General features: G+C 34.7%; 1 pseudogene; it reads right to left on the bottom strand.

Moving 5' to 3' along the window:
- Positions 1 to 23,296: 23,296 nt before the first annotated feature.
- LOC110587518 lies at positions 23,297 to 50,562 on the bottom strand (annotated as a pseudogene).
- Positions 50,563 to 72,089: the final 21,527 nt, after the last annotated feature.

Below are 72,089 nucleotides of genomic sequence, written 5' to 3'. Positions count from 1 at the left end.
TCAAATAAATAAATAAAATGCTTAAAAATATATATTTATGTTGAAACAATAATGATAAGCTTTAAAAAATACACAGATATACATCTACTATCACTTTCTATCTTAATTTTTCTGTTAAAATATAGCAAAAGGAGGAACATAGTGCTATAAGATAGTTAAGGCTCAGTGAAGAAATGCACTCCAATGTGAAATAAAAGGGTTTATTTTCCCTGGACTTAAAACACTGATATTATTTAGGAATATATTCCCAAAAGAGTAATAAATGGAGAGGTCTACTTACAGAAAATGCATCCTTGAAAATTCAATGTTTCTGAAATTATTTTATTTCATAAAATGTCTAATCCATATCAGAAAAAGAATTTTTTTCAAAACTTCAAAGAAGCTAGATGGAGGACATTCCTGACCCTGTGGTTGATAAAAGAATAGCATACATTATATATGTATATTGATGTAGAACTTGATTCTATGCAGATTTCAAAGTTTTAAAAAGTGTATAAATGAATCCTTTCTGAGAGACTAAGACAATATGATTTATTTGATATTTAATTAGAAAAGATAGTACAATGTATCTAAATTTTTTTATCTATAAAATCTATATTTTTCATATGGCCATGTTTAATTTATAAAACCAATCAGTTGTTTTGTGGCTATTCATACCTATTTTATTTTTTAAAAGTGTATATATTTTGAATGCTGACAATGTGAAAATCATTAACCTAGAATAGCTTTTGTTTCAAAAGTAAGCTGGTTTTCCAAGTCATACCAACCTGAGGTTAAAAAATGGGGACTGAATTATTTTTCTTTTGACATTTACTGCTCTTCTTTTTCTTTCTATGTCACTATCCCGTTCCCTCCTCCTCACATGCACGACCGTTTCTCAGAGTGCCCTGGAGCAGCTCATGTGTACCATTTACGTAGTCCCTTCTGCTTTTAGAGTAGATACTATTTTCTCCTTTTCTTGCCCTCCCTAAAGTAATTCTATTACTGAGACCTCTGAAGCCTATGAAAACTTTGTAAAGCTATTAACAAAGCCAGTTACATTCTAGAAAAAGTCATCAGTGGCATCCTGCACTGATGCTTTCCTAAGTGAGTATTTTCTCTTATATCTTCTCTATTCCCAGTGGTTTTGACTCTGTTTGTATTTGGAGATCTCTGAACTCCTGACATTCTGTAACAATAACCCAAAAGGGAAATATCTTTGAATCATATTCTCTTCCAGAATGATTTAACATTCATTTTCACTGGCAATCCTTTGCTCCAAATATCTTGCAGAAGTTTTAAGTTTTATTTAATGCCCCATCACCAACGATCTGAGTTTAATTAAACATTAAAATTAATTTCACAAATTAGGACAATTCTTTAAATCTCAGAGGATTGTGACTTTTTTATATACCTTATTATATTCTTTGAAAAGTTTAGACTACAACAGTAATTTTCTCTATTGATAATATGTAATTTTTACTCAGTATCCCAATAATACAAAGACCAGTACTAGTTAGAGGACACAGACTTTTCACCTTGAAAATTTTTAGGAAATTAAAAAAAAATTTCAAATCAGTTAACTTATTGTTATTGCTTTAGATGATTTAGTTAATCACAATGAATGACTAGGATCATATTTCCAATCAAATTCATCTTCTGCTTTTCAGAACAGCTAAGTTTCCTTAGCTCTCCTTATAGTTCTGGTATTTGCCTGAGTTAGTACATTTGCTTCCTAATACATTATATTGGATTTGGGCTTACTGTGGAGTAGTCAAAGAAAAAGCACTAGTACTAAAATGAATTATACTACAACATCAAGTCTCAGCCATGATTTACTTCTAGATGGCATGTTGCAGAAACCGTCTAAACCAGCTAATGAAGTGGAAGGAAGAAAGGGAAGGGAGGGGGAAGGTGGGGGAGGAGAGAGGAAAGAAGTGAACGGGAAGAAGAGAAGGATGGAAGGATGGAAGAGGGAGGGAGGGAGAAAGAATCTAGACTGGAAAGCATTCAAGAGCCAGTAATTCCTTCTGACTTCTAGTATTTCTTTTCACATCTACTTCAGTCTGCTCTCTTACCAAAACAGTTTTCTCAGGCTTTACTCTCCACAAAATAATGATCCCCAAACTTCTGAACTTTAAGTGTCTTTCAGTTTCGCCAACAGAGAGAAGATAATTAGTTATTTTTGAATTCCAGTTTATAGTTCTTGTAGCAAATATGGATCCTGTGTCCACCCCTGGTCCAAGCAACTAGACAGAGATAAAGAAATATTAGAAATCTTAGTTTGTGAACTGAGAGAGAAGGCAACCATCAGGAAGAGGAAAGAAATTTTCAGAGAAAAGAGTTGTGATAGCTGGACAGAACAGCCAAAATGTGTCTATGACACAGGAATTTCAATCAGGGTCAGACTGGTCAACTTGAAAAACTTACACAAAACAGCCATGAAAAATACTGATTAAGAAGATAAAATGTATTCTGCATGGAGCACTGGGTGTTATGCACAAACAATGAATCATGGAACACTTCATCTAAAACTAATGATGTAATGTATGGGGATTAACATAAGAATAAAAAAAAAAGGTAAAATGTAACAACCCAAAAGTATCACACTAAATCCTGTTTATTTTATCTAGTCTTAGTACACACCAATGTGAACCCTTTCCTTAACCCCATTTCTTAACTATTTGATTCTTGTTTGCTTTAATCTTTTTATTTCCCCTATGTCCTCATATACTCTTCTATACAGATTCTCTTTGTCATTCTAAATTAATCTAAAGGTACTGGGGTGCCTGGATGGCTCAGTTGTTGGTCGTCTGCCTTCAGTTCAGGTCACGAGCCCCGCATTGGCCTCCCTGTTTGGCAGGAAGCCTGCTTCTCCCTCTCGCAGTCCCTCTGCTTGTGTTCCCTCTCTTGTTGTGTCTCTCTCTCTCTGTCAAATAAATAAATAAAATCTTAAAAAATTTAATCTAAATGTACTAAATGTACTAAAATTTAATCTAAATGTAAAGCTTCCACAAATTACAGTCCGTATTGCACTTGGTTGATTATATATTGTGATATTATTTTTTTTCTCTCCTATAACAGTTCTGTTTCTCTAATTTTCTTGAGAGAAGAGATTGCATATTATACATTATTTTTATTCTCTAAAAATGTTGAAGTATAGTAGACATGCCTTATAAAATTATTTTGTCTCTAAATCAGACAATTTTTTCAGTGCATTTATTTATTAAGCCTCCCTGTATGTAGGAATATGTGATATAGTTCATGAAAGTCAAGTATAAGAAGATATCAGAGTGGGTTTTTTTCTTCCTGTTATTATTAATCCTTCTACTTTAGATATCTAAACACATAAGGGCATTACAACGTAACATAAAGTAAAACTCACTTTTCCAAAGTCAATTTCATTAAAAGTTATGCTTAAACAATTAGATTGAGGTCATAATTTGCAAAGAAGAAAGGATGAATTTCAAATTCTACCTTGAAATTATTCCTTTCATCCACAAAGTCAGACATCACACTTTGAATTAGGCATGATTATTTTTTTCTTTTTGCACCAAGTTCAAATATAAAGTCATTCCCAATTTTAGTTAATAATTTATACATACATATATTACAAGAATTTTAAAAGATGAATCCAATTCCAGGCGAATAAATCCAATTAGAGATTTAATGTGAAACCTTACCAGTTCAAACTTTTAAATTAGGCGAGAAAATATGTTGACACTTACCAAAGCTTGGTCTATGTAAAGAAATGCAGTAGACATATTTGTATTGTAAAGCAGGAGCAAAGGTTGGTCGTTTGGTTTCCTCAGAATTTGGCCCTTACACCTGATTTCTACAACTGTCAAGGAATCAGTGGTGCTATTGTGGGGTTCAGTTACAGAGCCAGTTACTGGCATTTATAACATGTGTGAAATCACTGTAACTCTGTAGAGTTATCTCATTGGTAAAATAGGTTTACAGAGGATCCATCCCTTATGCTTACTTGACAACTGCTATGGATTGAATTGTGCCTTCCCCTGCCTGTCCCCTCCCCCCCCCCAGTTCATATATTGACATCCTAACCCCCAAAGTGATTGCATTTAGAGATAGGGTTTGTAGGAGATAATAAAGGTAAAAGGAGGCCATAAGGGTCAGGTCCTAATCCTATAGAATTGGTGACATTGAAAGAAAAGGAAGAGAGAGAAATGTATCTTTCTGCCATATAAGGACACAGCAAGCCAAGAAGTGAGGTCTCATCAGAACCTTAGCATGTTGGCACCTTGATCCCAGATTCCCAGCTTCCAGAACTGAGAGAAAATACATTTCAGTTATTTAAGCCCCCCCAGACTACAGTATTTTTTCATGGCAGCAGTGGTTGACAATTACAACAACTGATTATGATTATTTGAAACTTGAATACACATTAATAAAATCATAATTTTAATGCTATATGTGTGTGTGTATGTAAGTGGTGTGTGTGTTTGTGTGTGTGCGCACGCACTATGGGATGACATAGCACAGAGAAAAGGTTTTTGTGGAAAATAATAAAGATGGGAAAAGAACAAAATAACAATGTAGCAAAAACAAAAATTATTTATAATGAAAAACAAGGCTATGTCATACTGTCTATGGTATTACTGCAAATATAGATAAATTGAATGTGCCTGTGAGCTATTTTTGAAATAACTATGATAGAAAGAATGAGCCATAACATAAGATCATTTTGTTCCTGGTAAAGTTAGATAGTCCACTGTTAGGCCTAAATATTGGCAAAAGATTATATAGCTTTCCTCAAAATAGTGCCAAAGACCAAATTTAGAAACTTCATGACTAGTCCTGAACTGGTTCAATCCTCAGCCCTCAAATAGCATTATTACTTTCTTTGTAACATGAGCTCCTTCCAAAATTAGGAAAACAAACGGGCAAATACTGTATGATTTTACCCAAGCAAACTAAAAAATGAAGAGGATTGTCTTACCGATATCAAGGTATGTCAGTTAATTAATACCTTCAATTATCAGAAGGTCAGGGTCCAGAGACATACTTTTTCAAGCAGGAATCTATTATTTGGGGCTTGAGGGTTTTTAATGGCTTTTTCTACAACAATGATAGCATTTTCAGTGGGGTAACCCTTCCAGACTTTCATCATGTTCCCTGTGTCAGTGTTCTCCATAGTGTTGGCAATCTTTTCCATAGCGGACCATGTAAGTGAGCCTTAATGGTCCTATGAACCCCCTGATCTAGAGGCTAAATTAGAGACATTATGTTTGGGAGCATGTAGACCATTTTGACACTTTAGGTGTTGAACTCATGAGGTTCTGGGTGGCCAGGGGCATTGTTCAATATCAAAAGAACTTTAAAAGGCAGTTCCTTACTGGGAAGGTACTTCCTGACTTAGGGATGAAGCATCGATGGAATCAATCCAGAAAAGATGTTGTTGCTGTCTGGGCCTTCTTCTACAACCAAATGACTGGAAGCCAGTGTTTATCTTTTCCCTTCAAGACGTGGGGGTTAACAACTTTATAGATAAGGACACTCCTGATCATAAACCTGACTACATTTGCACAAAACAGACTTAGCCTATCCCTTCCTGCCTTAAATCCTGGTGTTTACTCCTCTTCCTTACTAACAAATGCTCTTTGTGGCATTTTTTTCCCCAAAATAAGGTACTTTCATCTGTAATACTAACCTGTTCAGAAAGATAACCCTTCTCCTCAGTGATTTTGTTAATGGCATCTAAGAATTCATCTGCTGCCTCCTGGCCAGCAGAAGCTGCTTTTCCTGTTATCTTGACATGTTTTAAGCTAAATCTCTTTCTAAAATTATCGAACCATCCTTTGCTGCCATTAAATTCTAGATCATTCAACTTCCTTTTACTTACCTTGTCATATAATGACTTTGCTTTTTCTCAAGTCATATTAGAGTCTATAGGTATGCTTTTCTTATAGAAATTCTGTACCCACACAAAAGCTGCATTTTCAATTCAAGATAAAAAGGCATTTCCCAAGGTTTTCACATTTGCTGGCATAGCTGCAAAGATGGCTTCACGAAAGTTCTTTTATTTTTTTACAGTGGTCCTTATGCTAAATTCGTTTATCTTGAAATGGGGAGCACCCACAGCTGCAGACCTCAATCTATGATATATATCAAACAATTTAACTTTTTCTTGTAATGTCACGACTTTTTTCTGCTTCTTGGGAGCACGTCCAACATCACCAGTGGCACTTTCTGTTGGTTCCATGGTGTTATGCAAGGTGTATAGTATTGCACTAAACATGATTAAAAAATATGTGAGAACCAAGAGAGATCGCTTTTTATTGCAGTACTAAATTTGCTAGAGAGATGAACTGCTCCACAGAGGTGATAAGTGTCACAAAGCATTTTAAGTAGATACAATACTTGAGCTCACTGCAATAGCAACAGGAGGTGGCTACAAAATTAGCACAGCAGTACAATTTGTACTACTGTTAAATTTATGCAATTATGATCTAATACTGCATCTTTACACTTGTGTACATTTCTCTTGACTGTGAATGGTACCATGTACGGTATGTAAGTGAGTGCATACATTTTGATAAATTTTAACTTTTTATAATATATTTGTCTATATTCAATAGTAATAAATGATAAAATAGACTAGAATCTACATATATTTTATGCATTTATGGCACATCTAATGTTTTCTTAATTTTCTTTGGTATTTCTAGGCTATGTGGTTTATCTGTGAATTTTTTTTCAAATTGTTACAAATCTCCAAAAAAATGTTCTAATACATTTATTGAAAAAAAATGTTCATATAGGTGAACTCATGGAGTTCAAACCTGTATTGTTCAAGGGGCAACTATAGTTCTTCTCACAGCTAAGATTTATTAAAGCAATTTATAAGGATAGATGGAATTTGGAAGAATCCACATGTAGGCTTCCTTATGCTCTGTCCCCATCATGAGAGGTCACAAAAAGTACACTTTACCCCAGCAAAAAAACCACACCAACATTTATATGATGTTTCTGCCCAGGGAAGCTCATTTGAGACTTAGTGCCCAGAGTTTTATTGGAGGCTGGTCTGTAGGTACCTTCTCCCTGGCACATAATAAAATTTCAAACTCTCAAAACAAAAGTGGGCATTCAGTAAAAACCGCATTGTCTGCACAAATAGTCTGGGCATGGTGGGCTCACCTGATAAATTAGGAAATGGTGAGAACACATGAAATCCAAGTTCCCAGATGCCAACCAATGGCAAACTGCAAGAAGGCCTTTTTTAAGGATAACAGTTTCAGGCCTGCTATGTTAATACTTTTCTGCATAGTGTAACAGGTAGATCTCAAGATTGTGCATAAACATGTAATAAGTATAAATTTTTTTCTACCTTACCATTCCCCAATCGTTCATTCTTTGCTCAGGTAGCACCATAGGTCAGTCAGCCTTCACTGCGACAGCTCCCTCCATGAAAACCCTCACTGCATCTTCACTTGATGCCCTATAATATTAATATTCCTGCCTCTATTGCCAGAAGAAATGATTTTCTTCAAGCTTTCTTTACATTATTAGCCCCAAATCAAAATTTCAGGTTTGGTTTCTGTGCCTGAATTTCAAGAAAGGCTATAGAAGTAAGTATCTTCCATTTTCTGTTTTTTTTTTTTTTTACAGAAAAGCAGGTAAAGTTTCCTGGCAAGACTAATAAGATAGGGAATTATTACCTAAATATAGACAACTACTTATGACTTATATTTGTATACACCACCGAAAGGCATATCATTGCAATGATTTTCTGATGCTAGGCTTAAGTACAAACACCCCCCGCCCCCCGCTTTGAGTTTGTGAGAGAGAAATCCTAAATGTAGTTGGGTTGTGTTCTCATAAGGAATTTTAGTGTAGGTTGGCCTTGCAGTCTATTTTCTTGAAGGAGTTACAGGGTCCTAGAAAGATTGAAGGTTCTATTAAAACTTTTCAAATACAATACTTTAAGAAAATCTAGTTGAGCCATGCTAAATTCCTAATCCAGAGAAACTGTAAGATAGTAAATTCTAGCATTGGAATTCTCTATTCAGGATCTCACATTCAAAGTGTGGTTGACTGCATGCTGATCTAAAGCTATGGGGAATAGTCTGCTTCCAAGCTCATTCAAGCTGTTGGAGAAATATTTTCTTGCAGTTGTAGAAATGAGATCTCACTGTCTTATGAGCTATCAGGTAGAAGCCACTGTCAACTGCTAGAAGATGCTAATTCCCTGTCCATAGTCCTCATAAGTCCTCATAAATATTGCCCTTTGCTCCTTCAAAGGCCAGCAGCAGGATCTGTCTTGTTGAATTGCCCTCACACTTTGAGTCTCTCAGACTCAACTTTTCTACCTACACAGAGATAACCCTCAGCTTGTAAGGGCTCATGTGGTTGGGTTAGCCTCTGCTCCCCCAGACAAACATCCCAGTTGAAGGTCAACTGATTGGTAATTTAACCACATCTGCAGTATACATTTGCCATGTAGCTTACAATTATGGGAGGGACATCAGGGGATAAAAGTCATGGGGACCATGTTAGAATTCTGCCTATCAGTCTTTTAGCACACCTATATCTCTAGTAATAGTTCCCATATTAAGGATCCATGGGTTTGTCTTTAGAGACTATATACACCTTTCATATAAGTCTTTAATCTTATTTATTTCTTCTTAAAGTGTCAAGAAAGTAGATGAAAAGTAAAGAATGAAATGTATCTTTTCAAAGATACTTGTCTATGTATGTAGGTATGTATGTATGTATGTATTTACCTATCTTCTATCTAAAATATGCTTAATGTTATGAGACTAGAGAACAAAATGACCAAATAGAATCTATCTATCTATCTATCTATCTATCTATCTATCTATCTATCTATCTATATCTATCTATCTATATGTAATAGGCTTAAGTTTTATTTGTATATAATTAGAAAAATAGCTGTTAAATGTCTGGAAAAGTGAGGTGAAAGAAATTTCATATCAATCTTTTAGCCAGTTGGGTGTTTACACTAAAGAGGTTTTTAATTTGAGTTATCTCAAAATTATTTTTATTCTCTACTTTCATAGTTATTTGTAAATCATCAATATCAATAGTTAACATGCTTTCTAAAACTGTTAATGATGAATTTTCAAATCTCAACTGGATATTTTAAAATAGAGACACCAATGTATGAGTTCTGCAGGAGTCAACATTAAAGTCCTTAAAGCATGGATGCTCGAATCCTGAGTTCAAATCTAAGTTACATCATTTAGTAACTTTAGTCCTTGGTTCAGTTACTTCAACTATCTTTGCCTGCATTTTACCATTTGTTAGTACTTATATTATCTTGGCCCTAGCAGTTAGTACCCATGGAGACGAACCATGAGAGACTATGGACTCCGAGAAACAAACTGAGGGTTCTAGAGGGGAGGGGGGTGGGGGGATGGGTTAGCCTGGTGATGGGTATTAAAGAGGGCATGTACTGAATGGGGCACTGGGTGTTATACACAAACAATGAATCATGGAACACTACATCAAAAACTAATGATGTAATGTATGGTGATTAACATAACATAATAAAAAAAAGAAAAAAAAACTACCTTTTTTCTCCATTTACTGATATAAATTTTGAAAAGTACTTAGTGTACAAGTTTGCTAAAAAACAAAAAATAATAAGAATGTATAAAAGCATTTTCTAAACTGTTTTTCAAATAGTAGGGACTACTAATTGATTGAGAAGTTTGTTTTTAGTTAATGCGAACCCAATATGTTTAAATGATAATGGTAGACTATATGTTTACTGCAGAGATAACAGTTTTTGCTTTCACTGAAAAAATGTTTTATTAGGGACACAAGGCTAACACTTGAAATATGTAGCAGATTTACAAAAGTAAAAATACATCTTGTCACTTTGACTTGAAGATGCTGCAGATTATCAGGAAAGTGAATGAAAAGTAAAGAATGAAATCAATAGAGAAGAGTTATCAATGAGAGATATATGGAGGTGGAGACCTAACCTGGGATTTGAAGAATGATTGAAATTCCAATACTAGTGATTTCTAACCCTACAAAAAGTTCCAAAGCCTGGGACTCACTTCAGATTCTAATTGGTACTTTTTAAAAGGTTTCCAATTATTGCAATCATGTAGTTGCCTTGAAAACCACTGTGTTAAATAAGCTTCCAGTTGCTTCTGTTGCTATAGAATAGCATGAGAGCTTGTTAAAAATGCAGAATCTCAGACCCAAACAAAGACTCACTGATTTAGACTCTGCCTATTAAAATTATAGAATAGAAACAAGAGGACAGCTGGGGGCGCCTGGGTAGCTCAGTCGTTGAGTGTCTGCTTTCGGCTCAGGTCATGATCCCAGGGTCCTGGAATCGAGCCCTGCATCGGGCTCTCTGCTCAGCGGGAAGCCTGCTTCGCCCTCTCCCACTCCCCTGCTTGTGTTCCCTCTCTCGCTGTGTCTCTCTCTGTCAAATAAATAAATTAAAAAAAAAAAAAGAAACAAGAGGTCAGCTGAAAATAAAATTTCAAATTACCATCAGGCAGAAATGTGCATGTGCACTTCAAACCTTCTACCAACCTTGGATATCCCAGTAGGACTTTATCTCTTTCTTGTTTAGCATTCTAATACTTGAGAAGTCATGTCCTAATTGAAATTACATAATTCATTCCATATTATATAGTCAAATATACAATATATTTTTAAACTTTAACGATATTCCCAAAGACCCAGTTACAAGCCAGAAAGTTAGATTTTAAGCACCACCTCCATGAGAATTCTCCACTTTAAATAACTGAGAGGGACTGTTCACTTTCTTCGCTTATGTTCAGGGCCTTACTATAATAATTATTTTTTCTCAGAGGGTTAAGGAACTCATAATATCCAAATGGATATCAGAATATCCTGGAATGAGGACACACTTTTATCAACAATATCAAGTTTTGAATCTTGAAGACAAAAGCAGGAGTTCCCATAAGCAAGAAGTTATGCTTTCTTTAAGAGGAAGTACTTACCATGGGTGAACACGGGAGAGTAATTCATTCTTCTAGGTTTCTTAGATTGGGCTTCATGAATGATTCATCCCATGACACTGGACATACCAATTTACCTCTCATGCCATTTAAAAAAATAAAATAGCTTGAAGAAACAGGTATTGATTTCTGATAAGTTAGACATCAAAGTTTATTGATCAAGCAAGGAAATATTGACCAAAAAAAAAAAAATCAAGAACAATATTACTGCAACAGAGGATGCATTTCTCTTTGCATCATTTTGCAATCTGGTGCTGGAAATAGGACTATTTAAAACAGTGAAGAGAAAGAAGTCCTCTGAAGATTAACTTAATATCCCTTTGCACTCCCTATCTCTGAGTGGAAGTGGGCATTTTCTTCTCATGAAATGCCAGGGAGCCCATTGTCATTTCCAGTGGAGGAAAACAGGGAGGCTTGCATCTTTTGCAGATTAAAATGTTGCTTCAATAAGGACAACATAGGAAATACTACACATGTACAAATCAAGGTGGCAGCATAGGAAAACCCTGAACCCACCTTTTCCTATGGAAAAAACAAATCTACAGCTACATGTGGAATGATTTTCCTCCAAAAAGGACTTGAGAACTAGGTGAACAGTGCCTCCACGATGGAAGACTTTTTAAGAGACACATCAAGAAGGGTAGGAGAGGCAGAGACATGACCTTGCTTGGGGCCCCCCTAGTTCCTTGATTCCAGAACACAGCCTGTGCCATGGACAATTTGAAAGAAATGGCAGGGGCCACGTGGGTGGCACAGTCTGCTGGCCATCCAAGTCTTGGTTTTGGCCCAGGTGGTGATTGCAGGGTTGTGAGATCAAGCCCCACATGGAGCCCCCGTGTTGGGCTCTGTGCTTGGCTCGGAGTCTGCTTGTGTTTCTCTCTCCCTCTGCCCCTCTGTCCTGCTCAGGCGCATGCATGCACACACACTCTCTCTCAAATAAATAAGTCTTCAAAAGAAATGAAAAGGAATGGCATCTTTCTTCATTGGATCCCACTTGTTATGATTGCATCCTTCCCCACTTTCATAGTTCTTTCTTTTCCTAGGAGGATGTGAAAAACTCAGATGAAATCCTATAATATACTACAGGCATATTTGCATTAAAAGTTAGAAGTAAGGAAGCTTTTGTTTAAACCCAAAGTATGAACTATGAATGATAAAGTTGACTCTGGCCAGGAAGTCAGCAAGATATATTGGAAGACACAAAAGTATTTCCTAATGTACTTCTTATCAAACCACAAAAGAAATGACATAATTTGTGTGCATATTAATATCTACCCTGCTTCCTGGAGGAGCTGCTCTCTGAATTTGAAAAATAAATTATGTTTTATTTTAGGTTTTATTTCATTTTCATGGTCAATGATGAGATGATCTTCAAAGTTCCTTTGTAGCAGCAGAGAAAATCCTAAATGTTGAATGTCTGTGTCAATGCTGAATCAGTTTTGATTGTTTTGTTTTTGTTCTCAGTATGGTTATATTTTCCTGTTTATTGGCATGCATGGTATTAATTGATTAGATGCTAAACATTGTGAATTTTACTTTGGTGGATGCTGAATGTCTCTGTTCCTATAAATATTCGTGGGCTGTGTTCTGGCACACAGTTAAATTACTTTAAAACAATTCGATCCCTTCAGGGATTGCTTAAAAAAAGAAAGAGGCATGATTAGCATATCATAAAATGCACACTTTTAAAGTATACAGATCATTGGGTTTTTTTAATATTCGGAAGTTGTGCAAACATTACCAATAACAGAATCCAGAACATTTTTACTCCTCCAAAAGGCTGCCCAGTACTCATTAGGAGTAGTAATTCCTAATTCCTTTACTCTTTACAGTAACTGGAACCATTAATCTACTTTTTACCTCTATAGATTAGTCTGTTTTGGCTACCTTATATAAACATAATCATACAATATGTGGCTTTGTGTGTCTGGCTTTTTTCACTTAGCAATGTTTTCAGGATCCATCAATGTTGAATTATGTATCTGTACTTTGTTCTTTTTATGATTGAATAACATTAATTTTATGGATTTTACCATATTGTGCTTATTAATTCATTAACTGATGGACTTTTGGTTTCCTTCCAAATTTTGGCTACTGTGAATAATGCTACTGTGAACACTGGTGTTCAAGATTTTGCATGAATATATATTATTAATTCTTTTTGGTTTATGCCTAGGAGTAGAATTTCTGGATTATACGACAACTGCCAAACTGTATTTCCAAAGTGGTTGAATCATTTTATATTCCCATCAGTAATCTGTGATGGGAATTGTCATCTCAGCAGGTTCTTGGTTTGCATTTCCCTTATAAGTAATAAAAATAAATATCTTTTTATGTGGTGATTGGTGGTTTGTATAACTTCTTGGTGGAAATATCTAATCAAATCCTTTGTCCTTTAAAAAAGAGACTTTTTTTTGTTGTTGAGTTATAGTACTTCTTTGTATATTACGTATACTAGAACCTTTCAGATATATGATTTGCAATTATTTTCCTTTATTCTGTGTGCTGCCTTTTACTTTGTTGATTGTGTACTTTAAAGCATGGAAGGTTTTAATTTTTGTGAAATCCAATTTATTTAGGTTTGTAATGCATTTAAGGTTAATTTTTGTATATAGTGGGAGGGAAGTTTCCAAATTCTTTTTTCTTTCTTTTTTTTTTTTTCTTTTTGTCCTGCTGATAACTAAGTGTCCCAGCAGCAACATCCGTAGAAATACTATTTACTAATTTTTTCAAATTAAATTGTCCTGGCACCTCTGGCAAAGAACAAGCTGACCATAAATGTAAGTGTTTATTTCAGAACACTCAATTCTATTTCACAGAGCTGTATGTCTAACCATATGCAAGTACTACACTGCCTCGATTGTTGTAGTTTTGTTGTAAGTTTTTTAATAGAAAGTGTGTCTTCCAGTAGTTTTCATCTTTTTAGAAATTTATTTTGGCTATTATGTGTTCTTTGCTTGGATTTGGGGAATCATCTTTTTAATTTCTTCCAAAACAAAATAGGCAGCTGGAATTTTGATAGGGATTGAGTAATATTAGATCAATTTTGAGAGTATTGCCATCTTAACAATATTAAGTCTTCTGATCCATGGACATGGGGTGTCATTTCATTTATTTAAGTCTCATTTAATTTCTTTTATAATATTTTGTAGTAGTTACTGTACATGCCTTGTACTTTTTTGTTATATGCATACCTAAGTGTTTTGTCCATTTGATTGCTGTAGAATTGTTTTTTTAAATTTTATTTTTAGATTTCACTGATAATGAGTAGAAACACAATGGATTTTATACTTATCTTTTATCCTGTAATCTTGTTAAACACATTTATTAGCTGTAATATTTTTGTGTGAATTCCATTGGATTTTTTTACATACAAGATCAGGCCATCTGTAGATGGAGACTTTCATTTCTTCCTTTCCATTAAGGGTGACTTTTGTTTCTTTTTCTTGTCTAACTTCCTTAGATAGAACCTCCAGTACAATGTTGAATAGAAGTAATGAGAGCAGAAATCCTTGTCTTGGTCCTAATCTTAGATGAAAAGCTTTGAACTTTTCACCATTAAGTGTGATGTTGCTATGGGTTTTATTAGGTTAAAGAAGTTCCTTTATATTTCTAGTTTGTTAGTGTTACTTTTTTTAATATGGCATATTACATTGACTTTTGTATGTTGAACCAAGCTTGCATTCCCAGATGAATTTCATTTGGTCATGTTGTATAATCATTTTTATACATTGCACAATTCTGCTTGCTAGTATTTTGTTTGTGATTTTTGCATCTATATTCATAAGGTATATTGATCTATAGTTTTTCTTTCTTGTAATGTGTTTGTTTTGTTTTGCTCTCTGGGCAATACTGACCTAGTACAATGAGTTGGGAATTATTCGTTTCTGTTTTTTGGAAGAGTTTGTAAAGAATTGGTATTAATCCCTCCTTCCTCCTTAAATGTTTGGAAGAATTCATCACCGAACCCATCTGGCACTGGATTTTTCTTTAGGGGTAGTTTTGTTGTTGTTGTTGTTGTTGTTTTGTTTTTTACAAATTTAGTCTCTTTACCTTTTTTTTTTTTTTTTGGTGGGGGGTAGGAGAGGAGCAGAGTCAGAGGGAGAGAGAGTATCTCAAGTAGGCTCCATACCCAGTGCAGAGCCCACGGGGCTTGATCTCATGATCTCCCTGAGATCATGACCTGAGCCAAAATCAAGAATCAGACATTTAAATGACTGAACCACCCTCATTACATTTTATACATTTATTTATAATTTCTATCTTTTCTTAAGTCATCTTGGTGAAATATGTCTTTCTCAGAATTTATCAGTTTCATTTAGTTTATCTAGTCTTCTCTTCTTGTTTAGTTATTCTAACTAAAGGCTTGACAATTTTGTTGATATTTTTGGAAAAGACAACTTTTCATTGATTTTATTTTTTATTCTCTAATTTGTTTCAAAGAATTACTAATACTTAATAATTATTATATTTTTCCTCCTTGGTTTGGGTTAAATTTAGACTTCTTTTTTCTTAGTTTTTCCAGTTGGGAGATTAGGTTTTTGGTTTGAAATCTTTCTTCATAATGATTTCTAATTTCATTCCATTTTGATCACACTAAATTTCTAAAATCTGGTGTGTTTTATATTTGCTGCACATTTCAGTTCAAACTAGCCATGTTTCAAGTGCTTAATACACACATGTGGCTAGTGGACTCTGTACTGGATAGCAAAATTGCAGCAGCTTCAATTCCTCATTGAATCTCCCATAATTAATTTTACCCCAACAATAAGTTTTGCCACTTAAACCTAATCAAAGCTATCCATTCTTGCCAAGAGACTGTCCGCTTTCTGACAGAAGGGAAAAATAAATGGACTCAGTTAGTAATTGACATGAGAATAAAAGGAATGATTTCAGTCCTCTGATTTTTAGACTCAGTTCTACCTTCTGTTGAAGGTACAGTATAAGGTTAAAGTAGGGCCAGCACCAGTTTCAGCTCCTTGAACCCTGCCAATGGCCTTGTGTTGGACCACCAAGAATGGGCTGGTCTTGGAACTTGTTAGAATGTCTGAGGCTCAACCCCATATGTACTAAATCAGAACCTATAGTTTAACAAGATCCGCAAGTGATTATATACACATCAAGTTCAAAAACAATGTTTTAGAGCAGTGACAATAATGATAGCTACTATTAGAATCACCTGGGGAGATTTTAACAATCTCAGTACTCAGCACCACAAATCCATTATATCAGAACCTCTGAAATGTGACCCAAATATCATTATTTGTTAAACTCCCATGTGATACTAAAATTTAACCAATGTTGGAAACCACTCTTAGGAGGGGGATTATTTTCCAAATGTGGAAACTTAATTCTTTTCTCCTCCAGTTTCATTGTATCAAATGGGTTTTTAAGGTAGGTAAGTCTTGTTAAAATTTCAAGAGATTCTGATGTTAGACGGTTTGAGGACCACTTTGAGGAAACCACTGTATTATTTATCCTGTGTAGCTCACTGCATTGGATTTAGGGGACTCTCTTAATGGAAAGACTAAGAGAAAATTTTTAAACAATATATATTCTTCTCCTCCTATTTTTCAAATAAAAGCCTGAAAGGCACCTGCTTGGGTCAGTTAGTTAAGCATCTGCCTTCCACTCAGGTCATGATCCCAGGATCCTTGGATTAAGCCTTGGGTTGGACTCCCTGCTCAGCTGGGAGTCTGCTTCTCCCTGCCTCTCCCCTCCACCCCCCCAGCTTGTGCACTCTCACACGCTCTCTCTCTCTCTCTCAAAAAAAAATAAATATAATATTTTAAGAAAATAAAATTAAAAAATTTTTAATTTTTAATTAAAATTAAATTATTTTTTAATTTAATTTAATTTAATTTAATTTAATTAATAAATCCCTGCTCCCGTGGAGCAGGGAGCCCGATGCGGGGCTCGATCCCAGGACCCTGGGATCAGGACCTGAGCTGAAGGCGGGTACTTAACGACTGAGCCACCCAGGCGCCCCCCTATGGTACCATTTCTAATAAATAATTCTAATACAACTTTAGAACAAGATATTTGAATAAAATAACTAATCTATTAGATAAATAACATAATTGTAAAAAGTCAGAGTTATGTGTATATAAAGAGAACAGAAAATGTCAGGATAGTATCATACCTAGGGCATTCAACTGCACTAACTAAAAAGATCTAGTACTATCTCTCTCACAAATATTGTAGAATAGCTTTGTATAAGTCATGGGAAGGTCCTAATCTCAGGTTTTTATTTATTTTTTATTTTTTTAATTTTATTTTCTTAAAATATTATATTTATTTTTTTTTTGAGAGAGAGAGAGAGAGCGTGTGAGAGTGCACAAGCTGGGGGGGGTGGAGGGGAGAGGCAGGGAGAAGCAGACACGGGCTCCCTGCTCCCTCTCCCACTCCTCCTGCTTGTGTTCCCTCTCTGGCTGTGTCTCTCTGTCAAATAAATAAATAAAATCTTAAAAAAAAAAAGAAAGAAAGAAATGGTACCATAGGGGCTCCTGGGTGGCACAGTTGGTTAAGCGCCTGACTCTTTATTTGGGCTCAGGTCATAATCTCAGGGTCTTGAGATCAAGCCCTGCGTTGGCTCTGTTCTCAATGCAGAGTCTGCTTGAGACTCTCTCTCCCTCCCCCCAGTTCGTGTTCTCTCTCTCTCTAATATAAATAAATAAATCTTAGAAAAAAAAAAAGAAATGGTACTGTAACACAGATTACATCCTACTCGTCATTTTGCTTCTAAGAGGCTATTAATGTCTGAGGTTCTTATTATTGAATAGTGAATGTTTTTTACCTAAATGGTGCCATTACTTGTTTTGTTTTGTTTTGTTTTTAATCTAGACAATAGTGTAAAATAAAGATATTTTCACTTGTTACTCTGCAACTCTAGATGATCTGTGAAGATCTGAGCCTCTAGGAAATATTCTATCTTGCATAAAAAATTTTAAAAGCTACCATTTACTGAGAGCCTAATATGTGTCAGGTGCTTTAATGCATTATCTCATGCAATCATAACACAATTGGTGTAGATAACTTCATTAACTTCTCTGTTTATTATATTACAGTTAATAAGAGGTTAAACTGGGATTTCAATCCTAGTCTACAAAACTCCAAAGCCCGTGCAATTTCAACTAGATATCACATCCACCATATGTTTTAATATGGTCTTTGATTATGAGAATATAGACTGAGTCTTCATCCTAAAATAATTGAGCTGACAGGAAACTCAGAGATAATTCTTAGATGTGGACCAAAGGTGTGGAACATGGGAGGAAATTGCAAGATCACTTAGCTAAATTTATATTAAGAATAGGGGTGTTTCACTAATTACATTTCTAAAGACTACTGAGCTGGTGATTTGTTGCCATTATCTTCACATTTATATTCCCATGCTTTCTGAATGATGAGCATGATTGCTGTGGAGTTGGTGTTATTTTGTGGGAGGAAGAGACTTCAAAAGCAAAACAAAACATATAATTCCAAAAAACAATTTTTGTTTTTCCCAACTTTTGACTACAATTACCATCCTAAAAATTTGAAAGAATTTTACAGAGAACACTGATAAACATATCACCGAGATTAATATTTTACTACACTTGCTCTATCATATATCCATTCCTCTACACAGCCATTAATCTGTTATTTTCTATACATTTCAAAGTAAATTTTTGCTAAATACCTAAACATACATGCCATTAATTAGAGTTCAATATCTGTATTTTACTTTTATTTATTTTTTTAAGGATTTTATTTATTTGTTTGAGAGAGACAGAGCACAAGAGAGGGAGGGACAGAGGGAGAAGCAGACTCCTGGCTGAACAGGGAGCCCAATGCAGGACTGGATCCTGGGGCTCCAGGATCATAACCTGAGCTGAAGGCAGTCGCTTAACCAACGGAGCCACCCAGGCACCCTGTATTTTACTTTTAAAGCAAAATCTACATACAGTGAATGTACAATTCACAAGTGTACATTCAATGAGTCTAGAAAGATGTATGCACCTGTTTAACCTCAAACACTAGCTAATTACAAAACTTTATCATTGTTCAGAAATTTCCCTATGCACCCTGTCAGTTACTTTCTGCTCCCATCCCTGAGAGGCAATCATTTTGTCCTCTTCCTTTTTCCCATAGAATTTTTTTCCCTCTTCCAGAATTTTATATTACTGAAATCACGCATTATGTATTTTGAAAAAATATGTTTTCATAATATAAGCAATATTTTTTGAGATTCATGCATGCAACTCAGTATGCTATTTATACGTTTATTTAAAAATTGCATGCTATTTGTTTTTTTAGTATTTTCTCACAACGCCCTAGATTATGCTGGATGTTTTACGTCCTTTATATTTCCATTAAAATTTTGGTTTCAGCTTGTAAATTTCTATGAAATAAAAGACTATTTCAATTATAATTGTGATTGCATTGAATCTATAAATTAATTGGGACACTTAGGATCTTAACAGTATTGAGTATACCATTCTATGAGTATGACTTCTTTTCCTATATATTTAGTCTTTTCTAATTTACTTTATCAATATTTTATAATATTCAGTGTAGAAGTCATGGACAACTTTTGGTAAATATATTCCTGTTTTATGTTTTTAACACTACTGTTAATGGAATTTATTTTTATTATTTCCTATTGTTTGCTATCTGTATCTGAAATACAGTTTTTAATAATATTAACCTTGAATACTGTCACCTTACTAAATTCAATTATTAGATCCAAAAGTAATCTTGTATATTTCTTAATACTTCTATTAACCAATCATATAATATTCAAGTAGAAATATTTTCCCATATATATGATAAATATATGTAGTATGTATTTATATATATATAATTATACATATGTAATTATATATGTATGTAAAATCTTCACTGGCAAATGCCTTCATAAAATTTGCATTTATATAATAAAAAGGATATTTAGAGGGGAAGTATTTTATATTTACCAAGATAATTATTAATTTTAGTGTTCTTCATTCTTTCCTGAAATCTGAGTTATCCTATTTCTTCTCTTGGAAGAATTTTCCTTAGAATTTATTGTAGTGTGCGTCCGTTAACTACAAATTCTCTTGGTTTTCTCTTTTCTGAAAATGTATTTTGCCTTAATTCTCAAAGGATATTTAAACTGGATTTCAGATTTTGATTTGACATTTAAATTGTTCTCAGTGCACATAATGAATCCACTATCTTCTAGATTTCAGTTTCAGATGAGGAATCAGTGGTTATCTGAATCATTTTTCCCCTACATGAAATTTGTTATTTTATCTTGGCTGCTTTCAGGATTTTCTCTTCATCTTTGTTGTCAGCAGCTTTAATGTATTGTGGTAGAGTATTTTGTTTGTATTTGTTCTGCTTTTATTTGCTGAACTGCTTACATCTATCTATTTTTTGTATTTCATCAAATTTGGGAAATTTTACCCATTATTTCTTCAAAAAAATTTTGTTCTGCCCTATTCTCTCCCTCCTTTTCTGTTAGTTCTATAATTAAACATCTGTTATATATTTGATAGTGCCCAGGTTCCTAAGACTCTGATACGTATATTTTTTTCAATAATTGATCTCAACTCTCATGGAGACTATTATTTAGTTAGGAAGAAACCAACACATATGAAACTAATTATATATATATATAACTGCTGTACACATAAGAAAAAAATCTATGAATATCATGGAATGTCTGTACTGTCAGCAATGCTGTTTGCTTTTGTTTTTGTCTTGTTTTTAGTATGTGGTTTCATTGTTTAGTTACTATGCTGACATTGTTACTATCTTTTGAGGGTCACACATAAACAATGTTTTATTTTCAGAGAGACTGTATCAAGTACAAAGTTGTTCTTTTTTTTCCCATTTTCAGATGGTATTTACCCACACTGTGCAAAAAATTTTTGAAAATAATTTAAATTATTTCAACCAATAAGTTTTTATATTAATTTAGAAGGTGAAATCTCTGAAATAATCTATTATTTTTATCTTAACCTGTCATGCCAGTCAGCTTTCCATTCATTTGCTCACAGGCTGCTCATTATATCTCATTCAAATCAAAATGGGTTGTTTTGTAATAACTCTTAGGGCTTTCTCAGGATATTACATTTTCTAGAAATAGTATTTTCCTCACTTCAGTTTAGCTTGTGCATGGGCTAAGAGCAAGCTTTTCTCATTTAGAAATATGCTATGCATGAACAAAACTATTAATGGGGATGGTGTCATAACTAGGCTGGTAATGTGAAGAGGTGTTTGCTGTTTTTGAGGAAAAATGCCATATTCAATTGGTAGAAGTGTACACAGCTGTGTTTGGGTTCATCAAACATCTCATGATAAATGTCTGAGGTTTGCTTATTTTCCAAGTGTTTTGCCACATGTATTTCCCTTTATTTTTTAGGATGGAGAGAGTTTCAAAAGGCCCATATGCTGCAAGTTGCCATTTCATCTGTTTATCAAAATAGATGCGTAAGTAGGCTTTGCTGTCAATAAATTATGTTGAATGGGTTTATGGCCTGTTTTTCATTCTTCCAGATAACAAGATAGCTCAGAATAAACATTCCAAAGCCAGAGGATTCAGGCATCATTGCCAGGATTTTCATATATCCTAGAATGTTTCAACTTACTAAATGTTGGAAAATTTCTTGGTCACCAAGTCAAGTCAGTTTCCTAGTTGTATCATGTCTGCAGCTCTTTGTTTAGATTAGTTAACATTTTTTTAAACAGAATTTCAAGAGAGAAGCAGACTGTTTCTAGAATCCTATCTTATAAAATTCTAAGTTGAACTATGAGTCACTGATCAATCAATACTTTCCTAATCTTCAGTAATGACCATAATCGGTCCTCCTTATAATTGAAGGTTTGTGATTTTAGAAACATTGCTTAGTCTTGATTGTGGTCCTTCATCATTCCCCTACTTGACTTTTTATCTCTTGGTTAAAGCTCAAAATTTAGCTAATTATTGAGAAGTTGCTTCTTTTCCTGAGTTTTCTTCAGTTTAAATGTTTGTCTATCTTGTTGGATGCTATTACTATGAATGGCTTAGCTTTTAACAATTATTTAAGACCTTCTTTAAAGTTTGTTCACTTTTTAAAAAAAAAATTTAAGATTTTATTTATTTGCAAGAGAGAGAATGAGAGACAGAGAGCATGAGAGGGAGGAGGGTTAGAGGGAGAAGCAGACTCCCTGCTGAGCAGGGAGCCCGATGTGGGACTCGATCCTGGGACTCCAGGATCATGACCTGAGCCGAAGGCAGTTGCTTAACCAACTGAGCCACCCAGGCGTCCAAGTTTGTTCACTTTTAAAAAAAATAGTTGCTAATTTTTTTCTTTCTTTTTTCTTTTTTTTTATTAACATATATTATTTGTTTCAAGGGTACAGGTCTGTGATTCATCAATCACAGACAGTCACATCAATTGCACTTAACAGCACTCACCATAGCACATACCCTCCCCAATGTCCATCACCCAGCCACTCCATCCCTCCCACCCCACCACCCACTCCAGCAACTCTCAGTTTGTTTCCTGAAATTAAGAGTCTCTTATGGTTTGTCTCCCTCTCTGGTTTCATCTTGATTCATTTTTCCCTCCATTCCCCTATGATCCTCTGCCTTGTTTCTCAAATTCCACATATCAGTGAGATCATATGATAATTGCTTTTCTCTGATTGACTTATTTCACTTAGCATAATACCCTACAGTTCCATACACATCATTGCAAATGGCAAGATTTCAGGGTTTTTTGATGGCTGCATAATATTCCATTGTATATATACACCACATCTTCCTTATCCATTCATCTGTTGATGGACATCTAGGCTCTTTCCATAGTTTGGCTATTGTGGACATTGCTTCTATAAACATTGGGGTGCAGGTGCCCCTTCAGATCACTACATTTGTATCTTTGGAGTAAATACCCAGTAGTGCAATTGCTGGGTCTTAGGGTAGATCTATTTTCATAAGTTGTTAATTTTTATTACAAATTAAAAATTAAGTTCTTAAAAATCTCAATTTGACCAGATATGAAACAATTTTAAAAAGTTTAAGGGTGTGTTGAGAAAAAAAAACAGGCTTAAAAAAACAAATAAATACAACATATTTGCCATTACCAAGAAGAGACATATTTAGGTAGAATAATTGAAAAACAACCATGCTGCATAGATAATGCAGATAGTCCTAGTTATCTGGTCAGTGGGCAAAAAGCAAGCACTCACAGTTTACAGTTCCCATCAATAGTTCATTTCTTACTGCTGGAATTTCACATTCATTTCTTTTTTGTTGGATGACTACACCCTAAGCTGCATGATGATAGAGATAGTAATGGTAAGCCAGCATTTACTCAACCCCCCACCCCCACCCCACTTCTTGCTTTGGGAGTGGACACATTATCAGCTGGTAAATGCACTGCTTTGGTCTCTTTGACATCTTTTATGGTTTAGGGTTTTCTGAGTGCCTGTGCAGGTAATTGAAGTTGCCGAGGTACTGACTTTGAAGTGGCTGCTGACATTGGGTCTCATCCCCTTGATTTTCCTTATCTTCTTCATTGCTGTCCTTCCTCGGCTATCTTAGCAATGAGGACCCCTGCAGAATCGGGTCTATAACCCCCATACATATTCTGTCTCACTGGTCTACCTTGTTCTCCTGCACCCTGGTTGTAAGCTCCCTCCATCACCTCTCCCTGTACATTAGGGTTGGAATACTATAGTCAACACTCATGGGGTCTCTGCAGGTAGAAAGGTGGCAACCATTACCTGAGGTAGGATAGGCACTGTTGGGCCTGGCCTTCAAGAGTACTCTCTGTTCCTGCATTATTTTCCCCATGATCACTATTCTGGTTATCCTAATGGCAATTGCATGGAGGACCCCTGGAATGTGGATATGGATAATGTCTATAATGGTGACAGTCTGCTACATGTTTACTGCCTTAAACTGGAACTCCAACAGGATCAGTAACATTTGCTGTCTCTGCACCCTTTTCTCCTTCAACAACATCAAACTCCAGTCTCCCCATCTCCTACACTTCTGGAGTTATTCTTTATGATAGCCTGGTGTACAAATGCATCTTCCTTGGTATATTTATTGATGAAACCATATTTGTTTTTTACATTGAGCCATTTTACTGTCCCCAAAACCTCAGTTCCAATGATCTTCTTGTCCCCACCTGCAGGCACTGCCTGTGTGTGGTCCCCTGGACTGCTGTTCACTGTGGTGCCAGGTTTGGTGTCTGCATCTGCTACGGGCTGCTGCTGGGTCTCAGCCTGGCTCTCCTGGTTGCCTTGATGGTCACTGGGGCCGCCTGTGGTAGCTACAACTTTTCCGGGGTGTGGTGGAAACTAGGCAGGTGGCAGGGATGGGGCTGCTCCAGGCTTTCTGGGGTCCCCACTCTCTATTACCACTGCCTATCAAATTGAGTGGCTTAGCTTTTAAAGTTAGGCACTTGTGGATTTAGACCGCACTTCTTCCTTATTTCTTATATGCCTAATTACTCTTCTGTAAAATGGGAATAAAATGGCTATTTTTTTATTATGAAAACAAAATGAGAAAATTAACATAAAACTCAGTAGGGTTGCCGTGAATTTGAAATGAGAGAGCAGATAATAAATATTAGTTTCCTTAAACTTCCTATGAAAACTTAAAGAAATTCAATAGAAAAGTAACTTTAAATTTTAACTTTCAATTATTAGCATCATTAGCTCCTTATTTTGACATTAAGAAAAAAAAGTGAAAGAGAAGGGGCATAAATGAAGATGTTGAAGGGCTAACATGAAATATCAAGTCAGTATTACAGATGTACATGGCAAAAAAGAAAAGACGATTAATAATTTCAATTGCTCAACTCAAATGTGTGGGTCTCCTTATCACACAACCACTACATCTTTCATGCCAGAGGAAGAGATACTCAGATTTCCAGAGCTGCTTCTAATTTCATCACAAAATGAATCCCATTATTATTTCCATTTCTGATTTAATTTAGAAATTAAGGGGGGCCTGGGTGGCTCAGTCATTAAGAGTCTGCCTTCGGCTCAGGTCATGGTCCCAGGGTCCTGGGATTGAGCCCTGCATTGGGCTCCCTGCTCTGCGGGGAAACCTGCTTCTCCCTCTCCCACTCCCCCTGCTTGTGTTCCCTCTCTCACTGTCTCTCTCTCTCTCTGTCAATTAAATATATACTTTAAAAAATCGTTAAAAAAAGAAATTAAGTAAAAAATAAAATATGATAGAATGCAGCCAAGTCTTGAGTCACGGGGAGATTCACAGTCATGGGGAGATTCTTTAATTATTTTTTAAAGATTTTATTTATTTATTTATTTGACAGAGACACAGCGAGAGAGGGAACACAAGCAGGGGGAGTGGGAGAGAGAGAAGCAGCCTTCCCGCTGAGCAGGGAGCCCGATGCGGGGCTCCATCCCAGGGCCCTGGGATCATGACCTGAGCCGAAGGCAGACGCTTAACGACTGAGCCACCCAGGCGCCTCTAACAGCATAATTTTTCTAATTAACAAAAATATGTAGAGCAAATATAAAAATCTACCAAATATAAATATAGATGCATTATAAAAATCCAAAGTAAGTCCAAAGATAGAAAGTACTATATATTTTTTTTAAGATTTTATTTATTTATTTGAGAGAGAGAGTGAGAGAGAGAGAGAGCACAAGAGGGAGGAGCGGGAGAGGGAGAAGCAGACTCCCTGCAGAGCAGGGAGCCGAAAGTACTATATTTTTAAGCAAAAATGGAATGAATTAGATAAGATGGAAAAAATAATGTCCAAAAACACTGCCTTTGAAAAAATTTATACACATTAATAAAAGTACAATGTCAGAAGGAATGGGCATTAGAAAGGCTATTAAACTATTTGTTCCCGAAAGAGGATCAACATATGCTGTTTTTATACATTATTTCTTTCAAAGCATGGAGAAAGTGATATAGTATATCATTTATATATATATAGCACCAGAGCATATAAACTTCTTCAGAATTTAAGGGGGAAAAATGCTTGATTTTCCACCTCATTTTTTTAAAGACTTTATTTACTTATTTGAGAGAGAGCACAGGTGGGGGGTAGGGGCAGCAGAGGGAGAGGGAGAGGCAGACTCCCTGCTGAGCAGGGAGCCTGATGCCAGACAGATCCCAGGGCCCTGGATCTGAGCTGAAGGCAGATATTTAACCAACTGAGCCACGAAGGCACCCTTGCCATCTTATTTTATTAGCTGAAACTAAAATCAGACAATACAGTTGCAAGAATACACTCAGAACAACTTAGTTTTAAGTTTAGATGCCATGATTTTAAACAGAGTATTAGTAAGGCATGCGACAGGTAACTGTTCATTCAGAACAAGCAGGACTCTAAAAATGAAGACCTCAAACACTATTAGAAAATGTATTACAGACTGAGGAAAAATAAGGATACCTTAATAAAAAAAATTATCTATTGCTCACAATGATTCTAACACAACTGTGCCTTTATTCTCAATTACAAAGTATTTGATAAAAATATAAAAGGAAATCAGAGCTGTTTCTGTTAGTAGCAAGATACAACTTTAATAACCATTTACTTAGCTTAAAATCTCTAGCTGATGCAGTAAAATTATAACAAACAATATATATACTTTTAAAAGGTGAATTATCAGTATCTTGCTATCATGTAGGTTTTCTTAGACTAGACTACCTAACAGAATCAACACAAAAATACTAAATCATAAAAAGATCCACATGTGGGAAAATTTCTTAAAATGCATATATAAAATGCCATAGATTTTCTATATCAGGAAATAAACTGAGAAGACCAAGAAAAAAATTTTTCCAATATAATAAATGGTAAAGTCAAACTACTTAGAAATAAACATTAAAATATACATAGCAATTAGATTAAGAAAATTTCATAAACATTAGTAGGCCCAAAATATCAACAAATATAAGTTATTAGTATATTACTGGGAAGAAAGCATTAATAACAAAAATATATCTGGTATTTTAAGCTAAGTTTAAGATTAGTAGAATTCTGATAAAAATTCTAATAATCCTGGGGGAAATAAACTATCTCTCTAAAGTTTATTTAACAAAATGCTAAAAATTAAAATTAGTGAAATTAAAGAAATGTGAAGGGGAGCAGCAGTCTTACAACTTTTGATTGAAACATTACTAAAATAACTTTGGAAACCTGTGTCCCTTCTGTAGATCAACGAATACCTAAATTATTTCATCAAACAGGATACTTTAATTTGTGAAGTACTATATATATTTCACAATAGAATTATGAAGTCACTACATTAAACACAGCTAAATGAATTTCAATTCCATAGAGATTTGAAACTCACACTTACTATTGAAAACAAAAGAATTTGAAGAATTTCTTTATGTAGTGCATTTTTTCCTCCTTAATCTTGTAGTTTTTCTTCTACTTCTCTCACAGATATGCTAATTTAACACATTCCTATGTTTGAAAGCTTTTAAAAATTATCTAATATACTAGGCAACAAAAATATGTACATTGACAGACCCATGTATATGTATGTATAACTTATATGTATATATAAATCATATGTAATATTATTTTAACATAATATTATAATATATATTATCTATAATGTATTATAGATATAATGCCTATAATTAAAAGGCCCAATATTCAAAAGCATTTTATGCATTTAGTTAGCACACTTAAAAAGTACACATTATGAAAAAAATATTAATGTAAAAATGTTAGATTTTACTTAAGATACCTCTTTAATGATGTATACCTAGATGAATATTATGTCATAGTAAAAGTGGACAAACTCTAACATCAGTTTGATTTTTTGAAGCTACAGAAATGCCTTGTTTACATAATTAAAAATAAGAGAATAGAACTTCTAACAGCAAAACACTCAATATTTGAACTTATTCCAAAGACATGACACATATCACATAGGTCATTAAACAATTTGGATGATGAATAACTAGCTTAAAGCTTGATTAGGAGGCTTCAGTTTTATTGAAAGAAAAAAAAATCATACATGTAAAATGATTTTTCATTTCTTAGAATCTCACATTCTAACTTTTTAGGAAGAGTACAATAATGCTTCACCAAGTTTTACCCAAGGTCTATTAATTTCAACCATTAATCTTTTGGTGTGCAGTGCTCCTGAACCTTAGCTACACAATGAAATCACCTAGAGAGCTTACAAAAAACACTGTAGTCTGAGTCACATCCCCAGAGATTCCGACTAATTATTCTAGCAAACAACCGAGGATTTACAATTTTTAAAAACTTCCCCAGTTATTCTAACATGAAGCCAAGGCTGAGAATTGTTACATCCCTTGTTTTTAACCAATGCACACAGAAAGGTTGAGAAAATTGGGATATTGATTAATTCAGTATATCTTTGCAAATGTCATAGTTGAACAAAATTTTTATTTTAATATATTTATAAATACTCTGATATAGATAAATGTTAAATAAAGCATATTGTCCATTCATATAGTATATTATTGTACAAAAATTCCAAGTGAGGGAGTTCTCATCTTTAAGGATTTTTTTCACCTTTTCTTAATTCTACAATTTCATTTACTTGAAATGTCCACAGTAAAGACACGTAGGTTAGAAAGAGAGATGTTTATCTCCAGTGGCTGTCCCACTTTGTTCATCTATACCTAGGGCTATGGCCTTCAAATATTTTACAGCACTTGTATTATAATATCTCTAGACGGTAACGTTTCACAGTAATTATCAACAGGGAAAATGTCTTAACAGGGAAAATGCATCACAGTGCTTCAAAGCCCTGTTTCAACAACACATAAATCACTGATATAGCTAACTGATCTGTTTTACTACTGGTTTCCAGTTTCATTTATATTTAGAAAAAAATAAGGAATGAATTGTTACAAATAATCACCAAATATTATCTTTTTATTATGGTAAGTACTACAAGAAACACAAGCAAGAACAAAAAATAAGTTGTCTCTTTCCTCAAGCTCCTTAGATTCTAATAGGTTTCTCTAAAATACAATCAAATAATAATAGTGTTAAATAAAAAGTGGTGAAGGCTTGTATTTCTACGAATTTTGTGGGCTACCAACCCAGAGCAATTATTTTCACTGATTACATTTCCAAAGGAATGGGATTGTAAATCAAAAAAAATATTAAATGGGTAAAACTCTGAACTACATAGAACTGATGAGAGACACTAAAGGATTTATGAAAGATCCAAGAAGCCCACAGACTGACAAGAATAAACAAGCAGGATAAATAAGATGAAATTTACATTGTGGTAATAATGAAGAACACTAAAAATAAGACAGATTTTACAAGCTGCCAGAACTAAAAGTTTACCTTAGAAGGGGTAACAGTTTGACAGATGACTTCTCTTCTGTCACAATGGGTGTGAGAAGACAGAAATATGACAGTGCCCATGTGCTGAGAGCAATAACTGTCAGCCTGGATCATTATAACCAGTGAAGGTGTCTTTCAAAATGAAAGTGATATAAAGACATTTTCTGACGGAAATCACTGTGGCATGCCACCCACAGATACTCTCTAAAGAAAATTCTAAATGTTGTGCTAATGGGGGGACTTGAGTAAGAGGAATAAGGGAAATCACACAGTGTGTTAAATATAAATAGGGAACACTAAATGTATATTAATTGCATAAAACTATATTTGTGGATTGTGGAATTTATATGAAAAAGGAAAGAATTAAAATGCACACATATTAGCATGCAATTGCTGATGGGGAAGAATGAAGTTAAAAATGTTTTAAAATCTTTAATTTTTCCAGGACAAGGTAAAATATATTGATTAGACTTAGAGATTGATTGATCAAGTGTGTATTTTGTAATGGCCAGGGCACATAATACAGGGTAGAGACAAAAAGTATAACTTACAAACTAGTAAAGGGATATAAACAGAAAGAATAAATAATAAATTCAAATGGAAGCTAAAATCTAAAAGAAAAAAAACATAAAATAGATGGAATGTAAAGTGAAAAACAACTCCATTTAAGCTTTAATTTTTATAACTAAAATTGATTAAATACTTCAGGAAAAAAATTGTCATCACGGATTATGAATATAATCCAAACCATGCTGTTTATAAGAGACACAACTAGATAATAAAGTACCAAATGATTCATAGTAGAAGATGAAAAGGTACTACTAAGCAAATTCAAACCAGAAAAGCTGATAGAGCTATATTGACAAGACAAATAGGATGTAAGGCAAACATAATTACTAGTTTAAAAATTTGCTCATTCTTATGACAAAAAGGTCCAATTACCATGATTACATAAATGTTCTAAGAGATCATTCACGTAACAGTTTACCCTCAAATGTAGAAAACAAAAGTCAGAAATACCAGGCATTTCACTTTAACATACTTTTCTTAGCAATTGATGGTACAGGTTGACTAAGGTTAAATAAGAGTTATAGAAGACTTAAACACATTTTAAAAATCAACCTAATATTTGGGGTGCCTGGGTGGCAAACTCAGTTGAGCCTCCAACTCTTGGGTCCACTCAGGTCATGATCTCATGGTCATGATCTCATGGTCCTAAGATGAAGCCCACATTGGGCTCCATGCTCAGCGTGGAGTGTGCTTGAGATTCTCTCTCTCCCTCTCCCTCGTGCTCTCTCTTTCAAATAAATAAATAAATCTTTTCTTTTTTTAAATCCACCTAACATTTCTATATAGAACAATGAATCCAGAAACTGCAGAATTTAATCTTTTTAAATACAAGGATATTGATAAAATTGACTGCATATAAGGACTTCAAGAATCTGTGACACCAGTCTGTGTTCTGATTATTAATACGCTAAGCTATAAATGAAAGGATTCCATGTAATTACATAATCAACATGGGTTTGAAAATTAATAAGCCTACCACAAAATAATGTCTGGGTAGAAATAGATATCATAGTAAGAATTAGAAAGCATTTATAACTAACTATGGTGATTAAAATACTGCATATCAAAACACTTGGGAGAGAACTAAAGTGATGCTGAGAAGGTTATGCAGAGCCTTAAAAGGTTATGCCTTAAAAGAAAAAAAATGATGAAAATTAATGAGGTAACTCATTAAATGAATAAAAAAAGGGAGAAATAAAATGAGACAGAGTTCAATTTAAATATAAAATAAATATAAAATGGAGAGGAGAGAATCAATAAAATTAAAGTTAGATTTTTGAAAGACTAATACAATTGACAAATCTCTGGCAAGACTGAGTGCAAAAAAAGAGTAGAGAAGAGAGGGTGTGTACCCACACACATACATGCCCCAGAAGTGAGAAAGAATTACTAATTATATAAACTGAAGACTTTAAAGAATAGTGAGAAAATTTAGGGACAACTCAGGTCAAAAATTGTACTTTGAGAACTCGTACAAGAAGAAAATAGAAAATCTTCATTGTTTCATAATTAATGAAGACTGAGTAAATAGGCAATATATTCTAAGAAGAAATTCAAACCTTGGTGGCTTCATTTAGCAAGTTTAACAAATGTTCATGGAACAAAAAATTCCATGTTTACTCATTCTATTCCAAAACATACTGAGGAAAACTCCACAGCTCACTTTAACAAGATAGCATAAACAATGCTAAACTTGGAAAAGAAGAAGCCAAGAGAAAATAATAATGCTTTAGTATAATTAAACTGCACACAGTATAAAAATAATTACATTTTAGGTCAGATAAGAATGTAAGAGTCCAAAACACTTGTTAGAAAAAAAAATCCGTAAATGTGTGAAAAGGGTAATTCATTATATGCCAGATTTTATTTTTATGATTTACTTAAAGTCTTTGGTCTCTATTTCTTCTGAATTGTCTTTTCTTTTACAGATGTGTTGATTCTTGTCGATTCTTATAAAATAGTGGCTATAAACTGTTTTTGCAAATATCTTCTCTACTCTGTCTTTTGGCCTTTCATAGTCTTAATGGGGTCCTTAAATAAAGAGAGCTCCTGAATTCTGATGCAGTCTGATAAAGTAACCTATTTTTCTCTAATGTAGAGAGATTATCCTATTTTTTTGATTATCCTATTTAATAAACTGTTAACCTACTCTAAGTATATTAACATAATTATCTAAAAGCTCCATATTTTTATTTTGTATTTAGATTATTATTTTTATCCTTTATGTTTAGATCTATAACACATCTGGAATTTTTATATTGTATGAAGTGGTGTAAGGATGATCAATCAGGATCAATGATTGTCTTTATGTGGAAAAGCACCTATTTCTGAAAAGTCCACCCTTACCTTGCTACAAAACATTTTCATCTTTATTATAAATTACGTGAATGCTGTAGTCTGTTTTCTCTGTTTATTTCCTCTCTTCTGTATTGCTCCATTTCTGTATTCCTTAAACTAAAAAACACTAGCATGATGTATGTTCATATTCAAGATTGTCTTGGCTATTTTTTGCCCATTGCATTGCCATATAAATAATGAAGCAGGGTTTTTTCCCCCTTTGCTTTACTGAAGTATAATTGATAAATAAAAATTATATATATTTAAGGTGTATAACTTGATATTTTGATATATATATTCATTGTGAAACAATCACCATAATCAAGCTCGTTATTCATCATCCCACATAGTATCCATCACTTTACATAATTACCATTTAAAAATTATTGAAATATAATTGACATATAATATTGTATTAGTTTCAGGTGTACAATATGATGACTCAATATCAGTATATACTGTGAAGTCTACTTGATATCCATCACCACACATAGTAACAATATTTTTCTTGTTAGATTTACTCTCCTGGTAACTTTGTAATGTGCAATGCAGTATCATTAACTATAGTTACCATGCTGTGCATTACATCCATAAGTGGATTTTAGGGGAGTGAAAATACTCTGTATTATACTTATAGATACATGTCATTTTACATTTGACCAAACCTATATAATGTACAACAGTAAGAATGTAGGATGAGTGGGTTATGGGAAATCTTTGTACCTTCCTCTCAATTTTGCTGTAAACCAAAACTGTTTCAAAAACATAAAGTCTTCATAAAAAAAATTAAAAGCCGTGTCCTATTACTGAAAGATGAGAGAATAATTTACCAGCAGATGTCCACACCATAGAAAGCTTAGTCATCTTCCAGGGCTAGTCACATGTCTAACATATGTTGGGTACTCATATCTGATGATCGATTATTACATCTTAGAAGAAATAAAATATCTTCCTTTATATCCAGAGAGGCTAGGAAGCATGAGACTTATTTTCTCTAATTAGAAATTGTACAAAATTTGTAAAAACTTAGACTGTACTAAATTTCAATTTGGATCCATTTTTTTTTCCCAGGGAGATGAATTTGTTAGCTTTTCCCAAGGTGACTGTAGTCCAGGATCCAACACTCCAAAAGACCTATTCAAATGCTTCAAAAATTGGTGGGATAAAAATGAGATCCATAGACAAAATTAGAAGTACTTAAATAGTTGTGTGAATTTTGAAGAAATGGCTATTGGGTATATTCATCACTAAGCAATTTGACTTTAGTTGGCAGAACTTCATGTAAAATGGCATTAAATTTTGAGTAGCATAATTATGTATTATGCATATTTATGAGTGATTAATAAAGTGAATTTAGGTGCAACAACTTAACTTAGTCCTTGGACAAATGGATTGATGGACTGCAATGCTATGATGTGAATTTATGTTTATTTTTACTACTTTCTTGGATGAAAACAATAACAATGGTCATGATAATGATGGCTATTTGTCATCAAGTCAAAAATTATGCTAAATACTTCGCATGTTTAATTAATTTTAATCTTTATAAGAATTCAGTGACTCAAGTGACCCCATTGTATACATAAAGAAGCTAAATGTCAAAGGCTTAGGTTAAAAAACTGGCGAGAGAGGAAGATTTAGTTCAGTTTCTACTCTGTGTCCAAATCCTCAACCTGCTCTTTCAGTTTATCAAGTCTTTAAGGGATAAGAGAGAGATGAGACAGTTTTTTGTTTGTTTGTTGTTTGTTTTTAAGATTTTATTTATTTATTTATTTATTTGAGACAGAGAGAATGAGAGAGACAGAGAGCACACAAGAGGGGGGAGGGTCAGAGGGAGAAGCAGGCTCCCTGCCGAGCAGAGAGCCCGATGCGGGACTCGATCCCGGGACTCCAGGATCATGACCTGAGCCGAAGGCAGTCGCTTAACCAACTGAGCCACCCAGGAGCCCGAGACAGTTTGTTAATAACTTGGATGGTAAGTAGAATCCAGAAGGAGCTGGGCAGATGGGAATAATGGATTGAATCATCTAGTATAAATTTAATGGGAAAAATAATGATCCTGTATTTATTAAATAAAACAATTGTATAATACTTTATTAAATTTGATCATATAAAATATATCAAATTGTAGATATCTGAAAATATAATTTGTATAAATAACATAATATTTCAATTCTGGACTCTGATATAATCAGGTTGCCTGAAAGGCAGTACTGTATGTATCTCATGTAAGAAGGATAAAAACACAAAACTATATTTTTTTCTATCATTCCATACCACTTATTTTTGAGTTTAGTTCTGGACATCACAATTTTAAATAGTGACATTGACAAATCAGAATGTGTTCAGGGAGAATAATCAGCATAGAAAAGAAATCAATACCATATATATGAAAATTTTTTTCATTGATTAAAGAAGATTCATGAGGAAAATTATTTTTATTATTTTTATTTCATCTTAGCTCTATTATTTGGAAGAAGGATTGCACTTCATCTACATAACCCCAGAGTTTTGGGACCAATAGAGTAAATATAAAGGATAAAAGAAATGTCAGTTTACTATAACAAAGAAATTTCTAATAGTCAAAAATTTCCAAATAACTAGGCCACTCTTGGATGTTAGGGCTTTTCTTTCCTTCCTTGATGCTTTTATTTTATTTATTTATTTTTTGATGCTTTTAGTCAGAGAAAAAATATTCTTTCTTCAGGAAATACACTTAGGGATTTGTGCACAAGAAGTCATGCAACTCGCTTTTTGCATGATATTCCATTTTTTTAAGATTTACTAATGAAACATAGTTATATGATACAGAATCCTCTAGAAACAAATATGTAACAGCACTTTAACTCTTCCACCATCCTTTTTTTTTTTTTTTTTTTTTTAAGCTGGTAAATCCAAGACCAGGTAATTGAGGGTTTTATTATCTGCTCCATCTTCTAAAGAAATCTAAATAAAGGGTATTTAAAACAGATAAAAATGAACGGCATATTACAAAAGCTGTTACACTGATTAAGATCACTCTGTGCTCCTTTAGCCTTTAATCCAGTATTTTCTTCTTGTTTTCAAGTGTTCTTTATCCTAAGGTATCCTGAACATCTGATAATTCTTACCAGCTACTGAAATTTGATCTTAGTTGCCGAATGCCTGTTGTCTTTAGATTTTCTTTATATCTTCTAGAATCTAAATAACTTGTTAGCAAATCTGATTAATTTAAGAATGCCAACAGGTTAATGAATCATAATTGATTAATATCACTTCTATACACATACTCAAGATTATTTTTTTTTAAAGATTTTATTTATTTATTTGACAGAGAGAGAGAGACAGCAAGAGAGGGAACACAAGCAGGGGGAGTGGGAGAGGGAGAAGCGGGCTTTCCGCAGAGCAGGGAGCCCAACACGGGGCTCAATCCCAGCCCTCTGGGATCATGACCTGAGCCGAAGGCAGACACTTAACAACTGAGCCACCCAGGCGCCCCACTCAAGATTCTTTAAAAGAAAATTTAATCTACTGAAAGAAAAATTACAATGGAAATTTCAAGCCAGTGTCAGGTCTTGGTTAATTGTTAGACAAAATCTTTTGTTTTTAAAATTCCATCTTGAAGTTACCTGTTTTAACCGTCTGACAAGCATGGCTATACCAGTTGATATTGCCTTCTATTAAGCAAAGGAAAGAGATGAATATTTTCAGTTCAGTAGTCAATCCTCCCTTTCCTATAATTTTATAGCCACTTCAGCAAGCAACCTCAAGCACCCAGCAGGAACCAAAGGCCAGAGTTCTTATCTGCATCTCGAGTACTGGACAGAAGAACCTGTCCTCCGTCAGCAGTTCAGAATTTATCCCCCATCTATTTAATCCCAATAGATTATATTTGTAAAAGATTATCTGACTTTTTGAATCAGACTTTTTTCCTGATTCACAATTTGCCACCCTCCCAACCTTCTGACCTTAACTTGGACAGGGCTAACAATGGGGAGACAGTTGAGAGCAGAAATGAAGCAAGGAAGGAGAGATTTAGCTCCCTTTCCTATACACTCATGAAAGGTAATGTCTGCAGATTTTCAGGAGCCCAGTCTCCGAATACTCAGCTGGAAATGTCTGCTCCTTGTCTTCTTTGAAAACCAAGGTCTGTTTTAGCACTGTGACCCTGTCATTGTAAGAACTTTAATTAGTATTGAGTGTAGCCTGGTAGAATCCTAAGTATCTTTGAGGCTACATTAGTTCTATGATTCCCATGCTCCAGTGACTATGAATTAAGGACAATAACAACTTCAAGGTTCTTCTTTCTACTTTTAACTTTTCAAGATTGCCATTAGCTAGATTAATATTTTGTTCTTAACTGTTACATCTGTCTTTCCCCCTCCAAATCATGTCTTTCAGAAGACATGTATTTTATCTTGAACTAAATAGGGACATAGTGCTTCTGTTTCCAAAAATGTTTATTATTTGTCTAACCCTGATTTAATTTACTTTTAAAAAGTGGTTCTTCATGGTCTTTATTAGTACTGCACTGTAACTCTGCTTCATTATTATGTTTGTGTCCCTTTAACAATGCTTTTATCTTAGCAAAGATCTTTTTGCAATCCAGACGATGGGACACAAAGCATTGAATAAATCTGACTTTAATATTACTGGAGAGCTCCTCTATAGTCAAACAACATTTCACCCCCATCACAATGTTTATGGGAATGATTTGCAATCCTTTATATGATATAATTCTTTAACGGTAGTCCAATAAAAAGGATATCATTATATGGTTGCACAAATGTCTTTCTCTTCAATAAAATTTTTAGTTATGTGAACAATCTATCTTTTAGAATGACTTACAAATAAAATTTCTACCTTGACTTGTACATTCAAATACAGGGAGGGAGAGCAAAATCTATTTTTCAAAAAAACATGGCCTAACCACCTAATGACTTGTTTAACCAGGCATCAATCTTCGTACCTGCCAGATCTTTTCTCTTTCCTTCAAATAAACTGGCATAATGCTGATTTGGTTCATATGTCGACACAAAATGCCCTCTATCCTAGAGAAATAATTATTAGTTTTTCCTCGGTGTGGTTTGAAGTGTACCTCTGGTCTTAGAGATGGTCCTTTTCTCCCAGAAAACAAACAAACAAACAAACAAACAAAAAGCCTTAATCTGTTCCTTGCTCCTTCTTGCCCCATTTGAAGAGTGATAAAAGGAAAGCAAAGTATTTTCAGGAAAAATGAGACATACAGAAGTGTTCTTATATGTTTCAATGAAAAAGATGAGATTCTATCTAAGGGACAATTTTAAGTAAATTTGTTATGATGTAGGTTACTCCTTGGAGCTGTGCATCACTATTTTCTGAATCCTTATCTGAGATAACTCTTGAGCTTAGCCATACATTGTATGGTCTTGAAGAGCAAAACTCTCTTTGTTCCTCAGCTCCAACATGCCATATAAATATACTTCAGCATCAATGGCCCCAACACAACAAATTTTATGCTTGCCATGTGCCTTAGTATATTTGGACTGCTGTAACAGAATACTGTAGACTGGGTGACTTATAAATAGCAGAATTTTATTTTTCACAATTCAGGAGGTTGGGAAATCCAAGATCAAACTGCTGGCAGATTTGGTGTCTAGTGAGAGCCCACTTCCTGGTTCATAGAAGATCATCTTTTTGCTGTTTCCTCACATGTTGGAAGTGGGTAAGGAAGCTCCCTATAGTCTCTTTTATAAGGGCATTAATCCATTTGTGACAGTTCCACCCTCATGACGTACTCACCTCCCAAAGGCCCCACCTCCAAATACCATCACAATGGCATTAGGATTTACATGAATTTTGGGGAGATACAAATATTTAGTCTATAGCACCATATTTCTTAATGATATACACTTGCCTATATATCTGGCCATGGAAAGAGCTTCACCAGGGCTTTCAGCATTTCTAGGTTAGATCTGACTCAAACTGTTATAAACTTTCTTTTTCTGAAACCACACATGTTTTATTTCCAACTCATTAATGTCACTGGACACTTTCAGAAGACAAAGTTGATAGCTAGTTTCTTTAGCTTTTTCAAATCAAGCATGTCAGCTAAGTTTTCAGTTGCATTGTCTGCCCTTCTAAAGATATTCTTAGTTTGGTAGAACTACTTCCAATAAGAAACAACTAAATAAAATCACGTCATATTCAATTTTCTAATCCCATGGTTTTAACAAGTATCTCTAAAATGATTGCTTTAAATGATTAGTACTTACGAACTTCCTTAGAGTTAAAACAAACAAATCAATATAAATATAACTATGTTTTTTGATGTGTGAGATGATGAATTTCATATCTTGCTTAATGAGACTCTTTCACATGCGTTTTAAGTGAAAAGTATATCAGTTGCAGGGGAAGGGGGTTTGCTTACTTGCATCAATCCTCAGATAGGCATTTATTCAGAGCTGCAAGTAAGTCAGTGCAATCTATGTGGGTAGCTACCTTACCTCCCTCCATAAAGGACACACACACACACACACACACATTAAAAGAATGGAAGTCCTGTGCTAGAGTTTATTGGTTGCAAAGGTGTACATATACATACACAATCATACATGTAATGTATTTTTGCAATGCATCAGTTATCAGTTATTTTTTTATAATTACAAAAGAAGCAACTGCAATCGGACAGGTTATAAATACTAGTGCTCCCATTTTCTAGTTGTATTCTCTTCAGTAAATCTTATTACTTCTCTGACAATTTTGTCCTTCATTTTTAAATGACAAAATTAAAAATTTCTCTCTTTACTCGCAATGTTATTATCAGGGTCAAATAATAAAGTATATTTGTCAATACTCCATAGACTGAAACTTACTATATACATATTATTAAGAATCCCATATGAAAAATTTCTCTCATTGATTCCTAATGGCATTCTGAATATAAATTGAATGGGCCTTTCTTTTTCTACTACTCTTCCTCCGCCTTCTTCTCTTTTTCCTTAGTGCTTTCATACTGTTACTTAGTAAAAAATGACATAACACGCTCCATGTTTGCAATTCAACCTTGCAAGATTTGGCTGCCTTTGAGTCAGCCATGGACTACTAATGAATATATTGATAGCTTGACATTTCCAATCTTTTCCAAAACCTGGGTGCCTAATGTTAGTTGTCCTTTTTAAAATAGGCAATAAGAGGTAAGTCCCTTATTAATTGAGGAGACATCCCAAACCTGGGTTAACCACCACCTCACAATAGGGAACTCAGGTCTTAATCTTTCACATTTGTTTCTCTGTTTGTCTCCTTTTAGAGTTCTGACCACTTGACAGGAAATGTTAGCCAGCTACTGCAATTACACATATCAAAATTACCATCCTGTGGTAACTGTCAGCTTAGTGCATTAGCTAAGGCTGCAATTACATTGTGACATTTGGCTAATTGTCATTCAAGCCCCAAAGTCAAAGATGCTGACTCTAAGTTCCAAAGCTTACCTTTTTAGAGGGAGCTAATTGGAAGGGTTCCTTTCCTTCCCAGGAACCTTCTATTTAGCATCTTTAAATAACCTACAAAAGCATTTACCAGCATTAAGATACATAATGCAGTGACTTCCACTTATTCTGATCCCTGGATCATATTACATTTATCACTTGATTTGAAGCATTAAAACCCTACCAGCCTTCTCTTCTAATCAATGGTAATTATTTCAAACAAATTTTAATGGATAATTCAATTATAAGTCCTTCAGAAACCTGCCACTTTTAAAGACAATGAAAACAAACAATAATAATAAAAAAAAAAAACACAAGAAGGAACAATGAAGTGCTGAGGCAGGACTATGAAGAACCCTTACAGCTAAATCTGAAAACTTATCATTTGCCATGGGAATTTGAATAATATAAATGCAAATGTTAACCTAATAGGTATATTCTCTTAGAACTCAGAACCACAAGTTGTTTTGTTGTATCATCAATGCAAAAAATAATTAATAGACATTGATGTATTCAAACTGAAAGCTCAGATTTAATTTTTTTTAAGTGTTATTTATTTATTTGACAGAGAGAGAGAGAGAGCACAAGTAGGCAGAGAGGCAGGCAAAGGGAGAGGGAGAAGCAGGTTTCCCGCTGAGCAGGGAGCCTGATGCGGGGCTCGATCCCAGGACCCTGGGATCATGATCTGAGCTGAAGGCAGCCCTTTAACTGACTGAGCCACCCAGGCGCCCCTCAGATTTAAATTTTGATTCACTAATATTTCAGGATTTGTTTGCAGTGACTGCATAAAGTCACAATGGGTGTGTGTGTGTGAAATATGGATATTCAAGCCTACCCATTCTCTGTTGCCAGCACCCACCTATCTTAATTTGCAGACCTTTAAAATAAGTAAGAAAGGTAATAGTTTAACAGACAAAATAACAGTAATATAGCTTCATCCACTAGAAGCCAATATAGCAGTAGGAATGTATTAGTTATCTATTGCCTTATAAGTAAATTATGACAAAACTTAGCTGCTCAAACATTTATTCTCTCATAGTTTTTCTGGGTTAGGAATTGTGGCATGGCTTTTCTGGATTGTCTGGCTCAGTGTCTCTCACAGGTACATTGGGCTGCAGTCTCATCTGAAGACTATATTGGGGAAGGATCCAATTCCAAGTTCAGATGGTGTTTGGTATGTTTCCATTCTTTCTGGACTGTCAGACTAGAGTTTCAATTTTTAGTGACTTTTGACCAGACACTGCCCTCAATTTCTTATAACAGTATCTCTCCATTGGGTAGTTCACAGTTTGCTTAATCAGAGCAAGCAAGGAAGATGATTAGGAGGGGAAGGAATATAAAGAATATATGAAAAAAAAGAGTACAAGAAAGAAGTCAGTGTTTTCTGTCTAAATTTGAAAGTGACAACCTATCAAATTTTTTACAACATTGTACTTATTAGAAGCAAATCACTATGACCATCTCACACTCAAGGATGTGGATCATTTGTGTTATTTTAGAAGGCTGCTTATCATAAGAAAAAATAGAGTTTTGTTTCTTTATTCTCCAAGATAATGTGGAAGGTTTTTCGTGCTTGAGTGGAGGTCCCATACCACCAAGTATACTTCCGACTGCCTTTTACAAGAAGCCAAAAGGAGATATATGGATGGTAGATACACAGAAAGACAGACAGACAGATAGATACAGGTATAAATACAGATACAGTCACAGATACAGAGACTGATGTATATATACTATAAGACTGTCAAGCCTTACATTGGGTAAAGAAGCAAAATTATATGTGGCTGTTTTAAGTTGACTGACACATTAATCTTATAAACAAATGTACTCCATATTATAAGTAGAGACAATAGACAATACCTTTTATATATCTTTATAAATTTGTAATATAATTTTTGAAAACCTATTTCAAATTCTTTATTCATTTGAATACTTCCTCTGGTAAGCATACATATAGCAAACTCAGCAGTTCTAGCTCTTGCATTATTTCATGAGAAATATTTTCTAATAATAAATTGATGAAATATTCCATTAAAGACATACTGAACATGATATATTTAGCATATCAGGTCTCTGAAAGCCCCTTCCAATATTTAATCACCTGTGAAAACATCCATTCCACAGTTCCTTACGAGGACAGAAAGGTGTGATTTTTTATTGTTAGCTAGCATAGCATATCTGGATTTGAGTTCAGGAATCTCATTTATTAGCAAGTAAGAACTGTAATAGTACACTTTTAGGACTCTTCATCCCATATTTTGTGTTTGATTCCCACTTGTAGCAAGGATAATGAAATAAAACCTAGAGAGAATAAATAAATCTATATGTTCGAGTTCTTCAACTAATTAGTTATAGACCTTGGGCTAAAATCCATTTATTTGACTCCAAGTTTAGTACTTGACCTAAAACTGCATATTTATACCAATATTTTACAAACAATAGAGTACAAGTAAAAGACTACAAGGTACAGGGCATTTCATACTTTTTCTTATTACCCTTTCCTTCATTAAGAGTATGAATGAGCAAGATTTAGATGGGTGGGTTTTAAAGAAACTAGAAAAACAATACATTTTAGGAACTCTCAACCATTATAGGAAAGCATTCATTTAAAAGATATCTGATAACTACAAGTATATTTAACTCAGTAAAATAAGTCCCCAAATGACAGGGCCAAAGAACCTTTGAAATGAATAAACTGAATAATAAAATAAATGAATTTATTTTTTCTGAAAATCAAAATATTGCCTTTCTAAAACACATACTATAATACATTTTAGAGTCACTGTTTGCTATAGCCTGCCCCGTAAGTGCTGGATATTGAACACTGATACTTTGCATATGATTGCTTCTGAAATAAGTGTGAATTGTTGCCATTATGCATACTACGGACATGGATTCTCCATTGATCCTTCACTGTAGATTGCTGATCTTACACACACTTCTACTCCTTAAAGTCAGGCTAGGAAATTATGTATTTGCTTATCATTTTATTTTTACATTGCATTTATTCTCTAGGGAATTCTCCTAATATTCAGATTCTCCCTCGTAATACATAAATAAACAAATGAGGGAAGGGACCTTTTTCTTTTCTTTTCTTCTTCTTCTTTTTCTTTTTTTTTTTTTTTTGTTTTTTGAGGGAAGGGATCTTTATAGTGAGCCCACTATGTGACAAGAATAATGCTATATATTAAAATGTTTTCTTATTAAGCATCATATCAGTCTTGTGAGATGTCATTAACCCCATTTTACTTATAAAGAAAATTAGGATTAAAGAATAAACAACTTGCCAAAGCCCATGGAAATAGCACCAATTAATTCACAGTGTTAGAATTAATTCCTTTCACTTCCAAAACCAATGCTCTTTCCATTGGTCTGCATGTTACCAACAGACACTGATGGAGGAAAAAAAAAATAGGGAGGAAGGAAAGTCATTTCATATGGAAGAATAGTTAGATTACCATTTGAAGCCATGGGAATACAACTGATAACAAGCAGTACTTAGATAATGATGACTTTAAAAAAAAATTATTTATTTGCTAGAGAGAGAGAGCACAAGCAGGGGGAGCTACAGGCAGAGGGAGAAGCAGGCTCTCCACTGAGCAAGAAGCCTGACGTAGGACTTGATCCCAGGACCCCGGGATCATGACTTGAGCTGAAGGCAGATGCTTAACCGACTGAGCCACCCAGATGTCCCAATGATGACTTTCAAGTACAAAAGTTCAAAGCTACTTTTTGTTGTTTTTATTATTACTTGGAGTAACAAGCTATAGCAATCTCATAACAGGAATATTTTTAAAGTCTTGCAATGGGCACGGAGTGAGACATGATCACTTTTAAAGTCATCTACAACTTAGAAACTCCATGAAACCCTAATATTGTATAGTTCTGAGTTATTAGGAAATCAGAAGCAACTACCTCAGTGCAGTATATAATTAGTGAAATAAAATACAGAAAGGAACAAATGCTGCATTTCCTACATTGGAGATCCATATTGATCGTATTAAACTACATTTTAAACCAAATAGTAGAAATTAGAAATTAATAACAGTTTTTCCCCCATAATGCTTTGAAAAGTGTGGCATCTTTATGTGCTTTTACTTAGGTAACCAGACTATTGATAAAATATTCTTACAAATCATTTATTCTCTCCCTTACTTAATATTAAAAAAGCCAGTTGATATGGTTTGAGTTGAGCTATGAAGAGGTCCACATGGTAAAGACCTGTGAGAAGCTCCAATGTGGAACTGAGAATCTCAATTTAACAGCTCATAAGGAATTGAATTCTACCAATAACCACATGGGTGAGCTTAGAATGGATTGCATTCAGTTGGCCCTTTAGATGAAACCACAGAGCCAGTTGACAACTTGGTTGGAGTCTTGTCAGAGACCTGATTCAGATGACTGCAAGTTATGTCTGTCTGAAATTACTGACCCACAGAAACTGTGAGATAAAATTGTTTATCCTGAGGTATTTTGTCATGTAACAATTGGTAACTAATGCAAACTGGAATGTTTAGTTATTTAAATCAGAATAGTTTTAGTGATCATGAAAACTGTAAGACTAATGATTTTTTCATTATCTAGTGAAAAAATAAGCCAGGAAAAAAACTAAAAGTTTGAGCAAAAATGCTCTGATAATGCATCACAATTGCCCTGTATTACTAGTGCAGTATTTAAATTTTATGATTGGAGCACAATACAATTTTAACATGTTAAATACAATTTTGGAGATAGATCTGATGATCTTTTTTTTTTGGCTTTTATTTTTTATTCATTGGGGAATCTGATTTTCATAGGTACACAGCTTTTTCTATAAAGGTTGTTTTAAAACACATTTTCCATACCCCCATATATTATGCTTGTAACAAGTTCAATAGAATTGTATCTATATTGTAAATCATTAAATGCTTTCCACACAAAAATATTTTATCAAGTTTTATTTTATTTTAAGAAGTTTGCTGCTATTCTGGCATATGGTTAATTTTTACTGGGAAAAATTTGGAAGTGTTTTTAATACTTTGACAAAGTTTGGAAGGAATGGCTATTATAAATCTTTAATGTGAAGCCCTTTGGATTTTACATTACATATGCAGAAAACGGGCAGGGATGAGAATCACAAAAATTGTGCATTGTATGTTTCTGAAAGCATATAGAATATTAACTCAGAATCTTAGATTTTAAAGAGACAGAAATTATTTATTTCCAGTGTATCAAATAGATTGTATGTTGCATGTCAAATTTAATCCATTTTGTTCACTCCCTGCAGCACTGTGATAATAAGGATTCCTATCCCATCCACATTCATAAGAAAAACAAAAGTATAATAATCAATTAATTGTATCTGTAATTGGTAGAGCAGAAGGATAGGGATGTTTGTACCATTTATATGCCACTGCTGTTTCGGCTTCCTTCAGAGTTTTGTCATGATGGAGTAACATTATATTTGCAAGAAGGCCATTTCAATATATCCTGAAAAGTTTTCACACTGAACTAAAGTCTACTTTCTTGATTTTCTAATCCTAGTTTTGCTCATTTTGGTAAAATATAGCTCATTTCTATTATTTTATCTTTTCACTGATCCCACCCCAAATATTTTTGAAAGTAAAATTTTTTAAGCTCTTACCAAGTCTTATTCTAGGGACGCCTGGGTGGCTCAGTCTGTTAAGTGTTTGCCTTCAGCTCAGGTCATGACCCCAGGGTCCTTCATTGAGTCCAGCTTTGGGCTTCCTGCTCAGGGGGGAGCTTGCTTCTCCCTCTGCCTGCCGCTCCCCCTGCTTGTGCTCTCTCTATCAAATGAATAAATAAAATCTTAAAAGAGAAAATGAAGTTTTATTCTGATTGTCTACAATTTCTATAAATTTCCTCTACAAAAGAACACATTGTTGTGGAACCCTTGATCTGGGAGATCATGTATTGATCATACTTTCTATATAGCAGTGTTTCTCAAGTTAGGTACTGAATCAGGCTCCTTGAGAAAGTTGTCCTAGTGATTTTGCTCTTCACCTCTAATTAATAAAAATGAGTTTCTTGTACCATTCATTACATATCAACAGGTTTCCTGATCCCATATATCTACCCATTGTCTTATCAATCATGGTTGACAATTATGGGAAATGTATCTTTTGGACCAGGTGGGTGTAATTAGAACAATTCATAGGCATTAACCTTGGTCAAGGGGCGCCTGGGTGGCTCAGTTGGTTAGGCGACTGCCTTCAGCTCGGGTCATGATCCTGGAGTCCCGGGATCGAGTCCCACATCGGGCTCCCTGCTCAGCGGGGAGCCTGCTTCTCCCTCTGACCCTCGCCCCGCTCATGTACTCTCTCTCTCTCTCTCATTCCCGCTCTCTCAAATAAATAAATAAGTAAATCTTAAAAAAAAAAAAAAACAACCTTGGTCAAACATTCAACTCACCCAGTGCTTGAGCCTTGGTCTTATTCTCTGCAAGGAATAAAATATAGCTTTGCGTCCTATATACTCATCAGGTGAATTAAACCCATTTTTTATATAACAGATAAGATATTGTCTCTTTGCTTATGTGTAATAAATAATATATACTAGCTATATATATATATATATACGTAACACTCCTGAATCTTTTTATTGTTTCTTGGGCTAAAATTCTTACTTCCTCAAAGACTGTAAGCTTCCCAATTCATTAGTTAATGGCATGCCTTTATTGTATTGTTAGCAAAACTTTACAGATGGCTCTGTACTTTTATCTGTATCCATGGATATTATAGAAAATGAAATCCAGCTCTGATTTAGGAAATCCTAAAAATGTAATAACGTTGAGAATTATTACAATTTCATGGTTTTGCACCCTAACTAGTGTTTAACTCTTGGTGTCTTGCTAGTATTTTCCATGTGAATATATAATGCCCAATAGTATTTGATTTACAGCAAAAACATATATTTAGCTCTTATTTATTTAATATATATTATATATTAATATATATTATTATAATATTAAAATTAATATATATTATATTAAATATAATATATTTATATATTTTTTATAAATATATAATATATAATATAATATAAATAATTATATTAATATATAATAACATACTGATATATATAAATATATATATATATTTAGAGTTTTCCTTAATTTTCTGTGATGGCCCAATGACTTCTATCTGAATAAATGATACAAAGTATGAATTTATTAACTACAGTTTAGTATTTAGTGCCTGTCATTTGTGGAAACTCAAAATCAGTTGGCTTGTCAAACATGCACTCATTTGAATTTTGCTTTCCTTATATCATGATAAAACAGATGCTGATACTGATAAAAACAATTTAATTACCATTTGTTAAGGGCATTGTAGCAAACATGTTGCATAGTTTATCACCTTGTTTTATTTCAACATCACTGTAAGAAAGGTTGTTTTTGCCCTTTCAAAGATAAGTAAACTAATGTTTATAAGATCACACAACTAAAAAAATATTGGAACTGACCCATTAGCTCTATTAATTATAGTGCAATGTTCCCACATGTTCAGAGAGCACATTTAAAATTTGAGAAGTAGTTCAGTCTTTGTTTTCACCTTTTCATCAAAACTGTTTTTTTTTCCTTATTCAGTTTTTTTTTTTCCTTTTCACTCAAGTTCTTGGTCTTGTATGGTTGAGTAAAAATCTTAATGACTGAGATTTATCACACATTATGTACAAGGAAATATAAGATGAGAGAGAGAAATAAAGAGAAGAAAGAACAAATTTAGAAGATATTTATTCATGCAGCCCTATCAACAGACATGAGAATGCAATTTGTATTTTTACACTATAGCACTCATTACTTTTATGATAACAGTTTCTATAAATTTACTTTCAAGGCATAGTGGAATCTGTTTTATTCACCTTTAAATGATTTTCAACTTTTTAAGGGGAAAGTGCTCTAGTTTGAGCGCTCTGGGATGTGGGGAAATATTCTGTGTTCCTAAGTCAGTGTTTTATGTGTGTGTGTGTGTGTGTGTGTGTTTATGATTTCATAGACTTGGGTTACGACACTTTTAAGGGTTTTATTTTTCTATAGTGAAGAAAACCATTGTTATATGTCTAGTATGTTTAGTGAACTTAAGATTATTTTAGATCTCTGGGTATGCTTTTACTACAGAAATAAGGCCACATTTTATAGGTTTGGGATGTGATCAAGGCCTCTAATACACATCTTAAAGCAGAGGATTGTGCTTATAGTTAGAACTTGAACTGTGATGTTTATGTGATGCTTCCTGCAAACAAGTGACTTTTGGATAATCAGTCCTTTTTCCTGTAGCCAACAGGAAATTGGCTCAACAACTAAATAGCCACAGCTTCAGAACCTTACTTCTCTCTCTTCTGCCTTGCACTATTATCTAAATATCTCACAGATAATCTCTTCATGCTTGCCCTTTAATAAGTTTCTGATTTTCCCTGAAATAAACAGGATATTCAGTCGCTCCTCAATTGAATGTGTTGGTTGGATTTTGCACTACCCATTCAGTGACATATATGTCAGAAAATGAGTTTTCTCAATAAATTGAGAGAGGATGACATGATTTGCCAAAGTAAATGGAGAGGAATTGGATTAGCTAAGTCTTTGTTGTCAGTTGACAGAATGAGAGCAAGAAATGAACCTAGGAAAACATCACTAGAATGAGATTTCCAGGAGAAAGAGTGTTAGGAGTAAAAATACACATCTTAGACCTCCCCCAGTCTGATCAATATGTAGAAAATGTAGAAAGGATAGGATAACTCTCATAAAAAAGAAGAGTGTTAAAGTGGAGATTGGGAGTATAGTTAAAGCTACCATATTTTAAATCTGTACTTTTTACCTGGCACTTTGCTAAACCCTTTGTATATAGTTTTTATTTACTTCAACAACCCAAAATATACATTAGTATTTCTATTTTATAGATAGGGAATCTGAAATGTGGAGAGGCTAAGAAATCTATTTAAAAATTCACACAGCTGGGGGTGCCTGAGTGGCTCAGATGGTTAAGTGTCTGCCTTCGGCTCGGGTCCTGATCCTGATCCTGGGGTCCTGGGATCGAGCCCCACATCGGGCTCCTGGCTCAGCGGGGAGCCTGCTTCTCTCTCTCCCTCTGTCTCACCCCCTGCTCATGCTCTCTCTCTCTGTGTCTGTGTCTCAAATGAATAAATAAAATCTTAAAAAAAAAATTCACACAGCTAGTAAGTGGCAAATTGAGGACTCAAATTCAAAACTTTTTTTTTTTTTCTTAAACTCTAAAATGTCTTGTTCTAAACTCTCCATGATGAAAATAAGAGGAGTAGGGGAGGCAAAATTTTACCTTTACTTCTTAGGGAGTTTTGGTGGGCCTGAGAATTAAACTGACATAAGACAGATTAACAGGAGAAAAGCATACAAATGGATAAGTTTTACGTGAGATGGGAGCCCCCATGAGGGAAAAAAAGACCCAAAGAAGTGCGGAAACCTAAATGCTTTTATGCTAGGTTGAACAAAGAGAGGTAAGTGTGGAAAAGTGACTAAACTATGTGAGGAAGCTAAAGGAAGATAAGAATTATTTTACCAAGGTCTACTTGTATGGAATTTCCTCAGCTGTGACTCTTATTAAAGAATATTCCTTTTTTTCCTGGTACAGGGGAGTTTTTATTTCCTGTTTTCCAGAAGAAAAGGGAGGGTTCAAATGCCCTTCTTGCATCTGCTATATTTCAAGTGCCTTTAGTTCAAAATAATCCTTGTGTCTAAGTGGCATATTGGGGGGGGGGGACATTTTCTGCCACCCTTCAGAGCAAGTGCAGAGGGAGGTACTTCACATGTGACCTATAAATATTCAGAAACAACATCATCAACAGTTGTCAGATACCTGTGACTGACAACAGTCGTGACTAAGGAATTTGTCTTAAATAACCCCACTTAGCTTTTTTGCAGTATTAATCAGCATTCTCCTATTTGGCTGTGGAACTTACTAACTGATGCCCAAAGTTTGATAAACACATGCAGCTGGTACATTACTCTCTGAGAAACTTATGAATATTTGCTCCCACAAGCTGAATATTAGGCTGGTCAAGATTGATTTTGTTGCTTCCAAGTCTACTAAGTCCAGGTATATCAGTTATTATGTTTACATAATTTAATTAAATATTGCATCAATCCAATTATGATTGTCAAAAAAGAGTTGTTTCCTGAAAAATTAGTTGAATGCTTTCAAATATAAGCCAGACAATTCACTAAAAATTTGCTAATTGAGTACTAGAGAGCTAAAAAAAGCTGGGATGTTATGCAAAAAATATCAAAAGCATTTTGCACTAAGATGACTTTGTAATCAGCTTTTGTTTCCCTCTTCATTTTAAAGAACTTGATACTGAAATGCTATAGAATTCGTTTTTGGTTGTGATTTATGCAAGAGAGATTATGGGGATTGCCAGTTAGTAGACATGTACTCAAACCAAAAACCTGGACCCTGCATCCAACAATAGGCCAATGAATATGCATCATGCAAGTGTGTATGTGTGTGTGTGGAAAATAATATATTTTACTTTTTCATAAAAGTACTACCAAAAATATATTGTTTTCTTATCTTAAAAATACAACACTGGAAAGCAAAATTCTGGTTGTTGTAATTCATTACATGTTTTATTAACAATGGTGAAAGGAATACATCAATAGTAGAATGGATTTATTTTTGAAATACAAATTTGTTCATTTTAAGAGTTTGACTTTGCCCTTTTGTAACTTGAAGGTGAGATTTTTGCTGATTTTCTTCTTAGAGTTGGTCAGAATTTCCTCTTTGGCTTTGTGATGTTCATTTTGCACTGTAAATACTGAGATGCAATCTTCTCCCCTAGCTTTTTGATTGCTATCCTATTATCTGATCCCTGTCTCAGACCTGCTTTAAAAGTTCCCTTCCAGTTAAATTTACCTTTCACAGGATCATCCTGATCTTCCTTTTCTCCAACTTCAGAATGTCCTGGGCACTTCATCTTTTCTTCTTCTTCTTCTTTTTTTTTTTTTATCTTAGAATATGTTTCAACTTCTGAATGCCTTTTGCTTTTTCCTACACCTGTTTTTGTCTCATGGCCATTAGTGTCTTTCTTTTTTTTTTTTTTTTAAAGGTTTTATTTATTTATTCATGAGAGACAGAGAGAGAGAGGCAGAGGGAGAAGCAGGCTCCCAAGGAGCAGAGAGCCCGATGCGGGACTCGATCCCAGGACCCTGGGATCATGACCTGAGCCGAAGGCAGACGCTTAACCATCTGAGCCACCCAGGCGCCCTCATTAGTGTCTTTCTCAGGACTCCTATCTCCATCCATTTTTCTCTCCACATTTGCCCTGGCTTCTCTTGCTTTTCTTTCTGAGCCAGTAGCCTTAGAGTTTCCACACCTTCAGCTTCAAGCGCAGCCTTTTTAGGTCACTGACTTACTCAGTATTCTATGTTGTTTCTAAATTTTAGTTCTTTTTTCCAATTTTCTGCCACTCTTCCTTCTTTTCTCTTTTCTTCTTCTTTACTTTTGCTTGCTCTTCTGTAGTGTTTGTTTGTTTGTTTGGAGGACTGAGCATTGGCAGAGATTTCTGCATGCGGGTTTGACCCTTGGTTGAGTGACTGTTTATCTAGCCTTTTACTGACTGATTCCTTTCTCTGAATGATAAGGACATCTTTTCTGCAAGTGCATTCAGTTTATCCCTTCACATAAATGAAGGTACAAAGAGGTTCTCTTGCTGGAAGCTTCAGAAGAGATATTCCACATCTGTTCCTGAGCAGACTTCTTATAAACTTTTAAACTGTCCCTTCTCCAAATCTGAAGTTTTACCTTTTTCCTTGGAACATTGTCAAACCACTAATTTATCCTAAAAGTTTTCCCACATTGTGGCTGATGCTGGGTCTTTTTATTAAATTTCTTCGTTTTACTTTCTTAATCCGTACCTGTTGTTTAATATCACTCTTAGTGGTTTTACTTTTGTAACTTTTGCTACCATATTGTTGATTGCACTTGAGCATTTCGTGTGGTGTTTATCATCATTGCTCCCTCACCTACAATCCTGTCAAGGAAGTGCTTTTTTTCCAGGGTAGGGAGGAAGAGTTCCACTTTCACAGTCATCTCTGATTCTCTAGGTAGGATCTAGTATCTTCTACCAAACATTTCTCCAGGAATCATTACTAGAGCCAGTGCAAGAAAAGCACTCAATTTCTGCAAACTGGCCCATATTTTCCTACTTTCGCTTTCTTCACTGACTCTCCACGTGCATTGCATGTAAAAAGAATAGTGTGTTAACTAAATGAGTAAATATATATTAATAAATATTAATATCAAAATATTTAAACTTGTCTCTCAGCCAGGACCTGCCATTGGTTTCAACACATGTGAACTTGCCTCTGCCTGCTTTGGGCAGCTACCACCTTTCTCCTAGGCTTCCTGACATACAGTGCATGCATTTGAGTTTTAAGTTAAAATTTAAGATAAATTTACATTGCTATTTACTTAGCGATTCTGAATTTTAACTGAAATATTCCAACCAACAACTGTAAATTGAACCCTCCAGATAAAGCTTCTGTAATAATACAGTTTTGAGTTGAATTAGAAGTATATATTAATCATCTGTATGGTATAGATTTACTTAAATCTACTTACACAGATTTAAGCTTTATTATATATCTAGAAAACAGTTACAAATCTTGGTTATGCTCAGTTTTTCATACACTTCATGCTCATTCATTCATCAATACATTTTTTAAGCATCAACTCAAGAAATTTAACATTTGAGAACAGATTCTGTGTCTTAAATGTCTTGAGGAAATTGACAGTGTGTTTGACACAACTGATGTAATTTCCCTATGCCTCAGTTTCCTCAAATCTAGAAAGAGGAAAGCGAATTAAATAAGTTAATAGGTTGTTCTCAATATCAAATGATTTATGTGCTAAGAACATAAGGGTTTCCACATGTCAGTTTTTATTAGTGCCAGCATGTGAAAAGTAATACTGTACATTCTGAGGATAGGCAAGGCCATGGTTAATAAGCTTTAAAGCTTCCATTCTTGCTGGACACCAAATAAACATACACAGAGATAATACAGATGTGCATACACAGATATGTATACAGATATACAGATATATACATATATACACAGATATACACACGTATTTTCATATATACACATATATACAGATATATACATATATAGAGATATAACAATATATATGCATATATATGTGTGTGCTCTTGAATCTAGCTCCATCCATGTGGTTGCAAGTGGCATTTTTCATTCTTTTTTATGGCTGAGTAATATTCCCGTGTGTGTGTGTGTGTATGTGTGTACACTTCTTTTTGTGTGTGTGTGTGTACACTTCTTTGTGTGTGTGTGTGTGTGTGTGTGTGTGTGTACACTTCTTTATCCATTCATCACTCAATGGACATTTGGGCTCTTTCCATAATTTTGGCTGTTGTTGATAATGCTGCTATAAACACCGGGATGCATGTATCCCTTTTAATTAGTGGTTTTGTATCCTTTGGGTAAATACCGAGTAGTGTACTTACTGGATCATAGTGTAGTTCTCTTTTTAACTTTTTGAGGAACCCCCATAATGTTTTCCACAGTGACTGCACCATTTGCATTCTACCAACAATGCAAGAAGCTTCCCCTTTCTCCATATCCTCACCAAAACCTGTTGTTTCTTGTGTTGTTGATTTTAGCCATTCTGACAGGTGTGACATGATATCTCATTGTAGTTTTGATTTGCATTTCCCTGATAATGAATGATGTCAGACATCTTTTCATGTGTCTGTTGGCTATCTGTATGTCTTCTTTGGAGAAATGTCTGTACATGTCTTCTACCCATTCTTTAATTGGATTATTCATTTTATGGGTATTGAGTTGTATAAGTTCTTTATATATTTTGGATACTAATCATTTATGAAATATGTCATTTCCAAAAAGCTTCTCCCATGACCCTTCCTTAGGTTGTCTTTTAGTTTTGTTGATTGTTTCCTTAACTGTTCAGAAACTTTTTATCTTGATGAAGTCCCAAAAGTTCATTTTTGCTTTTGTTTTCCTTGCCTCAGGAGATGTATCTAGAAAGAAGTTGCTGTGGTTGATGTCAAAGAGGTTACTGCCTGGGTTCTACTGTAGGATTTTGATGGTTCCTTGTCTCATATTTAGGTCTTTCATCCATTTTGAATTTATTTTTGTGTATGGTATAAAAAAGTGGTCCAGTATCATTTCTTTGCATGTTTCTGTCCAGTTTTACCAACAGCATTTGTTGAAGAGACTGTCTTTTTCCTTTGGATATTCTTTCCTACTTGTCAAAGATTAGTTGACCATGTAGTTGTGGGTCCATTTCTGGGTTTTCTATTCTGTTCCATTGATTTATGTGTCTATTTTTGTGCTGGTACCATACTGTTTTGATCACTACAGCTTTGCAGTATAACTTGAAATCTGGAATTGTGATGCTTCCAGCTTTGCTTTTCTTTTTAATGGTTGCCTTGGCTATTTGGGTCTTTTGTGGTTCCATACAAATTTTAGGATTGTTCTAGCTCTGTGAAAAATGCTGTTGGTATTTTGATAGGGATTGCAGTTAAATGTGTAGGTTGCTTTAGGTAAAATAGACATTTTAACAGGGATTTTTCTTCTAATCCATGAGCGTGGAATCTTTTTCCATTTCTCTGTGTCCTTTTCAGTTTCTTTCATCAGTCTTGTATAGTTTTCAGAGTATAGGTTTTCACCTCTTTAGTTAGGTTTATTCTTAGATATCGTATTGTTTTTGATGCAATTGTAAGTGGGATTGATTTCTTAATTTCCCTTTCTGCTACTTCATTTTAGGTGTACAGAATGCAACAGATTTCTGTACATTGATTTTGTTTCCTGTGACTGTACTGAATCCATGTATCAGTTTTAGCAGTTTCCTGATGGAGTCTTTCGAATTTTCTATGTAGAGTATCGTCATCTGCAAATAGTGAAAGTTTTATTTTTTCCTTGCCAACTTGGATGTGTTTTATCTTTTTTTGTTGTCTGACTGCTGTGGCTAGGGCTTCCAGTACTATGTTAAATAATAGTGGTGAGAGTGGACATCCCTGTCTTGTTCCTGACCATACAGGAAAAGCTTTCAGTTTTTTTTTCCCATTGAAGATGATATTAGCTGTGGGTTTTTCATATATGGCCTTTATGGTGTTCCCTCTAAACCTACTTTGTTGAGGGTTTTCATAATGAATGGATGTTGTACTTTGTCAAATGCTTTCTCTGCATCTATTGAAATGATCATATGGTTCTTTTTTTAAGATTTGTTTGTTTATTTTAGAGAGAGAGGGAGAGAGCACAAGCGGGGGGAAGGGCAGAGGGAGAGAGAACCTTTAATTTCCTGAGCTCAGAGCCCAATGCAGGGCTTACCCCAGGACCCTGAGATCATGACCTGAGCCAAAATCAAGAGTCAGCTTCTTAACTGAGACACCTAGGCGCCCTAAATGATCATATGGTTCTTATCCTTTCTTTCATTAATGTGGTGTATCACATTGATTGATTTGTGAATATTGAACCACACTTGCACCCAAAGAATAAATCCCACTTGATTGTGGTGAATTATATATTTTTTAAAGATTTTATTTATTAATTTGACAGAGAGAGACACAGCAAGAGAGGGAACGCAAGCTGGGGGAGTGGGAGAAGGAGAAGCAGGCTTCCTGCTGAGCAGGGAGCCCGGTGCAGGGCTCGATCCCAGGACCCTAGGATCATGACCTAAACTGAGGGCATACGCTTAATGACTGAGCCACCCAGGCACCCCTGTGATGAATTATATTTTTAATGTATTGCTGGATTCAGTTTGCTAGTGTTTTACTGAGAATATTTGCATCCATGTTCATCAGAGATACTGGCCTGTAGTTCTCTTTTTTAGTGGAATCTTTATCTGGTTTTGGTATCAAGGTAATGTTCATTCCTCGTGGAATGAATTTGGAAGTTTTCCTTCCTTTCTATGTTTTGGAACAGTTTGAGAAGAGTGATGTATTAACTCTTCTTTAAATGTTTACTAGAATTCACCTGTGAAGCCATCTGGCCCTGGACTTTTGTTTGTTAGGAGATTTTTTAAATTTCTGATTCAATTTCTTTGCTGGTTATTGGTCTGTTCAACTTTTCTGTTTCTTCCTGTTTCAGTTTTGGTAGTTTATATGTTTCTAGGAGTTTATCCATTACTTCTAAGTTGTCCAGTTTGTTGGCATATAGTTTTTCATAATATTCTCTTATAACTGTATTTCTGTGGTGTTAGTTGTTACTTCTCCTCTCATCTGTGCTTTTATTTATTTGGGTCCTTTATCTTTTCTTTTTGATAAGTCTGGCTAGAGGTTTATTAGTTTTATTAATTTTTTTTTTCAAGAACCAGCTCCTGGTTTCATTGATCTGTTCTGTTGGATTTTTTGTTCAGTTTTCTATATCATTTATTTTTGCTCTCACCTTTACTATATCCTTCCTTCTACTGGCTTTAGGCTTAATTTGTTTTTCTTTTCCTGGCTCCTTTATATGTAAGATTAGGTTGTTTATTTGAGATTTTTCTTACTTCTTGAAGAAGCCAGGCCTGTATTGCTATGCACTTCCCTTTTAGGACAACTTTTGCTATGTCCCCCAAATTTTATTGTGTTTTCATTTTCATTTGTTTCCATGTAGTTTTTTAATTTCTTCTTTTATTTCCTGGTTGACCCATTCATTGTTTAATATCATGTTGTTTAACCTCCATGTATTTGTGGTCTTTCTATATTTCTCCTTGAGGTTCGCTTCTAATTTTATAGTTTTGTGGTCAGAAAAAGTGCATGGTATGATTTCAAGCATTTATTTATCTATTGAGGCATTTTTTTTTTATCTATTGAGGCATGTTTTGTGTCCTAATATGTGATCTATTCTGGAGAATGTTCCATGTGCATCTGCTGTTTAGGGTGGAATGTTCTGAATATATATGTTAAGTTCATCTGGTCCAGTGTATCATTCAAAGTCATTGTTTCCTTGTTTATTTTCTGTTTAGATCATCTGTCCATTGGTGTAAGTGAGGTATTAATGTCCACTACTATTATTGTGTTATTATCAATTAGTTCCTTTATGTTTGTTATTAATTGCTTTATATATTTGGGTGCTCCCATGTTGGGTGTATAAATATTTTAAAATTGTTATATCTTCTCATTGGATTATCCCATTTATGATTATAGAATGCCATTTGTCTCTTTTTACAGTCTTTGTTTTAAAGTCTAGTTTGTGTGATATAAGTATTGCTACTACATTTTTTTTTTACATCCATTTGTGTGATAAATATTTCTCCACACCCTTATTTTCAATCTACAGGTATCTTTAGGTCTTAAATGAGTCTCTTGTAGGCAGCATATAGATGGGTCTTGTTTTTGTTTTGTTTTGTTTTGTTTTATTTTGTTTTTTAATCCAGTGTGACACTCCATGTCTTTTTTTAAAGATTTATTTATTTATTTTAGAGAGAGAGATAGAAAGCGAGAGTGGGGGGGAGGGGCTGAGGGAGAGAGAGAATCTCAAGCAGACTTTCCACTGAGCACAGAGGCTAATGTGGTGGTTCATCTTAAGACCCTGAGATCATGATCTGAGCCAAAATCGTGAGTCAGACACTTAACCTACCGGGCCACCCGGGCGCCCCTGTCCTTTGATTAGAGCATTTAGTCCATTTATATTCAATGTAATTACTGATAGATATGTATTTGTTGCCATTTTATTACTTGTATTGTCATTGTTTCTGGATATTTTCTTTGATCCATTCTTGTCTTTGTCACTTTTAGTCTCTCTTCTGCACTTAAAGGGTCCCCTTTAGTATTTCTTGCAAGTCCGGATTAGTAGTCATGAACTCCTTTAGTTTTCATTTGTCTGGGAAACTCTTTATCTCTCCTTCTATTCTGAATAGCCTTGCTGGATAGAGTATTCTTGGCTGCAGATTTTTACCCATTCAGCACCTTGAATATATCATGCCATTCTCTTCTTGCTTGTCAAGTTTCTGTTGATAAATCTCCAGCTAGCCCTATGGGTTTTCCCTTGTAAGTTAAGGACTTCTTTTATCTTGCTGCTTTTAAGATTTTTTTTTCTTTATCACTATATTTTACAAATTTAATTCCAATATGTCTTGGTGTTGGCCTGCTTTTGTTGATTTTGATGAGAGTTCTCCATGCCTCTTGGACCTGAATGTCTGTTTCCTTTGTCAGATTAGCAAAGTTTTTTGCTATTATTTCTTGAAATAAATTTTCTGTCCCCTCTTCTATGTCTTTGACTTCTGGGACTCCTATAATATGACTATTATTACATTTGACGGAGTCACTGAGTTCCTTAAGTCTATTTTCGTGTTCCATAATTATTCTTTCTGTTGTTCACCTTCATTATTTTCCATTATTATGTGTTCTGTATCACTAATTTGTTCCTCTGCTTCTTCCAGCCTGCTCTTCATTACATCAAGCCTGTTTCCAATCTCATTTACTGTAGTTTTTATTTCTGATTGATTCTTTTTCAACTCTTCAACAAATATTTATAAAGCCTCTACTATAGGCAAGCACTATGGGAGATAAAAGGTGTGATTTCAGTATGGATTCCATTCTCTGAGCCTGTATAATTTTATGATAAGGATCATAACACCAGAACCAGACAAGCACCTTCCAACTGGGAAAGGTGCATATTGAGGCTGTACCTGTGTTAGATAAATGAGATCATTTGAACCGTATTTAGGTTTTGTGGCTATATTTAGACCTGTATAATGCTGATCTATATTTAAACCAAATTTAGCCCACATATGAAGCATTTATTTCCACTTTTTAAAATACCTTGACATTCTTTAGATGATATAATTTCCCCCCACAGAATTCTATGTAATGAAGCTTTTCCCTATCCTAAACAAAGGGTAAATCTGAAATCTAAGTTAGACAATTGAATCTTCTTTTTCTGAACAATGAATTATAAGGAAATGAATAAAGACACCTACATATTTGGAGCTCATTCAGTTCTTACAGCTAAATCCCCACGATGCTACTCTTGTTATACAACTGTACCAGAACCAAACATATCTGAACTTCATTGGTGACTATCAGTTTCCCGGTATGATTGCTATCCTTTCTTTCAGTTACATCTCTGATTATGTAACTACAATCAGACCATCTTGATTGCAACTGAAGAATTCTAAGTGATAAAGAACATCAAAATAGAGAATTATATCTATTCAACAGAGCCTCAAAGAAATCAAATTAAAATAGGGTGGAATACTATATTCATAATCTGACATGGGGCTTCACAACCCATGACATGTAAGGGGAACACAATTAAGTTATTCTGTGGCAGAAGCTGCTCTTGACTACTTCACTACTGCTGCCTGATTAGTGTGATGAGCAGGAATGCAAAGGCCACACAGTATGGTAGTCATGACTGAATGCCTGAGGAAATTTAAAGTAAAAGAATAGCCTAGCTCAAGTCATTAAATTCTGACTGCAAACTGAAACTCAAGGAGTATATATGACTATATTTTAATAATAGCTATCTTCTTAAAACTGGGCAGTTGAGATGGCCATAAATCAGATTCTGGGATTTGTTCCTGCAGGTAGCTGAATTGAATTATCAGCTGTATTCTCAACTTTTTCTGGTCTTTATGTGAAGAGATATTAATGCAGATAAATAAGGAAAAAAATACTACCTGAGATGTTGAAATAGTGTCATGTGTGAAGATCTGGAGGTCCCTATTGCATGAAAATCCTCTTCTGCCATTCTCTTCCTATATAAAGAAATTCCCTCTTCCTTTTCTGAGCATCTTCTGTTTAAAATACTATAGTCCCCTCACCTGAATGAATGCCTTAATAGTACGTACTTAAAGATATCCCTCATTTCCCTATTATTTGTTACCACTATATCTGTAACTGTACTTGCATCCTAGTTTCTCCCTCACTGTCAAATGCAGGCTATATCCCCAAAATAAAAGGCTTATTCAGGAAATGAACTATAGCAATTAACTAAAACCTGGGAATTGTGTGTACAGAATGGATTTTAGGATGTTTTCTGAAGGAGGAAGGAGTATATATTTTAGCTAAATTGAATTGGAAATTACATGTCTGTGCATATATGTGTGTGTACCAGAATCCATTTTCATTCAAGCAGATGAGTTTCTATCTGTGTGTAAAGTAAGTTAATGCAGATCCAGATGAAATAATGACCTATTAAAAGGAGATTGGTAGAGGGATGAACCACAAAATAATAAAGTTGGATGCATTATTATGCCACTAATCTTCTCCACTCCCCCACATAGTTACCACATTGATACAGAAATCAAGGTCTTCTAATATAAACTGGTGATGTAAACATTATGATCCTTAAGAAAATATTTTAAATATTTTAAAAAGTTGTTGAAGTTTAGAATATTGGTGGCCTCAGGGGAATTTTCCCTTAGTTTACCAGTTAACCAAGGTAGAAAAACAAAATAAACCTGGTTTAGAGATGGCCTTGCATAATGTATTGGTTTCAATACAATAATCAACCAGTTTCAGGTTGATTAAAGTAGCATCCCAGTCTAACTCAGAAGTGAACTTATAGGAAATGGAGAAAGGAAATTTGTCCAGTGAGCAGAATAATATATTGTCCCTTCTGCCTGGTACAACTGATATTTTTTAGTGTTGAATTTACTCTGATGAAAGGGAAGTATCTAAGAATTTGAATGGTCAAGGAATTAGAACAAAAAATGGAGAATTTGCCATAAGGAAATTTGAGGAAAACATGTAAATGGACATCTCAGTATGATGCAGAACATAAGGCTATACATGACCCACATGTAACACTTATCAAAAGCTTTACATTGTAGACAAGGCATTTGATAACTTGGTGGACTTCTCTCAGCCTCTTTTTCCAGCATTCCCTGGATTACTGAATTAGCTAATGGACAAAGTGGCCATAATAGCAGGAATGAAGGCTATTCCTTAGCTGTCTAAAGTTGACCAGGGTTTGCTAGGTATTTAACTCTCTCGCACTGGTGATTAACCATGAATTCCTGATATACTACCATATTCTCAGGGAACCAAATAGTTCCATAGGAGAAGATGATCACCTGATTTATTTCCTTAATCAAGGAGGGGAGATTTGTCCTTTTTAGATTTAGATTTCTTTTATCCTGATGACTTTCTGAGACTCAGGGATAATATGGTATAACTCACAGTGTCTCAGTGAAGATTTCATGAGATAATGTGTTTTTTAAGGCACCTGGCACAGTGCCTGCTATGTGGAGGGGTTCCTCCAATGCTTAAATTTAGTGCCTTCACCTGTTTCACTCATCCGCCTACCCACTGCCCCTCTGGCAACCAGCAGTTCCCTGTATTTAACAATGGGGCTTTGTTTATTTTTGTTTATTTGTTTGTTTTTCTTTGTTCACTTGTTTTATTTCTTGAATTCCACATATGAGCAAAATCATAGGTATTTGTTTTCTCTGACTTATTTCACTTAGCATTATACCCTGTCAATCCATCCACATTGTTGCAAATGGCAAGATTTCATTCTTTTTTATGGCTGGGTAATATCCCATTGTGTGTGTGTGTGTGTGTGTGTGTGTATGCCACCTCTTTTTTATCCATTCATTCATTGTTGGACATGTGGATTGTTTCCATATCTTGGCTATTGTAAATAATGCTGCAAAAAACATAGGGTTGCATATATCTTTCCAAATTAGTGTTTTCATTTTCTTTGGGTAAATACCAGTAGTGGAATTACTGGATCATATGGTAATTCTATTTTGAATTTCTTGAGGAACCTCTGTAGTATTTGCCACAGTGGCTTCACCAGTTTGCATTCCCACAAGCAATGTGCAAGGGTTCCTTTTTCTCCATGTCTTCTCCAACATTTGTTATTTCTAGTCTTTTTGAGTTTTGCCATTCTGACAGGTGTAAGGTGATATTTCATTGTGGTTTTGATTTGCAGTTCCCTGATGGTTAGTGATGTTGAGTATCTTTGCATGTGTCTGTTGGCCATCTGTATGTTTTCTTTGGAAAAATGTCTGTTCATGTCTTCTGACCATTTTTAATTGGAGTATTTGTGCTTTTTTTCATGTTGAGTTGTATAAGTTCTTTATATATTTTGGATATTAATCCCTTATCAGATATATCATTTGCAAATATCTTCTCCTATTCAATAGATTTTCTATTTGTTTTGTTGATGGATTTTTACTGTGCAAAAGCTTTTCATTTTGATCTACATTTTTAAGATTCAGGTAGGCAGGTTCAGAGATCTACTCATCTTGTGACAGCCCAAGATGAACCACATATGTAAGTCCCCTTGCTTATGAAACCCGACACCTACAAATCTGGAGTGATCTACCTCTTTCTTTGATCTCATTTAGCCCTCCATGTGTGGGGGCCAGTTTATGACCAAACAGTAATGCATATTGAATTCTTTCTAGATACAAAAAGCTTTCTATTCTTCCTATCATCTTTGTTTCTGAAGGTTTCCTAGTTTTAAAAGTATTAGATGACTGCTCCAGCCAGCTCATTTCTTTGTTATTCATATTCTTATACATCAAGGGAGAATGACTTTGATGAAAAACAGAGCCAGTTGCAAGTCTAGCACTGTTCTTCCCATGGTGTGAGATCTTGAGTAACTTCTTTAAATGACATAGGCCCATTCCTTATCTGTAAATGTAACTGGAAGCATGCTTACCTCATGAGTCTGGAGGAAACTGAGATAAATTAAGGTTATAAATCACATAGCATAAACTACTTTTGGGAACATGAGCTGTGCTGAGGAAATGCTTACTCTCTTTTCTTTATTCCCAGTTCTTGGCTTTTTCCATGTTTGTTCTCACTAGAAGTGATATATTTTTATCATGATTCACCTTCCTGGTAGGGAGCATCAGCTTCAATTTCTTTCTATGAGATTATTGACATATATTTATCATATCATTTCCTTTCATTTAAAATTTAGCTTACTAAATGTGGCTCAGTCAGTTAAGCATCTGACTTCTGCTCAGGTCTTGATCCCAGGGTCCTGGGATTGAGTCCCATATCAGGCTCCTTGCTCAGTGGGGAGCCTGCTTCTCTCTCTGCCTGCTACTCCCCCTGCTTGTGCTTTCTCTCTCTTTCTCTCCCTCTCTCTCTAACAAATAAATAAATAAAATCTTAAAAAAAATTAAATTTAGGTTTCAAAAAATACATTCAGTATATGTATTGATTGAATTAATGATGGAATCTTAGTTATTGGACATAATGTCTTATTGTAACAGTAGCATTGTGCTGCAACAGAAATAAGTGGAATTTGGTTTTAATTCTATTGATTTTGATGAAGTCACTGGAAAGTTTTGAGAAATTGTGTATTCAGTACAAAACAATGGCTATTTTATATGTCCCCTGAGACTATTTAAGATTGAATGAGATGTAGGCTAATGTGTTTTAAAAATGTAAATAATAAGGAAAATAAAATGCAAAGTATTTAATATTTTTCACATTAATTTCATTTAATTTTTCATGTGAACAAGATAGTCCTGGTTGTGATTTGGTTGTGTGTCTAAGACTTTCTTTGTATAACCTGGAACCGCTTACCCAAGTTTACTCAAAGGAGCATGGGTCGAAAGTCACTGAAATAACATTTGTTACCACATACAACTTTGTGATAACTTTGTACCATAATCAAAAATACAAATCAAGTTAAATTTCAGTTCTGAGACTTTCAGATATTCTAGCTTACTCAAGTAAACTATATATAGTTGTTATTTCCTTTAAACTGCTCAGCTAAGCTTAAAAAAAAGTCCTTGTAAATTAACCTTAATTCATAATTCAATGATTTAAGTGTTAATTTTTAATGTTAAATTAAATGTTAAGTGAACCAGTTGTTAATTTGGTTACTGATTCGTGAATTAATCTGAGTCCTTTTTATATAGAACTAGATCTTTTGGTCCTACATTTAATTTATTCCTTGTATACATTTGTGATACTATTTTCTGCCTCAAATATAAACCAACTGCTCTGTAAAAAAAAAAATGTTTTTGTGATTGTTAATGCGTTTAAAATATTAAAATTACCCTCAAAAACTAATCACTTTTAAGCCAAATATATAAAAAAATATTGCCCTGAATGAAAAGATTATAATCACTTATGGTCTGAAATGATCTAGACGGTGGAGATTTGAAGGTGTTCCTTCTCTCTGGTCTTGAACACAAAACTACTGTGAGTTCCAAAGGCAGGAGTTTTTGGTTTTGTTGTTGTTTTCAAAAGTGCATTTTGTTGTTTTAGCTATACATAAATAAACTAGAAAAAGAATAGAGGAGGTCAGAATTCACCCTGATATCAGTATGGGGTGGGAAGGAGCAATTAGGAAACTTTTGCCACATTGTTAAGATTTCCACAGGTTGTTAGGCTAACAGATAACAAGAAAAGAGGGACTAAAATAAGAGTAAACAGTAAGTCGTTTTCTGGGTTAGATAATGAGAGGCATTATTATGTGGGGCCTGGGAAACATTGTGATCATTTTCATTTGCAAATTGCAGCTAATGACTTTACTATTGGTGAAAGAGAAGTTCTAAGAACTAATTAAAAATAATTGATACATTAATGCTAATAAATGCACTTGCCGACCAACACAAATAGACTTGTAATTTGAGGGCATGTTCTGTGCTCACAGCAGCCTAAATAAGTCTATAATTTAAAGATCACTGTTCAAAAAAAAGTGTAAAAAACCAATGTAAGGCTAAAAGAAAGCAGATTAGGTCCCCTGCTAAAATGAAGGCCAAATCCACCTTTTGAATTCACAGATGAATTAACAGGAAATCCAGAATATGATTAAGGGTTCATTCTGTCTGAAAACCTTGCTATTAGCAGAGGAATATGGGTAACATCCATTTAGGAGTTGAGGATATGAGTGGCACATGAATATATGGGGATGGAGCAAAGGGAAACCAGAGATAAGATGAATTAAAAAGGATTCAAAGTTTAAGTGAGGTTAATGAGAAAATAATAATTCAGGTGGGGATTTTTATTTGTATTAAGATAATGAATTGAGTTGGTCTTTCTTTGTCCTTAACGTACTGTCACAAGAACAAGGCCATATTCATTACGCGGTGTAGACTGGTAGTGTGTTGGTAGGGCAAGAAAAGTTCATTCAGGGGAAATGCAAACATGCAAAGTTATTAACAAATGATGAGTCTATTATTTATTAAATACCAACAGGTACCAAATTCTGTGGTAAGAACATTTATATTTATTATTACCTTTTTTTTTACAACAATATTATCAAAGGAAGTAGGACTTCCCTCATTTTATAAGCAAAGTAACTGTCTCCATATTATCAGGAAACTGTCATATAATTTACACTCAAGAATTATAGCTGAGACTTTTTAACTCCTATGATGGTTAGTTTTACATGTCAACCTGGCTGGGCCATGGTGCCCACATATGTAGTCAAACATTATTCTGAATGTTTCCATAAATGTGTTTTTGGATGAGGTTAGCATTTAAATTTATAGATTCAGTAAGGCAGATTGCTCTTCATAATGTGGGTGGACCACATCAAATCAGTTGAAGGCCTAAATTAAAAAGAGACTGACTGCCCCCAAGCAAGAGGGAATTCTGGAGCAGACAACCTTCAGACTTGAATTGTATCAGCTCTTAGTGAGGTCTTCAGACTGCAGGCCTTCAGACTTGAACTGTAGCACTCTTTTCTGGGTTTCCAGCCTGCAAATCTACCCTGCAGATTTACACTTCCCAACCCACATAATCCTCTGAGCTGATTATTTAAAATAAATCTCTACAGAGAGAGAGAGAGATCTATATATTCTCTATGGTTCTATACATCCTATTGCTTCTGTTTCTCTGGAGAATCTTGACTAATAAAAATCCCAATCATTGTTGTTCTCTGTATATAACATTTAAAACATATCTACTAACTGACTGGACCATATACTACTGAGAGCTGTGACTTTTCAAGGTTGGGATAACAGAAAAATGTGAGAAAACAAATTTCTTATTCCCATTCCAGTTCTGCATTCCCACAGTTCCAAGGTTTGGACATTCCAGTTTTCAGTTGGTCACTTTAATACAGCCTGATTTGAAAGAACACTCTTAATATCCCTCAAACATAAAGTTTTGACATCAGAAATTCTCATCTTAGCACAGGCTTCCAACTCATTTCTCTCAGCCTTTCTCTCCCCTGATACCTGGTTATATGACACATTCTTAGCTGCTTATGTCAAAATATGTCTTTGAAAATTACTCAACCAAATCATATGTGTAGTTTTCAACTGCATTTTGTCTACAAATTCTACATCTGGTTTCTTGATTCATCATTAATTCATCACTTTAGTTTAATTGCTACTTCTGAACTTAGCTTTAATAAGACTCTCCAGATATGTGTAATATGTCTTACAGATGTAACTTTATTCTAACTATTCTGGTCTAATGATTTAAAACCAATCTTTGTGTTTTAATACCAACTGATACTATTATATATCATATTCTATTCTAAGAGTATTTTGCATCAGATTGCAGGGACTCAGTGTTGGAAGCATAGAAACTGATGTTCAGTCATCTATTTCAGTGACCACAGGCACAACAAGGTATCATTAAATGTGAGTAGTGTCAGGGAAGGGAACTCATTGCCAGATTTCATCCACTTAGAAAATGGAATCCAGCAAATTATAATCAGAAGGAGCATACTGCTTGATTCATCGTTGGAGCTACAGAACTATCAAAGTTATTTTTTTTTTCTCTTTCTCATCTAAGACTTATCCTTTGTCCTGGATTATGAGGATGAATATATATATATATATGGAGAGAGAGAGAGAGCACGCAAATAATTTACCAGGCAAGAACAGAAGAATGAAAATGCAGAAAGATAATCATTGCATTTATGTTTGCATATATATGCTAGGAAGACAAACACAAGCTTTACTCAGTTAAGCATGCATGGGATTAAAAGAAGGGCTTTGGATTCAGATTGCCCCTGTTCCGGTCTTTCTTTTAGCCATTAAATTGGAAAAACTACTTGAACCTTCCCAGCCTCCCTATCCTCCTCAAAATAAAAGGATATATCAGTGCCTACTTCACAGGGATTTTATAGGAAAAATAATTCAATTAATAGTCTTAATTTATGCTATCAATGCACATCAGCCAACTAACTATCTTTAAAAAACAAGTAAGGAGACAGGGGTATGCTAATTTAAGGTAGAGAATTAGAAATAGAAATCCAATGGATTTATTATAGGAGATTCATCTCATTGTACAAGAAAGGTAGAAAGTGAGAGCTTTAGTGCAAAGACTAATAAAGGATAAGATCTAGGTTTTAGTCCAGAAAAGGAAGGGCAAGAAAAGTTCATTCGGGGGAAGTGCAAACATGCAAAGTTATTAACAAATGATGAGTCTATTATTTATTAAATACCAACAGGTACCAAATTCTATGGTAAGAACATTTATATTTATTATTGCCTTTTTTTTTTACAACAATATTATCAAAGGAAGTAGGACTTTCCTCATTTTATAAGCAAAGTAACTGTCTCCATATTATCAGGAAACTGTCATATAATTTGCACTCAAGAATTATAGCTGAGACTCCTATGATGGTTAGTTTTACATGTCAACCTGGCTGGGCCATCGTGCCCACATATGTAGTCAAACATTATTCTGAATGTTTCCATAAATGTGTTTTTGGATGAGGTTAACCTTTAAATTGGTAGATTCAGTAAAGTTAGTAAGGGAGACTTAACTATCCTCCTCCTTCTCCTGGTCTTAGGCTAGTTGGATCTAAGAAATGAAAATGATCAGGAAACAAGTTATTCAGAAAAGCCTATTTTTACTTCATATTTCATACAATAATATCTAAATATTATGCTAGGGAAATAGTAAAAGAAATATGAGATAACAATTGCTCCCTGGCAAAATTGGATTTAGATATTTTTCTTGAATTGCTTTTTTAACAGAGTAAGTAGAAATTCTATTTGAGAATAGTGACTCAGGGGGTTATTTTGAAACCCCTTCCTTTGTTTATGTGTCTTATAAATATATCATATAGGAAATAATGATTTCCTGGGGCACCTGAGTGGCTCAGTCAGTTAGCATCCAGCTCTTGATTTCGGCTCAGGTCATGATCTCAAGGTCGTGAGATCAAGCCCTGCATAGGGCTCCACGCTGAGCATGGAGCCTGCTTAAGATTCTCTCTCTCTCTCCTTCTACACCTAGCCATCAACCCCCGACTCATTCTCTCTCTCTCTCTCTCATAAATAAATAAATAAATAAATAAATAAATAAATAAATAAATAAATAAATAAATAAAAGAAATATGATTTCCTGGGGGAAAAAAAATGTGGGTCTGAGTTTTAGTGGTTCTGCTCTGTGAATTTATTTATTTATTTTTTTTTCTTTTTTTTTTTTTTTTTAAGATTTTATTTATTTGTGAGAGAGAGAATGAGAGACAGAGAGCATGAGAGGGAGGAGGGTCAGAGGGAGAAGCAGACTCCCTGCTGAGCAGGGAGCCCGACGCGGGACTCGATCCCGGGACTCCAGGATCATGACCTGAGCCGAAGGCAGTCGCTTAACCAACTGAGCCACCCAGGCGCCCCTGCTCTGTGAATTTAGACACATCAATTAATGTGTCCTAATTAGTAAAATAAAAGTTCTCTGTGCTATGGAGTTATGAAAATCAAATGAGACAACTTAGGAAAGTACTTGGAAAAGTTACAAGTGCCGATATGAGGACTTAATTATAAATAATAGAATTTTAATTAATTTTTGCAAGTGCATACCTTATTATATCAATTTAATTTTCAGACTTTTTTTGACATTTATTTTTGGAGCATCTACTATATGCCAAAAACTGATAGGTGTTAGGGAGATAATAGTGAATGTACAGACAGTATCTCCATCTTCATTTCATAATATAGTCAAGAAGCTTCATACTTACTTATATTCTCCAGAACTCAACATATATTTTTAGACTGGAGTGTCCTACAGAACCCATTTCTATAATAAATGAATAGAGATGGTTTAAGAAAGTTGTGTTCATAGAACAGAAATAAGAGCTTATTTTGTGTGCTTAATATTTTGGCAGTGGAATCATAAGATTTAAAAAAGTATATAGTGTATGTGTGAGATCCCAATGGGTTCATATAATTTCTTAGACATTAATACACAGAATACTGTAGGTTTTTTGTTTGTTTGTTTGTTTTACATCCTTTTTTTTTTGACATCCCTTGGATGAGCCTTACTTACTTACTTGAACTTACTTTCAAGTGAACATTGGACTTTTTTTTTAATTTTATTTATTTATTTGACAGAGAGAGACACAGTGAGAGAGGGAACACAAGCAGGGGGAGTGGGAGAGGGAGAAGCAGGCTTCCCGCGGAGCAGGGAGCCCGATGCGGGGCTCGATCCCAGGACCCTGGGATCATGACCTGAGCGGAAGGCAGACGCTTAACGACTGAGCCACCCAGGTGCCCCTGGACTTTTTTAATTAGGATGAATGTGAGGCAAAATAAAATTGTGTGGCATTGTTTCTAATTCATATAAGAACCAGCTGACATTTTAAACATTTTAATGAGCAATACTTTTCAAAGTTGGAAAAATGTGGAGTTCCCCCTTTTTAATGAGAGAATTTATTTTCATAATAGCTTAGCTTTTGGCCAGACGATGCTGTTCTGACTCAACTTTTAGTACAGTAGGCACCCCCCCCCTTCTCTGCAGGAGATATGTTCCAAGACACCCAGGAGATGCCTGAAACGACATATAGTATGGAACCCTATATATATTGTATTTTTTCCTATACATACATACCTATGATAAAGTTTAATTTATAGCATAGGCATAGTAAGAGATTAATAACAATAACTAATAATAAAATACAACATTATAACAATAAACTGTAATAAAAGTTAGGTAAAAGTGATCTCTCAAAATATCTTATTGTTCTGTCCTCCCTCTTCTTCTTGTGATGATATGAGGTGATAAAATGCCTATATGATGAGATGAAATGAGGTGAATGACATAGGAATGTAGTGTTAGACTACTACTAACTTTCTGACAGTATGTCAAAAGGAAGACCATCTGCTTCTAGACTATGATTTAACATGGTAACTGAAACCAAAGAAAGCAAAATCACAGGCAAGAGGAGACAATCTTATAAAGTATTCCTTACAAATTCCAAATAATTGTTTACAGTACATCTGGGCTGAAATTCAAAATCCTTATTACTGTAAGAAGGTTTGTAAAATGATCCTAACCTTCCTTTTCCATTTAAACTTACCTACCATTTCCCCTTTCCTCTTCCCAAAATGCATCTTGCCCAACATCTATTTTGGTTGTTCACTTTTTTTTTTTTTAAGATTTTATTTATTTGCGAGAGAGAGAATGAGAGACAGAGAGCATGAGAGGGAGGAGGGTCAGAGGGAGAAGCAGACTCCCCGCTGAGCAGGGAGCCTGACGTGGGACTCGATCCCGGGACTCCAGGATCATGACCCGAGCCGAAGGCAGTCGCTTAACCAACTGAGTGACCCAGGCGCCCCTTGGTTGTTCACTTTTATCTCCGGAAACCATGGAAATCTGTTTCCGTGGCTTTCCAAGGAATACTATGTGTCAGGCACTGTCTTATGCCCTTGAGTTATGCCATGAATGAAGCATGTGGAGGTGGTGAAAAGTGGTAATGTTTTAGATTTTATGATACCATGTGGAGGTGGAAAGAATGAAAATAGTCAAGAGTAACTTTATGGTTTTTAGCCTAAGCAGTTGGAAAGATGGATTTTCCATCAGCTGAGCTAAGGACATGGGTGAAACATATTTTGGAAATATTCAGGGCCAGGACAGGGACAGATGCTTAATTTTGGTGAACTGCATTTTATGTGTCTATTGAATATCCAAGCAGAAATAAATATAGCTTGAAACCAAATGAAATCACCAGTGGAAATTAGTGTTGGGAGGAAAAGAAGAAAGCTAAAAACAGCCCCATAACACTTCCAACACTAAGAGGCTGGTTAAAAGAAGAAGTTAGAACAAAGGAGAAAGAAAAAGGTAATTTAGCTAGTAGGGAAATCTAAGTCTGGAAATATAAAAGAACAAGAATTAGCAGCAAGTTTTTTGGGGGGTTAGAGGTTCATTGTGGGGCACAACCGTGTGTGCTTTACTGTCTATAAATTATTGATTAAACTAATAAAAGTTTCCTTTTCCAGTCCATTGCTTTGGACTTCCTTTTGAAATGTGTGTCAAAGTTGAAATTAAACAGCTGTCTACATATCCTTTCATCTATTTTCTTTTTTCTTTTCTTCTTTCTTTCTTTCTTTCTTTCTTTCTTTCTTTCTTTCTTTCTTTCTTTCTTTCTTTCTTTCTTCTTTCTTTCTCTTTCTTTCTTATCATCTATCTATATCCCTACAATGGTTAATTTGATGTGTCAACTTATTGAGCTAAGGGATGCCCAGAAAGCTGGAAAAGCATTTCTGAGTGTGTGTGTGTGGATGTTTCCAAAATAAATTAGCCTCTGAATCATAGACTAGGGAAAGATGTTGCCCTCACCAGTGTGGGTAGGCATCATCCCATTCTTTGAGGCCTGAAAAGAACAAAAAGGCAGAAGAAGTGTGAATTTACTCTCTTGAGCTTGTATATCCATCTTCTTTGGCTCTACATAGTACTCCTGGTTTTCAGGCTTTCAGACTCAGACTGAATTGTACCAACTGCTTCCCTGGTCCTCCAGCTTGAAGAAAGCATATCTTAGGATTTCTCAGTGTTCCTAATTTATTATAGGAAGTGAGCCAATTCCTATAATAAATCTCTTTATACCTTCTCAAAGCTAATGGTATCAGCCTCTTCACTTTGAGTGGCTACGGTATTCCAATCCCCAGTGATAGCAGCCTTTTTCCTTCTTCTGAGGTGATTACCCTTGCATTCCCCTAGGAAATAGTAATGGCTCCGCTGAGGTGGTTGTGATGCAAGACAATGCTGATTTTCCTCAGGACCCATACCTAATACCCTTCTTTGCTTCTAGACCTGTAACTTGATGTAAGTCCCAGCAGGGCCCTAAAGGCGAGGTTTATGACCCATGAGGGTGTGCACTATACTCCAAAATAAGTACTATTATTTAAAAATTTGTATAGACAGAAATCTTGGGAATGTATGTGGGAATGAATATTCAGGGTGTGGGATAATGATGAAAGGAACAGAAAGTTAGATCAGCCCAAATTTCTTGATATGAGCTCACTACGAAAACAACAACAACAACAAAAAAACAACTGCATTTAATATTGCAGCTCAGGGAGTTAGAAAGAACTCTGATAGTTTATTGGGTTGGTTGGCTGAGACATGGACCAAAAGATGGCTCACTAGAAGTGATTGGAAATGCCCAACCTCCATCAGTTTAGGGAAAATAGAATGTTAGAGTGGATTTGCCATTTAAGCCCTACACACCCACACTCCGAGGGTCTAAAAGACATACCTTTAATGAATATTTGGAGAAATAAATTGTGAGGGATCCCCAGAATCCTTGAAGAGCTTTGTGACTACACATCTCTTTGTACTCTACTAAACCATAAGATAGGTATGCATAGCAACACTCC

The sequence above is a fragment of the Neomonachus schauinslandi genome, chromosome 10 (genome assembly GCF_002201575.2).
Source record: "Neomonachus schauinslandi chromosome 10, ASM220157v2, whole genome shotgun sequence".
Classification (NCBI taxonomy): Eukaryota; Metazoa; Chordata; class Mammalia; order Carnivora; family Phocidae; genus Neomonachus; species Neomonachus schauinslandi.
This window is presented reverse-complemented; position numbering and strand designations above follow the sequence as displayed.